Source organism: Bubalus bubalis, chromosome 6, assembly GCF_019923935.1.
Source record: "Bubalus bubalis isolate 160015118507 breed Murrah chromosome 6, NDDB_SH_1, whole genome shotgun sequence".
In the NCBI taxonomy this organism is placed as follows: domain Eukaryota; kingdom Metazoa; phylum Chordata; class Mammalia; order Artiodactyla; family Bovidae; genus Bubalus; species Bubalus bubalis.
In genome coordinates this window covers 11,369,444-11,441,532 of record NC_059162.1, presented here as the reverse complement: position 1 = coordinate 11,441,532, position 72,089 = coordinate 11,369,444, and the positions used below count along the sequence as shown (strand labels likewise).

The 72,089-nt window shown below is 37.6% G+C and overlaps 3 protein-coding genes across 3 annotated transcripts; 2 read left to right on the top strand and 1 right to left on the bottom strand.

The window, feature by feature from the left end:
* Positions 1-7,622: 7,622 nt before the first annotated feature.
* LOC102413448 (olfactory receptor 10R2) lies at positions 7,623-8,597 on the top strand. The gene has a single exon (XM_006052506.4). It carries the CDS (start codon positions 7,623-7,625, stop codon positions 8,595-8,597), a length of 975 nt encoding a protein of 324 aa, XP_006052568.3.
* Positions 8,598-30,421: 21,824 nt separating this feature from the next.
* LOC102413763 (olfactory receptor 10K2) lies at positions 30,422-31,360 on the bottom strand. The gene has a single exon (XM_006052507.4). It carries the CDS (start codon positions 31,358-31,360, stop codon positions 30,422-30,424), a length of 939 nt encoding a protein of 312 aa, XP_006052569.4.
* Positions 31,361-53,122: 21,762 nt separating this feature from the next.
* Positions 53,123-54,064, top strand: LOC102411806 (olfactory receptor 10K1). Its single transcript, XM_006052502.4, has one exon. The coding sequence runs from the start codon at positions 53,123-53,125 to the stop codon at positions 54,062-54,064; it is 942 nt and encodes a 313-aa protein (XP_006052564.2).
* Positions 54,065-72,089: the final 18,025 nt, after the last annotated feature.

Genomic DNA, 72,089 nt, shown 5'->3' with positions numbered 1-72,089 from the left:
GGACACAATAAAGGACAGAAATGGTATGGACCTAACAGAAGCAGAAGATATTAAGAAGAGGTGGCAAGAATACACAGAAGAACTGTACAAAAAAGATCTTCATGACCCAGATAATCACAATGGTGTGATCACTCTCCTAGAGCCAGCATCCTGGAATGTGATGTCAAGTGGGCCTTAGAAAGCATCACTACGAACAAAGCTAGTGGAGGTGATGGAATTCCAGTTGAACTATTTCAAATCCTGAAAGATGATGCTGTGAAAGTGTTGCACTCAATATGCCAGTAAATTTGGAAAACTCAGCAGTGACCACAGGATTGGAAAAGATCAGTTTTCACTACAAGCCCAAAGAAAAGCAATGCCAAAGAATGCTCAAACAACCCCACAATTGCACTCATCTCACATGCTAGCAAAATAATGCTCAAAATTCTCCAAGCCAGGCTTCAACAGCACATGAACCATGAATTTCCAGATGTTCAAGCTGAATTTATAAAAGATAGAAGAACCAAAGATCAAATTGCCAACATTCATTGGGTTATCAAAAAAGCAAGAGTTCCAGAAAAACGTCTACTTCTGCTTTATTGACTACAGCAAAGCCTTTTGCCTGTGGCTCACAACACACTGTGGAAAAGTCTTCAAGAGATGGGAATACCAGGCCTTATCTGCCTCCTGAGAAATCTGTATGCAGGTTAAGAAGCAAAAGTTAAAACTGGACATGGAACAACAGACTGGTTACAAATCAGAAAAGGGATACATCAAGGCTGCACATTGTCACTCTGTTTATTTAACTTCTATGCAGAGTACATTATGCAAAATGCCAGGTGGTATGAAGCACAAGCTGGAATCAAGATTGCTGGGAGAAATATCAATAACCTCAGATAAACAGATGACACCACCCTTATGGCAAAAACTGAAGAAGAACTAAAGAGCCTCTTGATGATAGTGAAAGAAGAGATTGAAAAAGTTGGCTTAAAACTCATTCAGAAAACTAATCTCATGGCATCTGGTCCCATCACTTCATGGCAAATAGATGGGGAAACAATGGAAACAGTGAGAGACTTTAATTTTTTTGGACTTCCAAATCACTGCAGATGGTGACTGCAGTCATGAAATTAAAAGACACTTGCTTCTTGAAATAAAAGCTATGACTAATCTAGATAGCATATTTAAAACCAGAAACATTACTTTGCCAACAAAGGTCTGTGTAGTCAAAGCTGTGGTTTTTCCAGTAGTCATGTATGGATGTGAGAGCTGGAACATAAAGAAAGCTGAGTGCCGAAGCACTGATGCTTTTGAACTGTGGTTTTGGAGAAGACTCTTGAGACTCCCTTGGACTGCAGGAGATCCACCCAGTCAATCCTAAAGGAAATATGTCCTGAATATTCATTGGAAGGTGTGATACTGAAGCTGAAATTCCAATACTTTGGCCACCTGATGTGAAGAACTGACTCATTTGGAAAGATAGAAATATTCTAATGAATATTCAGAATTGAATATATTTTGAATGAATGCAGAATTTAATATTAAATCCATAGTGTATTGCCCTTAAACCATTTATTAAATCATTTACTAACTTATTGAGATGCTAACTTCATCACACACACACACACACACACACATACAAATAGCCAAAGCAAATGCAATTTGGGATATGGAAACTTTGGTGAGCCATAGGCAAATCCAAAGAACAAGAAAAGGTAATTGTTTCTTTTTTTCAAGAAAAGGAGTTGGTTGAAAGGGACTATAATAACTGACAAGGGATTAATATCCAGAATATTATATATCTCATACATCTCAATAGAATACTCCTCATCTTTGAGGAAGAGGCAAGAAGGCAAGATCGGAAAGCTTAGGAAATTTTTCCTTCCAACCAAAGGATGGAAAACAAGTATGTGGGTGAAAGTTATCAGGTCTTTTCTGCCAACATGTCCAGCAGCCTCCAAATTTCTAATGAACCACCATACTAAGGAGCCTCAAATAGGAGACTGACACATTCTCCTGGACTATTACATGGTTCATGTTTTGGCAAGAGAGCCTCAAGGTCCATTTTCCCCTTGGATCACAGTTCCCCACTGAAGGAAGGCAGGACCTGTTTTAGGAGTGAAGTGGTAATTACTCCCTAGGGTGCTGAGTAGTGAAGTTATCAAATGAGGCATTTATGCTAGTGCTGATAGTCAGAAAAATACCTATTAATAATAGTAACACAGGTTGTAGCTGGTTTAGGGCTATTCAGCTGGAGCACAATGCATATTGTTTTTGGGAGTGTGGCAGTGAGTCTTGTTACTGGTTTAAACAATTCTGAGAGAATGGGAGGAAGATCTGTATGGGAATATGGGAATGGCTGTTTGCAGCAAATTATCTGGACATTTTCTTATGGCCATGATAAAAAACAGGACAAGTGCATTCCACTGCAGCCCAGGACTCATATTTTGGGGAATATGAAGCTCTTTCATATTTATGGCTTGGGCTTCCTTATTTCATAAATAGATTACAGAATATAATTCTCCTGGATCCTAGATAATAGCTACTTGTGCTTTTTATCTTATGTTCAATTTAGAAATGTGAAGTATTTTTTTTTTTTTTAAACTATGGTCTTTGTATACATGATAGATAAGGATTGCGGAGCGGTTATAGGGGAAGTTGCTGAATGGGTAGACAAGGTAATTCTGAGGTTGAGAGAAAAGAAAACATTAGTGATATGATATTGCAGAATGTTTATAGGAGGTATCCATAATATCAATCTTCAGAAAGAAGGAAATACTTAATTAGGGCTTCTTATGTGTAATTCTGGGCTATACTTTTACTTTTTCTGTTCATTAATTCTCATAATATTTCAAATTTTAGAGATTTAGGAAACTTTACTTATTTCTCAAAGAAAATGCTGAAATATGAACAACATTTGTGCCTTCTTACTTCATATCCAGCACTTTCTTCATGACATAAATTTTATTCCAGGTTATTTGCTTATTTAATATTTTTACCAACTGCTTGACAAATATATATGAATCCATTGTGATGATTCATTCATATCTTAATTTGCTTAATCATTGTTTCTCTCACATATATTTTGAATATTTGATCTTTTCTAAAAACTCTGATGCTGATGGGATTAGAGGGATGCATGTGAATACATGTTGCCTGGCACATAAACTTTGTCACCTGAACAGCGACATGGTGTCTGCTTTCTAAGAACTTGATTTTTCCTGAGCAAGTGAGGTCATTATCTTGAGAAGTTCTAGAATATGTTTAATAAGGGCTGGAATCTTTTTATTCACTGATATATTCCAAATATCTAATAGAGTGACTGTGACTTACTGTATACTCAATAAATATTTGTTAAATTGAAAGAAATGCTATGGGAATGAAAGTGAGAGAAGTGTTTTCCTTTTTCCTGAGAGTTCAGAGGATCTGCCCAAAACGAAAACAGGCATTGATGTGATACAGCATGGCTTACTGCATGCTCAGTGTCCACAGATAAAATCTGGGAGATGGAAGAGACAAATTTGGAATGTAGTGAGAACCGAATTTATCAGTAGTCCTTCCCCCCAATTTTACCAAGGATTGGAACACATCATTATAAAGTTTTGGGTAAGAGGTACTCGATAACATATTTAATTTCTCCATATTCACCACTTCTTCCCGGCTGAACTGTTTCAATACTCACTTTCCCTGTTTATTCTGTTTCTTGCCACCCTGCCCAAGATTTCTCTCTGTCTGTAATGCCTTGCTTCCCATACTCAGGACCCTATATTCTTTCTGCCCAAATAACTCCTGAAGATATTCAGTTCCAGTTGGTCTTCTCAGGTCAAAAGCAGTGGAAGCAAAAATCTATAGGTTCTTGTATTGAATGATTTTCTTTTTTTCCCCTAATTTCCCTTGTTGGGTCCTACTATGAGAGAGGAAAGCCAAATTATATTGAAAGTAAAGAGTATGATGGATATATGTGTATATATATATATATTTTTTCATTTTCAGAAACACTGATTCTCTTCAGATTTCTCTTCTGCCTCTAGAGAAAAATCAGGCCTGTAAAAAAACACCAGATATGGAAAGAAAGGGGCCTGAAAAGGTAAAAAAAAAAACAAAACAAAAACTTTGTTTTCCAACAAAGCTATCAGCCCTTTGTGTGGTATATTCTATGTTCATGGTTTTCCCTGTAAGGTAGAGTAAGAAATATGTTTTAACTCCTACCTATCATGCAGGTGCACATGTACACACACACAGCCTAAAACAGAAGATTCAATCTAAAGAAAGGTCACTCATATATTGTATACTTTCATTCATTTCTCTCATCTATACTGTTCGTATATTAAAACTGCTGGTGTTGACCATTAACTTGATTCTGTAACCTCAGAGATTGGATAAGCATAAAGTTTCAAAATCACTGTCTTTGAAGAGCTGATTCATTCAGTGAGGAAAGAAGCAAGCAAAATAAACAAAACACCCCAAACAGTAACAACAAAAAAGCAACAGTCAAAGAAAATCACACCACTAATAGCATGCTTCCTATGTAGTACATGATATTTTAAGCACTTTCTACATGCTTCCCACATACTTATTTACACATACATTTAATTCTCACATTTGCCATTTTTCAGATGAAGAAACGTCAAATTCTGATAGATTTCAAACAGAATTATTGAAGAAAAATAAATGAATATATTCAAGGGCCTTGATACATTTTGATGAACTTCTTTCCATAAAATTAAAGCTTATTTTTAGGCATATTAGCATTAACACTTTTACTAACCATATAATCCACATCACTATTGATAATTTGGTGAGTGCAAATGATCTTTCAGTTTAACTTGCACAGCAAATGATGTAAAACTAATTTTTATATATTTGACACATGTTCTTTCTTTTTCATAAATCATATACTAAATCCATTTTCTACACCAGAAGTTTATTTTCTCCATCAGTTTGTAATACATTTTTATTAATATTAATATTTTGAAATGATTTTGGTAATTTTTAATTTATTATTTGTTTTCTGATATTTCTGATTGTGCTTTTGTTGCCAATATATGTTTTATTTTATTCAGTCAAATTTTTGGTTATTTACTGCTCTCTGGTATACTGTTTTTAGTTTTGAGCTTAGTTTTTCCATTTTTTCCATCAAAAAATATACTTTTTTTCTAATCTTTTAATTTTTTTCCATTTTTTTCTTGACATAGCCACAAGAATTTTTTGAAAATTATATTAGTTGGAGACTTATACAATATTTTTTCTATTTATCAAGGAAGTAAAGGGTAAGGGAAAAGAAAATGAAAGGTGATAGGAGCAATTCTGGTTACTTAAGAATATAGTTATCATGTTTATATATACAGACAGTGAGTCTTTTGGTATCATTGGTTTGAATCAGCCGGAGAATGTTTTCTTGTTTTTCTTGAATGTCTGTATTGTGATTATTCAAAGGGGAGAGCATGTTAAATAGTCATAATTCACAGTCTAACTCAATCCCTCTGTATTGAATGCAGTAGAACCTCTCTCCCACTCATCTATTGCAAGTATACAGTCTTCTTTTCTGTACTTTTTTTAACTGTATATTTATTGTTATATTAACTGTGGTTTGGAGATAGAATTGAGCATAGTAATACACTGTCATGGCAAATTGTAAGTTGCTAGAAATGTAAAAAAAATATGTTTAAAATTACTTAACAAAAGTTTTTTTGAAGATCTGTAATGTGTTTTGGAAACACTGAAACATCCCAGAGAAGGACTCATGATGAAAATTAAATAGATCCTAATGTTCCAAAGTTTTCCATTTAGTAATTAAAATAAATATACATATAAAAAATTAAATCTTCAATATATCAATTTCCTGTAAAACAGTCTTTTAAAAATAGCTTAATATACCATGACATACACGTATTATATTTGTACAAATTAATATAGTTTTGTGGTCATCACCACAATAAAGTTTTAGGACATTTTCATCATCCCAAAAGATAACCTCCTATCTGTTTGCAGCCAAATTCCATCCTGTCCCCATCCCAAGGTTACAACTAATCTTCTTTCTGCTGATATATATTTTCCTTTCCTACACATTTCATCTAAATAGAATTTCCAATGTGTAGTCTTTTGTACTTGACTACTCTCATTTAGCATAATATTTTTGAAGATATTTATGCTGTGGCATGCACCATAGTTCTTCCTTTTACTACTGAATATAATAGTTTTATCGGTATATCAGATTTTGTTTGTCCATAAATTTATTTCTTCATATATTGGGGCACAATAAATTGAATAGTTTTCTCCTTTTGGCTATTATCAATAATGCTGCTATTAAGAACATTCACTAAAAATATTTATGTGGATAGTATTCACTTCCCTCTGTTATATTCCTGAGAATAAAATTGCTATGTCATTAGCTAAGTTTATATTTACCATTAGAAGAAACTGTGAAACTCTTTTCAAAAGTGACTGCATAATATTACACTTCCATCAGCAAAATGTGAAGGTTTCAGCCTCTCTGCCTCCTTACCAGCACCTCTTAGTATCTATTGCTTTCATTATAGTCATCTTAGTGCATATGAGCAGTAATCACATTATGGTTTTAATTTGCATTTCTCTAATGGCGAGTGATGCTGAATGTATCTTTATATACATCCTAGCCACCAATACACTTTGATGAAATGTCTACTGAAAGAGTTTGCCCATTTTTAAACTGCATCCTTCTCTTATTTTACTTGTAAGAGTTATATGTATTTTCTGGATGCAAATCCCTTATCAGATACATGCTTTGTGAATGCATTTTTTCTGTATGATGTTCTCTTCATTTTCACAATGGTACCCTTTGAAGTGTATATTTCTGGACTCTCAATTCTAAACATTATCTATATGTGTATATATATGCCAGTACCATGCTTTCTTGATTACTCTATCATTGAAGTAAACTTTGCAATCAGAAAGTATAAATCTTCTATCTTTGCCCTTAATTTTCATAATTATTTTGGTTATTCTAGTTCCTTTCCATATTTATTTTGTGATTACTTTGTCAATTTTTTAAGTCTGTAATGAATATATGGATCACTGTGCTCATAATTATCTCATAATAATGTTGAATCTTCCAATCCATGAACATGGTTGTCTTTTCATTTATTTGGATCTTTACTTTTTCTCAGCAATGTTTGATGGTTTTCTGTGTACAGATGTTGCTCCTCTTTTGTTAAATTTTATCCTAGTTGTTTTATCCCATTAAAAAGGACTTATTTTCTTTGTTTCATTTTTGTGTTTTGCATGGTGTATTCCTAATTGTAGGAGGCAGCATAATGTCCTTTCAAAGATGTCCATGTATCAATCCCAGAAACATGCAAATAAGTTAGGTTACATGAAAAAGGAGAATTTAGGCTGGAGATAAAATTAAGTTTGCTAATCCTGTGACCTTCAGTAAGGGAGATTAGTTTATATTATTTGGACTTAACCATGTAAACACAGTGTTCTTAAAAGTGAAAGACAGAATCAGAGTCGGAAAAAGAGATATAATTTTCCTGGGTTTGAAGAAGGGAGTGGGGGATAATGAACCAGAGGCTCCTAGGAACTAGAAAAGGCAAGATGTTTCCAACATCTCAAGAAAGGAATATAAGCCTGCATACCCTAGATATGTGTGTTTATGTACCTGAATGCACTTACTTCCCTTTTGTTTTCAGGTCTTGGCAGAAAACCTCACCATGGTCACCGAATTCCTTTTACTGGGTTTTTCAAGTCTTGGTGACATTCAGCCTGTTCTCTTTGTGGTTTTCCTTTTTCTGTACTTAGCCATTCTCAGTGGCAATGTCATTATTGTTACTGTCATCCGCCTGGACAAAAGCCTCCACACACCAATGTACTTCTTCCTCAGCCTTCTCTCAACATCAGAGACCTGCTATACCTTCGTCATCCTACCCAAGATGCTCATCAATCTCTTTTCTGTGGCCAGGACAATCTCCTTCAACTGTTGTGCCATCCAAATGTTCTTCTTCCTTGGTTTTGCTATGACCAATTGCTTGCTATTGGGAGTTATGGGCTATGATCGTTACGCTGCCATCTGTCACCCTCTACATTACCCTATCCTTATGAGTTGGCAGGTGTGTGGAAAATTGGGAGCCCTCTGTGGGATCGGTGGATTCTTGGCCTCACTAACAGTAGTATATTTAGTTTTCAGCCTCCCTTTCTGTAGTACCAACAAAGTCAACCATTACTTCTGTGACATCTCACCAGTTATTCGTCTGGCTTGCACAAATACAGACGCTCATGAATTTGTCATATTCATCTGTGGTGTTCTTGTACTTGTGGTCCCATTTTTATTCATTTGTGTTTCTTATATCTGCATTCTGAGGACTATCCTGAAGATTCCCTTTGCTGAAGGCAGACGGAAGGCCTTTTCCACCTGTGCATCTCATCTCACTGTTGTCATTATTCACTATGGTTGTGCTTCCTATATCTACTTGAGACCAACAGCAAACTATGTGTCTAACAAGGACAGATTAGTAACAGTGACATACACTATTGTCACTCCATTATTAAACCCCATGGTATACAGTCTAAGAAACAAGGATGTTCAAGTTGCTATTAGAAAAGTGTTGGGGAAGAAAGGATCCCTAAAATTATGCAATTGATATATTGTTATATTTCAGATTCTGTAATAAATATAGCTTTCTGACAAAGAATGTATTTCCATATCTTTTTAACTGAGAATTTGTTTTTTGAGAATAGTTGGCACATTTTCTTCTCTCAGCTTTTGTAACTCAATTGCAATATAGACAAGTTCAGATAAAGTTAATTATGTGACACTAATGTCTATTTTTCTTTCAGAATAAGATGCTACTTTGAGGTTTATTGAGTTTAGAATGTTACTGACAGTAAACATAATCATATATTTGACCTGATCAGTGTTATGGCCATGCTACTGCTGCTGCTAAGTGGCGTCAGTCGTGTCCAACTCTGTGCGACCCCTTAGACGGCAGCCCACCAGGCTCCCCTGTCCCTGGGATTCTCCAGGCAAGAAGACTGGAGTGGGCTGCCATTTCCTTCTCCAATGCATGGCAGTGAAAAGTGAAAGTGAAGTCGCTCGGTCATGTCCAACTCTTAGCGACCCCATGGACTGCAGCCTGCCAGGCTCCTCCGTCCATGGGATTTTCCAGGCAAGAGTACTGGAATGGGGTGCCTGTAATGGCCATAGTGAATCAATTAATCATTCTAGTCCACATATCGCAACAGACAGTATTTTTGAAAGCAATATCCAAAAATGAAATTAGCCTCATGGATACGAGTGGGGGAAGACTTATTTACAATTTAAAGAGTTAGCAGCATATCTAAATCCATTCACAGACCCAATTAGTTGAGAGTCTTTGCTCATGGCCAACCTTATCTAAATAATTTCACTCTATATTACCATTTAATCTTTCTACATTATACATTTGAATATTACAAAGTTCCTTTTTACATGTTTGAGAAATTATTTATATCCTTCTGGCACAGATTTTATGTTTTGTAATTTGAAAAATAATGACAGGATAGATTAATTGGTATTCTTGCATCTACTCATAGATATACTCATCTACTACAGAGTATGTAGACATTAGGAAATCAAATTCTATATGTCCAGAAGTTGCAGCAATTAAATAGAAAACTCCAGAAGTAGACTTTACACTTAATGCCTTGATCAACTTTCATAAAATGTGGGTGAGATTTGTGTGCAGCAGTCTGACACTAAAGTGATTTTTTAAAAGTTTTTATCTATCCTGCTTTATGGCTTTAATTTTCTGTTATCCTCTTCATGTGTGGACCTCCTGAATGATTTTAAATTTAACTTATCTTTTTCTTAGTGTTTCTAGAAGAGAGAGAAATTGTTTTCTTTGGCGTCAAGTGTGCCTTGCTAAGTCACTTCAGTCCTGCCTGACTCTTTGCAATCCTGTGGACTGTAGCCCTCCATGCTCCTCTGTCCATGGGATTCTCTAGGCAAGAATTCTGGAATAGGTAGCCATGCTCTACCCCAGGGGAATCTTCCCAACCCAGGGATTGAACCCATGTCTTGTCTTGCAGCTCTTGCATACCAGGCAGATTCTTTACCATTGAGTCACCAGGGAAGCCCTGGAGACAAGTTTGCTTTTTTCTTATTCCTTACGTCAAGTCAAAAATGTGCCAAAAATTATGTCAAGTCAAAAATTGTGTTAAACAGACAAGGAAAATTTTATTCAAGATTATTTTGGTAATGGAGAAATACTAAGTCTGAATTTGGCAACTCTGCCACAACCAACAGGGATAAGGTTTTCAGTGGCTGCGACGAGGTAATAGAAAGGTACTGGAGAACCTTATACCATCTGGGTTTACAACCTGATTTTATCAAAAGGAAAAATAAACATCTCATGGCTTTATTACAGGATGCAATTTTGTGCTTGTAGCAAGGTACTCACCAATGTTGGATTCCTTTCATCCCATGCAAATTGGGATATTAAGAACAATGTCTTCCTTAATGATCATATTTCAAATGGATGCTCCCAGGTCCTTGAGAAAGACATTTCTGGGTTGTAAAACTGACTAAAATTTAAAAATATGTATATATTGGAAGGACAGAAAAATAATGTACAATTGCACATTTTCTAAAGCATATACTCTAAGAAAAGGGAGATTGGGGGTCTAGGGTCAGGAAGAAGCCTCCCCGAAGTTTAATCAAGTTGAAGGCAAAATTAGGCCTGTCCTGGTCACCTATGCTCTGGGCCCCTCTCTTGTAACACATACTGCTCTATGTACATTTCCCTGTAGCAACAGAGGGTCAACAGAAATTCTGATACTTTGGCTATTGCCAGAAATTAGTTATTCTTTGTCTTTGACCTAGAGTCCTCATCATCTGTAGAGTTGTAGAAGACTATCTTCTTAGCTTGCAAAGAGTGCAAAATCTCATATTCTTACAGTTCTTCACACCACATCTAATGAATTTAAGTAAACAAAATGATAATATTTGGAAGGTTTGTGGACTGCTCATGTATATGAAGAAAGATTTGATGACCAGAGTTTTTGAAGGAACTAGAACAACTGCAAAACTTTTCTTCATAGGATCTTATAAATCATCTCTTTAGGGAACTGCCATTCAATGATTTTCTGTCCTCTCTGTTTACCCATGTTTTTAGTACTGGGTTAGAGAAAATAGTTTGCCTGAGTCAGGGAACAAGCTCAAACCTGTGGGCAAAAGGATAACTTCCTGTAATTCATTTCCCCAGCTGGTTTACATAGAGTCAAACAAAGTTTCCTAAAAGTGGGATGCTAAACAAATGAAATTAATAGATCTCCATTAAATGTGACTGCAAAAATAGTGTATATATGTATATATATGTAATACAACATTGTGAGTAAACTATATACTCCAATACAAATCAATTAAAAATAAAGTAGCAAAACAAAAAAAAATATGCTTGACTTTCAAGCATGTACACATTTATTTGCATATAAGGAGACATCTTTTTCTTTCTATAATTCCCAAACTATCCATTTCTAGTAAAATAAATTAATATATCCTGAACACTTACTAAGTGTTAGACACTATTTTAGTTACAGGGTACATTAGTAAGCAAAAATAAAGAACCTCGCCTTCATGGAATTTATAGTCTATTGCAGAGAAATGAAACATAAACAATAAGCAGGATATATTAGTAAATTATATGTTAGAAGATCATGTGTTCCATGGAGGTGGGGGGTGGGGGGAGTAAGGCAAGGGAGCAAAGGTATTGGTGGTGATGATTTTAACAGGGTGTACAAGAAGATCTCATTAAGAAGGGGCCATTCTAGCAAATACTTGAAAGAAGTGAAGAAGAACATTATGACTGCATAAATTGTCCCTCCTTTTTGTCACCTTTCATCAGCTAAAATTTAGTATCCATCTATGAACAAAAGTACCTCTCAGGGAGTTGGGGGATCCAGGGAGAGTTTTTCCCACCTGTGCACTGGATAACAGGTAGATAAACCTTATTATGGGTTATGGAACTGGCAGGTGTCTGAGGATTGGTTTTGGCCCCTCTTTGTTGCAGTTGGGGAGCACCTGCAAAGCACTGACGTGGGCATATAGCCAAGGATAAAAGAGCCTTTGTAGAAGTCCTGGTTTACAGGGGAAAGATGCCAGCACTCTGTTGAAGCAAAAAAGCAAAAAGCAAAAAACCCACAAAATACTTGCATTGAATATGGAAGAAGACATTTTTCAGGGCCACCCCTCCTCTAGGTGTCATGGCTTGGAACTGAACTAGCTGGCAACAACTCTCCTGAGCAAAATGGGAGTGAAATGACTGAGTGCCCGTGTTCCCCAGCTGTGTGGGATGCTGCTGGAGGAAAGTTTTTCTCTCCTAAAGCACCCAGGGTACAGGAAAGACTTTCATGACTACATGGGGAGAGGGGATCAGGAAAGGAAGATACAAATATGAGAGCACGTTTAAGGGATCTGGTATCTGTTGACTGTATTCAAGACAAAGTTGGGCTATAGCACCACCTTCAGGAAAATAAAAGAGATTTCCAATATCTGATTGGATGTGCTAAAAGATTAAAAGAAGACATGCAAAATTAAGAATTCTGTTACTTAAAAAACAATGGATGATACAAATTACAATATTGGATGAACCTTGAAAACACACTAAGTGAAAGAAGCCAGTCATGTATGACCACATCATATATGATTCCCTTAATAAAACATGTCCAGAATAGGCAAACTTATAGAAACAGAAAGTAGGTTAGTAATTGCCTAGGGATGAGAGTTGGGTGGGAAGACGGGGGCATGTAGGCTAAAGTTGTGGATTAATTTCTTAGGCTAATAAAATGTTCTAAAACTGATTGTAATGATGGGTGTATTGCCGGGAGCCGGCATATTGCCTATTGAGTGCAGCACCTTCACAGCATAATCTTTCAGGATCTGGAATAGCTCAACTGGAAGTCTATCACTGCCAGGAGCCAGCGTGAGGAACTCCTCCCGTGGCAAAGGTCATGAGGAAGGAGGCTCGGCATACGCAAACGCGGAATCGAGCCTCAGGAGTGCCCCTGGAAATTCTCGAGCATCTACCCCCAAAACCAGAGTCTGCCTACTTTCTGCTTTGTGCTTTCACCTACACCTCTGACTTTATGGGGGGCCGTCCCCCATTACCTCTCTCTGAAAAAAGAGTTAGCTTACAGCTCCAGTTAATAATTTCTGGGTGTGACAGTGTTTCAACCTACAAACTCCTTTGGAAATCCTCTAGCCTGCCTGAATAGGTTTTTCCTGCCACATGTGATTGCTCAGAGCCTCCCAACTGTGAGAGGCATGAGATGTTCTAAACTGTCTAAACACAGATTCCTTTGAGCAGTTAAAAGATTGATTAGAAATTGTATTGGTGAAGGGTTTTTCACTTGTTGGGCCAATGTTTGCTGCTAAGTCTCCATATCCCTTACTTGCTGTGTCCCTGGCAGTGTATTGATTAATGTAATTGGTGTAAATAGTAGCTTTAATGTTCGTAACCTGGGACCCTTGAGTTAATTCTTTTTCTTGTTATAGCCCACCACACCTTTGCTCTGTAGGAATGCAACTTTATCTAATGCTTTTGGAGGGCGGCGCCTGACTAATCACCTTTAGAGAAAAATAAGTTTTCTGAAGAAAGGGTCTTAAAATGTTAACAGGCCTCTGGGCCAGAAGATGATGCAAATCACCTAAACTTTTGCATATGATAAGTTTGCAGGAAGAAAGCCTGGCTTACTGCATGACTCTACCCCTTCCCCCATTATCCTCTATGCACAACTTAAGGCATAAAAACTACTTTGGAAAATAAAGTGCGGGCCTTGTTCACTGAAACTTGGTCTCCCCATGTCGTTCTTTCTCTCACCTTCTGGCTGAATTATTTCAGCCTCTTTTCTCCACTGAATTTCCTCAATGAGCTATCCTTATTTCAGCCGCTTTTCTCCACTGAATTTCCTCACTGAGCTATCCTTATTCTATTACTCTTTATATCCTTAATTAAAGTTTAATTAAGCCGTTGTTTCCTGATCCTCGCCGACGCCGTCCCTGCTTCGAATTCCCTGGATCCACCGGGGCTGGACCCCGGCAGTGTATGACTATGTGAACATACTAAAAGCCATTGAATTGGACTCTTAAATGATTGACTTCTATGGTACATGGATTATATCTCAACAAAGCTGTTAAAAGAAGAATTCTGCTACATGAGGGAGTATGGAGCAGATGTTCCCATGCAAGGTCAGAAAAGTCCAGTGTATAAGTAGGACCAACAAATGTATCTTCCACCTGAAGACAGTTAGTAAGGAATGCAGAGGTTATAACTCCTTCAAGTGCCAAAGCAGCTATGTACAATTTCAAGATATGCAAAAAGTCAAGGAAACATGACTTGATCAAATGATCACAATAATCCTCTAATAACTGAGCCCAAAGGTACAGAGATATGTGAATTGTCCAATAAATAATTCAAAATAACTTTTTTTGAAGAAACTTAATGACTTCATACTTTGGCCACCTCATGTGAAGGTTGACTCATTGGAAAAGACTCTGATGCTGGGAGGGATTGGGGGCAGGAGAAAAAGGGGAAGACAGAGGATGAGATGGCTGGATGGCATCACTGACTCGATGGACATGGGTTTGGGTGAACTCCGGGAGTTGGTGATGGGCAGGGAAGCCTGGCGTGCTGCAATTCATGGGGTCGCAAAGAGTCAGACACGACTGAGTGACTGAACTGAACTGAACTGAAATCACTTCATTGGAAATAGATGGGGAACAGTGGAAACAGTGTCACACTTTATTTTTGGGGGCTCCAAAATCACTGCAGATGGTGACTGCAGCCATGAAATTAAAAGACACTTACTCCTTGGAAGGAAAGTTATGACCAACCTAGATAGCATATTCAAAAGCAGAGACATTACTTTGCCAACAAAGGTCCGTCTAGTCAAGGCTATGGTTTTTCCATTAGTCATGTATGGATGTGAGAGTTGCACTGTGAAGAAAGCTGAGCACCGAAGATTGATGCTTTTGAACTGTGGTGTTGGAGAAAACTCTTGAGAGTCCCTTGGACTGCAAGGAGATCCAACCAGTCCATTCTAAAGGAGACCAGTCCTGGGTGTTCTTTGGAAGGAATGATGCTAAAGCTGAAACTCCAGTACTTTGGCCACCTCATGAGAAGAGTTGACTCATTGGAAAAGACTCTGATGCTGGGAGGGACTGGGGGCAAGAGGAGAAGGGGATGACAGAGATGGCTGGATGGCATCACTGACTTGATGGATGTGAGTGTGAGTGAACTCCAGGAGTTGGTGATGGGCAGGGAGGCCTGGCGTGCTGCAATTCATGGGGTCGCAAAGAGTTGGACATGACTGAGCAACTAAACTGAACTGAAATGAACTGAATGACCTATAAGAAAACACAGAAGAAAACACAGAAAGACAATTCAGCAAAATCAACAGAGCAATGCAGAAATGAAATAAGAAATTTAAAGGAGATACATGTTGTAATAAAACAGAATCATTCAGAAATTCTGGTGCTTAGGAATTTATTTTTTTTTTAATTTTATTTTATTTTTAAACTTTACATAATTGTATTAGTTTTGCCAAATGTCAAAATGAATCCGCCACAGGTATACATGTGTTCCCCATCCTGAACCCTCCTCCTTCCTCCCTCCCCATTCCAATGCAATAAAGGACATCAATAGCAGAGCTGATCAAACAGAAGATGGACTTACTGAGTAAGAGAATAGGAATTTTGAAATAAGTCAATCAGAGAACAAAAAAGTATGAAAACAGCAAAGAAAGCCTACATGATCTAATGGACATCAAGAGAACAAATATCAGAATCACTGGATTTCCAGAAAGAGAATATGAGGAAGAGGAAAAAAGGTTTATTTAAATAAATGATAGTTGAGATCTTCTCAAGTCTTATGAGAGATTTAGACACCCAAGTTCATGAAGCTACATCCCCTCATTATTTCAATTCAAAATGTTGTTCTCTAAGACACATTAAATACACTTCAAAAAATCAAAAGCACAGAGAGAATCCAAAAAGCAGCAAGAAGATAAAGATTTCAACCTACAACGTAACCCCCATTAGACTATCAGCAGATTTCTCAGAAGAAACTACTGACCAGAAGAGAGCAAGATGGTATGTTCAATGTGCTGAATTAAAAAAAGAAAGAAAGAAAGAAAGACAGCCAGCCAAGAGTACTCTGTCAGGGTTATTCTTCAGAAACAAAGGTGAAATAAAGATTTTACCAAATAAACAGAAGCTAGTGGCGTTCATAAATCATCATTAGATCTGCCTTATAAAAAATGTTGAAATACTTGAAAGGATTTCTTTAAGCTGAAGAAAGGCGATGCCAAAGAATGTTCAAATTACCATACAATTGTGCTCATTTCACGTGCTAGCAAGGTAATACTCAAAATCTTTCAAGCTAGGCTTCAGCAGTACATGAACTGAGGAGTTCCAGATATACAATCTGGATTTAGAAAAGGCAGAGAACCAGAGAACACATTGCCAGCATCCACTGGATCATAGAAAAACCAAGAGAATAAAAAAAAAAAAAAAAAATCTAGTTCTGCTTCATTGATTATGTTAAAGCCTTTGTGTGAATCACAACACACTGTTGAAAATTCTTTACAAGATGGGAATACCAGACCGCCTTACCCGTCTCTTGAGAAGGTTTCTCAAGAGAGAAACAGAACCAGACATGGAACAATGGACTAGTTCTAAATTGGGAAAGGAGTATGTCAAACCTATATATTGTCACCCAGCTTATTTAACTTATATTCAGAGTGTATCATACAAAATGCTGGGCTGGATTATTCACAAACTGGAATCAAGATTGCTGAGAGAAATATCAATAATCTCAGATATGAAGATGATACCACTTTAATGACAGAAAGCAAAAGCAAAAGTGAAAGTCACTCAGTCGTGTCCGACTCTTTGTGACCCCATGGACTATATAGTCCATGGAATTCTCTAGGCCAGAATACTGGAGTGAGTAGCCTTTCCTTTCTCCAAGGGATCTTCCCAACCTAGGGATCGAACCTGCATTGCAGGCAGATTCTTTACCAGCTGAGCCACAAGGGAAGTGAAGGGTAATTAAAGAGCCTCTTAATGAAGGTGAAAGAGGAGAGTGAAAAAGTTGATTCAAAATTCAACATTCAGAAAACAAAGATCATGACATCTGGTCTCATCACTTAATGGCAAATAAATATGGAAAAATTGGAAACAGTGACAGATTTTATTTTCTTGGGCTCCAAAGCCACTGCAAATGGTGACTGCAGCCATGAAATTAAAAGATACTTGCTCCTTGGAAGAAAAGCTATGACAAATCTAGACAGCATATTAAGCAGAGACATCAATCACACTGCTGACCAAAGTCTGTACAATAAAAGCTATGATTTTTCCAGTAGTCATGTACAGATGTAAGAGTTGGACCATAAAGAAGACTGAACACCAAAGAATTGATGCTTTTGAACTGTGGTGTTGGAGAAGACTCTTGAGAGTCCCTTGGACTGTAAGGTAATCAAATCAGTCAATCCTAAAGGAAATCAACCCTGAATATTCATTGGAAGGACTGATGCTGAAGCTGAAGCTCCAATACTTTGGCCACCTGATGTGAAGAGCTAACTCACTGGAAAAGACCCTGATACTGGGGAAGGTTGAGGGCAAGAGAAGAAGGGGCAACAGAGGATGAGATGATTGAATGCCATCACTGACTCAATGAACGTGAGTTTGAGTAAACTTGGTGAAGGACAGGGAAGCCTGGCGTGCTGCAGTTCATGGGGTCACAAAGATCAGACATGATTTACACTGAACAAAAGCTGAAATGAAAGGGTGATAATTAGTAAAATGAAAATACATGAAAATATACAGCACAGTGGAAAATGTAAATATCATCAGATTTAGAAATTTTGAATTTTGTAATATGATGTGTTAACTATTCAACTGTTGTATAAAGGCTAAAGGAGAGGAGAATTAGAATGAGTATGACTACTATAATTTCTTCATGAATACAAAATGCAAAAACATTAATTTTGAGATTAAAATTTAAAAAGCAGGGAGTAAAATGATAGAGGTTTTATGCAAGCTGAAGTATGTTGCTATCAGTGTGAGAAAGGAAACATCACAATTTTAAAATGGATAAAAGTTTTAAATAGGCAGTCTCCAAAGAATACATGCAAATCACTAGTTACATATAGAAAAAAATAAAAACTCAATAGCAGTAGTGATTGAGGAAATGCAAATCAAAACCACAACATATCACTTCACATTTACTAGGATGGCAATCATACTAATAATCCTAATAGTGCAGAAAATACCATGTGTTGGCTAGGAAATGGAGAAATTGGGATTCTCATACATTTCTAGAGAGGTTAATTAGTGCAGTTGCTGTGAAAAATATGACTGTTCCTCAAAAAGTTGCAGATAAAATTACCATATGATCCAGTAATTCTACTCCTATCACATACTCAAGAAAATTAAATACATATGCTTACACAATACATTGTACATGATTCTTCATAGAGGCATCATACATTTTGATAATAGTCAAAATTTGGGAACTACCTAAATTTTGCCACAAAAAGCCACAAGGCCCTGATACACGCTATAACATAGATGACCTGTATGCTAATTAAAAACACCCATACAGAAAAGACAACATATTGTATACTTTCATTTGTATAACATGCTTAGAATAGGCAAGTCTATACGGACAAAAAAGTAGAGTAGAGGTTGCTGGGGGAAGAGGAGGACACTGCTAATACTTATGGGGTTTCTTGCCAGGCTAGTGAAAATGTTCTGGAATTAATATTAGTGATGGTGGCCTAATTTTCTGAATATACTAAAATCCATTGAATCTACATTTTAAAAGAGTAAATATTATAGATCAAATTGCCAACATCTGCTGGATCATAGAAAAAGGATGAGAGTTCCAGAAAAGCATCTACTTCTGCTTTATTGACTATGATAAAGCCTTTAACTGTTTGGATCACAATAAACTGTGGAAAATTCTGAAAGAGATGGGAATACCAGACCACCTGACCTGCCTCTTGAGAAATCTGTATGCAGGTCAGGAAGCATCAGTTAGAACTGGACATGGAACAACAGACTGGTTCCAAATAGGAAAAAGAGTACGTCAAGATTGTATATTGTCACCCTGCTTATTTAACTTCTATGCAGAGTACATCATGAGAAATGCTGGTCTGGAAGAAGCACAAGCTGGAATCAAGATTGCTGGGAGAAATATCAAATACCTCAGATCTGCAGATGACACCACCCTTATGGCAGAAAGTGAAGAGGAACTAAAAAGCCTCTTGATGAAAGTGAAAGAGGAGAGTGAAAAAGTTGGCTTAAAACTCAACATTCAGAAAATGAAGATCATGGAATCCATTCCCATCACTTCATGGCAAATAGATGGGGAAACAGTGGAAACAGTGGCTGACTTTAGTTTTTGGGCTCCAAAATCACTGCAGATGGTGACTGCAGCCATGAAATTAAAAGACACTTACCTCTTGGAAAGAAAGTTATGACCAACCTAGATAGCATAGTCAAAAGCAGAGACATTACTTTGCCAACAAAGGTCCATCTAGTCAAGGCTATGGTTTTTCCAGTAGTCATGTATGGATGTGAGAGTTGGACTATAAAGAAAGCTGAGTGCCGAAGAATTGATGCTTTTGAACTGTGGTGTTGGAGAAGACACTTGAGGGTCCCTTGGACTGCAAGGAGATCCAACCAGTCCAGCCTAAAGGAAATCAGTCCTAAGTATTCATTGGAAGGACTGATGTTGAAGCTGAAACTCCAATACTTTGGCCACCTGATACGAAGAGCTTGACTCATTTGAAAAGACCCTGATACTGGGAAAGATTGAGGGCAGAAGGAGAAGGGAATGACAGAGAATGAGATGGTTGGATTGCATCACTGACTCAATGGACATGAGTTTGAGTAAACTCATGGTGATGAGAGATGGGAGATGGTGATGAGAGCAGGAGATGGTGATGGACAGGGATGCCTGGCGTGCTGCAGTCCATGGGGTCACAAAGAGTTGGACATGACTGAGTGACTGAACTGAACTGAAATAGTATAGTATGTGAATTATCTCTCAGTTAAAAAACAATCTGATTCAGTCATAAATACACACTTGAAAAAGATTCATAAATATTTGTAGAATAATTTAAAGATTGATAGTAGAGTATCTATCTACCTATGTATCATCTATCTATCATGTTTCTCTCTCTAAGTAATGTGTTTTTGTGTGTGCATATGTATATATTCATAATCAGTTTAATTATAAAGAGTGGAAATTCAAGGAAATAAAGTTGAGGAAGAAAGGACATTTCACAATCTTTGTTACATATTGATACTTTTTTTACTCTGAGGATCATATGTTATTTAGATAGTTCGACATTTATTTTTAAATAACCAAATATATTTTAAATAAAAAAGTACTAAGGAATCACTAAGAAATTAGCTGTTGGAACAGAGAGCAAAGTGTGTTGTTTTTCACTGCATCTAAAAAATAAAAATTAGTTTAATAGAAATGGGGGGGGCATTTTTTTAACAAGAAACTTTTTATTGAAATATATTTAATATACAAACCTTATAGTCTCTTTTTAATTTTTTTTAAATTTATTTGCTTTGAATTTGAAGACAATTGCTTTAGAGTATCGTGTTGGTTTCTGCCATACATCAACATGAGTCAGCCATAGGTATATGTATGTCCCTTCCATTCTGAACCTCCCTCCTACCCCAACCGATGCCTCTATATTGTTGCAGAGTACTGGATATGAGCTTCCTGAATCATACAGCAAATTTCCACTAGCTATCTAATTCTGCATATGGTAATGTGCATTTTTTATTACTACTCTCTCAATTCATCCCACCCACTCCTGGGACATTTCAAAATGAAGAATTGTGTTATGGGTTGGATTGTGTCCCTCTGAAATTCACATGGTGAAGTCATAACCACTGGTACCTCAGAATATGACTGTTTGGGGAAAACAAGGTTTTAAAGCAGGCAATGAAGCTAAAATTAGGTCATTAGAGTGGACCACAATCCAGTATGACTGGCACCTCTATAAGAAGAGGAAGTTTGAATACAGAATTACAGAGGAAAGATGAATGAAGCCACAGGGAGAAGATAGCTAAACACAAGTCAAGGAGAGAGGCCACAGAATAAATCAAACTGATGATATTTTGAATTGGATTTCTAGCTTTCAGACTGTGAAAAAATAAATTCTGTTATTTAACTAGCCAGGTCTATGACACTTTGTTACAGCAGCCTTAGCTAACTAATACAGAACATGTGGCATAAGTATATTTTGCATATTTAGAAACTTAGATGGAGGAGCAGGTATGAAGAGAGAGGAATTTGAGGACAATTCATGGAGGATCTTAAGGCCAGCACAAAATGTCTACTTTTGTTGGTTGTAAATTGTGAACTTTTGAAGCTTTGCGGAAGAGAGGAATTTGATCTGAAATTTTCTTAGGTTGAGATCCATGAGCATCATCAATTTAGAAGTGGAGAGACCAACAGGAACAGAGATTTTAGGACCAGTTTAGTGACCTAGGAAGATCAATTACTGCCAGATAATTATGACACAACTGTTTATCTTTCTACTTTACTCAACACTGTTCAAAATAATCTCATCTTTATCTACTTTAAATGAAGATGTAGATCAATAGAGAAGAAGACACCCATATCCTTATTTTACAATGAATAGTCCATGGCCCAAACTAAGAAAGTAATGTACTTAGTAATTTTCTAGATCAAAGAGGTCACACATTAAATACGTTCTCTTTCCTTGCAAATTTTCACTTTGTATGACCTCAAACAGTGTGGGACGTGAGGAGGAAGCAGTGGTGCTGGTTGATTTATGAGGTCATCCTCAGAACTGAGTTGCATGTCATTGCATGGGAAGAGGATCATGGTGTCCAGGAGTGTGTGTGACAAGATATGGGAAATAGTTTCCATGACTGTTGGGCAATGTTAGTGCCTTAATCACAGCATGAGGCAGTGGGGACAGTGGTACTGGACATACCGCTGGAGTGAAAATTCAACTGAGCTCTAGGAAAGGGGTAAGAGTGGTTTCTCTGCCGTGTATTTACCCGCAGTGTGATTAAAAAAAAAAAAATACATAATCTCCACTATATCCAGTGTTTACAAATGTGGTAGAGGGCTAAAAATCCTTACTTAGCTTATCTCAAAAATTTTAAAGTAACAATTCACACACACTTAGACATATATATTCCTCTATATATGTGTATTCCTGGAGAAGAGCATGGCAACCCACTCCAGTACTCTTGCCTGGACAATCCCATGGATAGAGGAGCCTGGTGGGCTACAGTCCATAGGGTCACAAAGAATCAGACATGACTGAAGCGACTTAGCATTCATGCACATATGTGTATAAAGGTGACTTGAGGGATTTATGATTAATATTATGCTTGAAACTTGGGAATATTTATCATATTATTAAACAATTAATATTTGAGTGGCATTGATTTGAGTTTAAAGATGAAATAAGGACAACTGGTATGTCTTCAAAGTTGAGGCATCCTGTCCTTGTATACAGTATGTCTACATTTATCCAAGTTTAATTCTGTATCCCTATAAAAAGTTTCTTTATAGCTTCATTTTAATAGGTCTCAGCTAGAAATTATGAAATGTTTCTAGATGATTTGCAAGGTAAATGATTAAAATTCTCCAATTTGCAAATATCTTCCTTTAATATTTTCACACAGATCTATGTTGAACTTCCAAAGGAACTCGTATCCCAGAACTAACCCTTTTCTTTCATTTGCAAGCTGTTCAGGGATTTACATCTAAATTTTCCTGTGGGCACACACAGAGTTTCTGTCACATCTTCCTAATCCCCCAGATCACTCTCTGTAGAGTTCACTTCTACAAATTCCTTCTGAGCTGTTGAACCACTGATTGTTACCAATGATGTCTCTTTTGTCTCTTGCCAAGCCCAGATAGATACATTTGCTCTGTAGATGTGTGATCAAATCCTCTGGAATGATTATGACATTATGTTTTGATGCAAATTTTTTCCCATAATACTAATAAAGATTCATCAGGGAAAATGAGCAACTCTCTTGATTGGGACATAAGTTTAAAAACTGATATCATGAAAAAACTGAAATCAGGTTTCAAAAGATTTTCCATAGGGGAAAGTGCAAGATGAAATGGTCAGAAAATTATCTGAGAAAGTATAGAAGATTTTGAGGGGGAAGGGTGGAAGAAGCATAGGATATTACTTCATGAGCATTGAAGGAGTTTCAATTAATGCATGAAAGTTGAGCTTGTTAGTACAGAAAGGATGAGGGATATTTTGCTGGAAAATGGGGATTTTTAGAACCCTGTTTTTACCATGAGCTGGTCCCCTTCTTCCTACAAGTTATATGTGTTTGCGTGCTATGTTGCTTCAGTTGTGTCCAACTCTGTGTGACCTTACGGACTGCAGCCTAACAGCCTCCTCTGTCCATGGGATTCCCCAGGCAAGAATCCTGGAGTGGGTTGCTGTGCCCTCCTCCAGGGGGTCTTCCTGACTCAGGGATCGAACTGGTGTCTCTCTTACATCTCCTGAATTGTCAGGCAGGTTCTTTACCACTAGCGCCACCTGGGAAGCCCTTTTACTGACTGTATTTCTGGTCACTTGTCTCAATGCCCTGTTGCGCCACTGTCACATCTTAATTACAAGGATAGTAGGAAGAGGATGGCTCTACACATATAAAAATGTACATGTGTGCTTTCCTAAGGAATTATCTTCTCAAATGAAGGATGTCTGGGAGAAATTAACTAAGCTAGTTCAAGTAGAATTAATCTTGTATTTGACAATGACTGGTTTTCTCAAAATGTGTGAAACTATTAATGGCTCATTAAATTCATCAGGAAAGGCAAAAAGGCAGTCAGGAATTTAGAAAAAAATAACACATTGAAATTTGCTCTCTGAATATTTCTACCCAATCAACCAGTCAATTCTCAATCCTTGTGAAAGCTGTTTATTTTATTTTTAAAAAACGTTTTATTTTGTATAGAAGTATAGCCAATTAACAATGTTGTGGTAGTTGCAGGTGGACAGTAAAGGGATTCAACCATACATATACATGTACCCATTCTCCCCCCAGATACCTTCCCATTTAAGTTTGTTTTATATCACTGATTAGGGAAACAAAAATCTGTGTGTCTTTCACTGACTTATATGGAGTATACATCCTCTAGGCAGGAGAATCATTGTGTTTGCTAGGCACAAACTTATTTATCGTTCTCAATGTAAATGTCTATGTGGTGTTATTTAACTGCTCTCAACTGTAATTCACTCCTCTATGTATAACTTAGGTTGATATCTTTAAAATTACATTTTATTGAATCATAATTGATTCATCTGTTCAATGGTAAAAGGTGTTTTATAAAATCAGTTCTAACATACAGGGCCAGCCTGATAAGCTACAAATCCAATTTACATGCAACTATATTATATCATGTGGCTTCCTAGGTGGTGTTAGTTGTAAAGAGCCCACTTGCCAATGCAGGAGGCCTAGGAGACGTAGATTTGATCCCTGGATCTGGAAGATCTTCTGGAGGAAGGCATGGCAATCCACTCCAATATTCTTGCCTGGAGAATTCATGGACAGAGGAGTCTGGTGGCCTGCAGTCCATGGGGTTGCAGATAGTTGGACACAACTGAAGTGACTTAGCACACATGCATGAATGTTATAATCTGGCCAAGATCACAGAAATTCCCTAATTCATCCTCGACTTAGGATTTTCCTGCAGTGTATTCAAAAGAGATATATACATAGGATATGTGGGGAAAGAGCAAATTAGCCACGATGGTGTGGTCAGGCCCTCTCGCCCCATGGCCTCTTGCCCAGTGTCTCGTAATGTAACCCTGAGATCACTTGTAGCACTACACGTGTATGCCACAAGGCACTCGCCTGGTCACGGGCTGCTTTGTGTGATTTGCATATATGCACTCCACCTAAACCACAGTGGAGTTACTGCTGTGTCATGGCTGTGTCCATTGGGCCAGTCACAAGAGGAGAGAATAGAGTGTCTACTGCTACAGTTTCTGTATCAGCCAGGAGAGAATTCTGTTATGGCTGCTGTGCCAGCCAGAAGAGAGGTTGTTGTGTTAGGTTATGCTATGGCTGTTGCCAGGAGAGAATAAACGTGTCTGCAGTTCCTACGGCTCCTCAAGCCTTCTTCCAGTCTCTCAGCTTGAGCCTTGCCTACCCTGGGTTCAGCAAACAGCATGCACAGTGGGATACAAAGAGACAATTGGTTTCACAAGCATGATCAGCAATACAACTGGTGTAGTTGGTAGGATACCCAGCAGGTAGAGAAGCCTGAAGCTCCGCTGGAAGGAGGAAGCCACTGGCCACATGCAGTATGTGGTACCTTGTGGCTGTGATCCTCTAGGTGTGGGCTTGGTTGGAAGATTGGGAGGCAGTTGACGGGTCACCAGATAATACTGAAAAGGCATTAGAAGTGGTGAGTTCCTGTTTCCCAAACAAGGCAGCATGGACTGCTCTGGCACTGCGGGGTGGATTTTTCTGACTTTCCTGAAGGAGAATATGGATGGTGGTCTACATAATGCCATGTCAGGGAGAAATGTCCAGAGATGCTTGGAAGAACTAGAGCAAAGTATCCTGGCATACAAAGCTTCCCTGGTGGCTCAGACGGTAAAGCATTTGCCTGTAATGCGGGAGACCTGGGTTTGATCCTGGATTGGGAAGATCCCCTGGAGAAGCAGATGGCAACTGACTCCAGTACTCTTGCCTGGAAAATCCCATGGATGGAGGAGCCTGGTAGGCTACAGTCTATGGGGTCACAAAGAGTCGGACATGACTGAGTGACTTCTCTCTCTCTTCTCTCTCTATCCTGTCATTAGAACAAGAACCCCGTGGGCCTGAAGAACCCAGCATCTCTAACAGTGAGGTGGTAAGTGACAGTGATGATGAACATTATTAGAATGCAAGTTCCTGCTTGGCAGCAAGGCCTATGATATAGTGGAAAATGAAGCATGAGCAGCCTATAGGCCTGAGGGGCATCCTCCAGGGGCCCCCGATGAAACTGAGTTCACAATGAATTGACCATACACGCAGGTGAAATTGGTTGACTTGGGTAAGCAGTTTCAGCAAATGCAAGGGAAAACCTTTGCAGCTTGGCTTTGCAACTCTGGGACATAGGGGTGGGGCTGGCACCTGTTGAGGGTTTTGTGGGTCTTTACTGACAGAAGTAGAAGGATGGCATGCAAGACCATTTTGAAAGTGTAAAGACCCCAAAGAGGGCTTGAGCAGGCAGGGGTACCATCTGGGTTATGGGGATGCAAATGCAAGCTGATCTGTGTGGAGATAAACAACAAAGGCTGTGTCCTATATAGAATATTGTACTGTAAATGCTGTGTCCTGTGATGTAGATTTAGGCTGTGTCCTCTGATGTAGGTTTAGAGCAACATACTCTAAAAGGCTGTGTCCCGTGATGTAGATTTAGTTGATGAAGATTTAGACTGTGTCCTCTGATGTAAGTTTAGAACAGTTCTGTAAAGGCTGTGTCCTGTGATGTAGATTTAGTAGAACAGTGTACTGTAAAGGCTGTGTCCTGTGATGTGCTACTAACCTCTGATTCTCTTGCAAATTTAGAACAATATGAAAGCATATGGTATTTTGTGGGTAGGCTGCGAATGCCACCAAAATCCCCTCCTTGAAGGGGTGGGCCCGTTGCCTATGGGGGTTTTGTGGGTCCTTAATAATAAAATAATAATAATAAAAAAACTCCTCAGGGTTGGAGTTGCCCCTGTTGTTGGAGTTGCAGGGATAGATGGTAGACTGGAGTTGTCTGTGGATGTAAGGGCACTCCACATGCAGTGGGTGTCTCTTCTGGCACTGTGAAGGCGCAGATTGCAACATGAGCTCCACGTGATCCCTGGCGTTGGGTTTCTCTTTGTGTTGGGGATGTGACTGTTTGTTTTAGTCTCTACTGTCGTGGCAGGATGTGGGTTCAGGTGGCGGCATTGTGCTCTGGGAGGATGCTGCATAGGGTGGAACCTGCATTGTGGGATGAGAGATCCTGAAGGGGTGGAGTGTAGCGAAAGAGCAAATTAGCCAAGATGGCCTGGCCAGGCTCTCTCACCCCAAGGCCTCTCACTCTTGCCCCACGTTTTGTAATGTAACAGTTAAGATCACTTAGCGCTGTGTATGCACAATGCAAGGTTTAAGTAGCAGCTGAGCTCACTTACAGCATTGCGAATGCATGGCATGAGGTACTCGCTTGGTCATGGGCTACTCTGTGCCTTATGAATATATGCTGCTGCTGTTGCTGCTAAGTCGCTTCAGTCGTGTCCGACTCTGTGCGACCCCATAGATGGCAGCCCACCAGGCTCCCCCGTCCCTGGGATTCTCCAGGCAAGAACACTGGAGTGGGTTAACCATTTCCTTCTCCAATGCATGAAAGTGAAAAGTGAAAGTGAAATCGCTCAGGCATGTCCGACTCTTAGCGACCCCATGGACTGCAGCCTACCAGGCTCCTCCGTCCATGGGATTTGCTAGGCAAGAGTACGGAAGTGGGGCGCCATCGCCTTCTCCGTATGCATATATACTGCTGCTGCTGCTGCTAAGTCGCTTCAGTCGTGTCCGACTCTGTGCGACCCCAGAAACGGCAGCCCATCAGGCTCCCCTATCTCTGGGATTCTCCAGGCAAGAACACTGGAGTGGGTTGCCATTTCCTTCTCCAATGCATGAAAGTGAAAAGTGAAAGTGAAGTCGCTTAGTCCTGTCCGACTCTTCTGACCCCATGGACTGCAGCCTACCAGGCTCCTCCGTCCATAGGATTTCCCAGGCACGAGTACTGGAGTGGGGTGCCATCGCCTTCTCTGTATGCATATATGAGCTTCCCTAAATAATAGCAGAATTACTGCTGTGTCACAGCTATGTCCGTTGGGTCAGCCACAGGTGGAGAGAATAAACAAACCAATTTATTATTATTGGCTGAATTTATACCTGAAACTTAAGTGCAGATTTCTCTGTAAGCCCAGCTGAAATACATGACCTAGTCTGGAGGCTAAAGGGGCTTTCCTTTCTCACTCAAGTCAATCCCAAATTTGAAGATCTTACCTCTTTCCAGCAAGTTACATATGAATAAAGAGGGGAGCTAAAATTAACCATGGGCCAAGGGTGTGTGAGAGAGCCCTTTTGTGTGTCCATGAAAAGAGGAAGGAGGGCAAAATGTTTAGTTCTAACCCATGAGCACAGGCTCAAGGCCAAACTAATTTCACGGTCATATAGGGAACAAAAAAAAAGAGGAAGAATAAACTGCTAGAAGGAGAATCATTCTAATATACATGACCTGTTCATACACAGTCATCCTTCCCACTTGTGAGTGTTATGCTATCTGACTCAAAATGATGGTATCTATAAGTCTTGGGAAAGAACAAAGCAAAAGGTGGGAGGCTTTCTTGTTCCTCCTCCTTCAACACTGTATTACAGCAGGATAGGGATTAACTACACCATATGATACAAAGGCCATTTACATCATACTTATCAGTATATTTTTTACATAGATGTTAATGAGCTTACAGTTATTATTTTTTTTTAATCTTATACTGAAGATGAATACTTGTGCATTCTAAACTCTATTAAGAAAGTCATAGTCTTCACAAAGGTCATGCAAGAGCATTGTAGGAGCATTAAAACAGGAAGTGAGTGATGTGGGATCAGTATTAATTCTACTCACTAACAGGAAAGGCATTTTAATTTTCTGAGAGTCAGTTTTTTGATCTATAAAAAGTAGATTATAATATATCCTTCCTAGGTCTGCTCTAATGTTCAAGTAAGGTGACATTTTTAAACAGAAGCACATAAGTACAAATTGGACAATTGACACATTAAACTGATTCACATGAGAGCTTATCAGTTTATTTCCTTTTCATGAGACGACTTGATAGGCTGGAAGTCTGGGCTGAGCAATGGGACTAAAGAAAAGATGACTTGATGGCCAAATTAAATTTGCTTTGGTCCCTGAGATTTCATACGTGGCACTAGTGGTAAAGAACCTGCTGGTCAATATAGGAGATTTTGATCCCTGGGTTGGGAAGATCCCCTGGAGGAGGAAATGACAACCCACTCCAGTATTCCTGGCTGGAGAATCCCATGGACAGAGGAGACTGATGTGCTACAGTCCATGCCGTCACAAAGATTCGGACAAGACTGAAGTGACTTGGCATGCACTATGATCTTCAGGCCCCTCCTTAAGGAAGTTTCAAGCTTCAGAGAAATGCATCAGGCTTGCATTCTTAGCAGACAAGCTCAGCATCCCACACTAAATCAGGGCTTGTGAATAAAACATTCCAGTTTGTACCCTCTTCCTGCAATCCCTGAGTGTATATAACATTGATGAGGAAACTTGTGGAAGAAGATAATAAGAAATGGAACAATTCTGTCAGGAGACCTTTATTAACAAGTCGATCTTGGAAAAAATATATAAAGCAAGGAGGCAGCTTTCTCCAAGGAGCTCCTTGTTTGCTCTACTTCTGTAGGAACATAAGCAAAATGTTCAATTCAAAATCTGGCTTGAAGTGCACATGAAGATCCCCAAGCTTCCTGAGATAGATGCTGTTTACTCTTTACACAGACTTTTCTACTTAATGGAGTGGTTAAACTTAGTCTGCTTTTCTTGCCCAGTCTGTGTGATTTTAGTTCTCTTTAACCAATGTCCTTGTGAATATCTTTAAGGAATTCTAACTAAATTTAGATTTGTACTGGTGCATAAAAAAATAAATAAAAAAAAACAGTTCTCAATACACTAGAAACATAGAAATGGATAACTTTTTGCATAATATTCTTTTTTGAACATTGGATATAACTTACGCACCAAAAATTGTTACTTTACAAATGCCATCTCATTTAAAAATTGTGTCCTAAGCTAAGCCAAAGACATTGAAGGGTGTTTGTTCTTTATAAAGCCTGAATATTATTTGATTATTTTGTCTACTCACTCTGCTTTATAAATACAAATAATGTTTTCCATCTATAGGTTAATATTTATTGGAGAATATAATGAAAAATTAAGATTTGGAAAAAATGATAAAATAATACAAATTATGGTCTGACTATCCTGACATCCAGAAAAGGGAGCAATAAAGAGAAGGAGCTTTCTGGGTTGCTAAACCAGAGAGTTAATATTGTACAGTATTTTGTACATTTACAATCTGGGTGAGATTGGGTAATAGTGTTTGCAAGAGTATAAAATTCTGAATCTGTGTATATTTTCCTACAGTAGCCATCCAATATTTTTCTGTCAATCAAGAGGACTTCAGTAGACAATAATTTATGTGACCATGACAAGATACTATTTTTTTTTTTTTTGGAAATAACTGAGAAATATCTCTGTTCTTGAACACTGCTCATTGCTTAATCATTTTTACTCAAGGAATTTTCCCCCATGTATTTAAAAATGCAGAATCTAGATTAATGTCATGATAAACAAATTGTTCTTCCCACAACTCTTTGAAGAGCTGATTTGAACTCTTTATTTCTCAAACTGTAAATCATAGGATTGAACAATGGCGTTAGGATTGTGTAGGATACTGATATGAGAGCATCCTGGCTTGAGGAATAGTTGGATTTAAGCCTTAAGTAGATAAAGGAGGCACAGCCATAATGAACAATGACAATAATGAGGTGAGAAGCACAGGTGGAAAAAGCTTTGTACCTGCCTAATGTGGAAGGAAATTGGAGTATGGCAGAGATGATGCGAATATAGGATACCAAAATCAACAGCAGGGGGATAATCAGGACCAATGCACAGAGCATGATAATGACAATCTGACTAAAGTGGGTATGGTAAGATGCTACCTTAAGAACAGGAGAGATATCACAGAAGAAGTGGTGTAGTTGGTTGGAGGAGTGAAAGGGCAGGTGAAATACCAAGGATGTGATGGTCTGTGCGACCATAAAGCCACAGGCACAGGAAGCAGCCACTAGTCCCACACACACCCCATGCCCCATGAGCACTGTGTAGCGCAGAGGGTCACAGATGGCCACGTAGCGATCATAACCCATGGCTGCCAGCAGGAAAGAGTGAGAGCAACCTAGAAAGAGGAAGGAAAACATCTGGATGGCACAGCCCAGAAAGGAGATGGTCTTCTTCTGGGCCAGCAGGTCAACCAGCATCTTGGGTACAATGACGAAGGTGTAAAAAGTCTCAGAGCAGGAGAGGACACCAAGGAAGAAGTACATGGGGGTGTGGAGGGCTCTGTCCAGCACAATGGTAGAGATGATGATGGCATTGGTGCCCAGGGTGAAGAGGTAGACCAGCAGGAAGGCAGCAAAGAGCAGCCACTGTAGCCCAGCCAGAGAGGAGAAGCCAAGGAAGACAAACTCTCTCACCAAGGAATCATTGACACACTCCATGGAAGACGCATCATCAGGAGACAGTCTGAGAGAGAAGACAATGCCAAGAAAAATCCCTGAAAAATAGAAGAATCCTGAGAAACTGGTGATCATAGAACATGTATTCTCAGGTTTTGAGTTTACCCGTTAGTCTCCTTCCTGGTTTTTGTAAGACCTGAAGAAGCATCTAAAATTATTCAAAGCTTGCATCCAACTTTGAGTTTCCCCAATATTTTTAACATCATAAGAAAACTTTCTTGACATTTCTTTTTTACAGATGTATAAAGATTTCAGGAAACCAGTTATATCTCCTGATTTCTGGAGAAAAGTGTTGTGTTGACCCTGATGTTTTCTGCTTCTATAGTTATACCATTCCATCTCCCCAACTCAAACCTTATGAAATGCACACATCTTTTCTTCCTCCATTTATCCCCCTGATTCTTTGTTCAGTGCCTAACACAGTGATTTTTATTGCTTAGAAGGTACATTTATTACTAAATAATTACTATTATAATTCTAATTCCAGGATCCTTGATTCTCAGGACTATGAATACATTTATACAAAAATAAACTTAAATTTTACCCTTGAAAACACATGTAAAATTGAGTACTGTAGGAATAAAATGAATTTTGAATTTAGATAGATATAAGCTTTAATCCTGACTCTGGCATGTTCTTGTGGTAAGATCATAAATTCTCTAAGTCCCGCTTTCTCATTTGTATCATGAGAAAAGTAATTCTTACCTTCTAGGGTTATACAGTAAATTAATTGGGACCACATATTACAAAAGAGACATTCAATACATAGTGCTTAATAAATAATTCCATCTAATCACTTTTTTGTTGTTCTTCAAGAATTAGAAACATTTTCATCAAGGATAAAATGAGCATTTATTTAACTCATGGCAAGTTGTTGAAGCTGCCTTTCTGTACTTTCTCAGGGATGCAGAGGGGATTTAAGAGAGATTATCATTCCTCTGAGTTCTCCAAGCTTGATTAAAAGTAACTTGGTCTTACTGGAGTCCTGTTCTGCACTGGAAGGGAGGTAAGGTGACTGATTTTGAAGTTCCAAGCAAGTTCTTTGGTATTTAGTTCTCTGTAGTCTGAGTCACCCAGGCAGGTTATTTACATCTTGCAGAGGGCAAGGGAGGTTTCACAAAATTCCTATTTCGGAGGGTGGGGGTATACAGGATAAGTTTAGAAGATAAACTTGTATTGCATAGTCAGACTTAGTCACATATGAATAACAATTTAGAAGTTTCTCATTGTGGATGCTCTATAAATCAATGATGCACACTTTATGTATGTTTTAGTCTACATATTTATAAATCAGCATCAGCTCTTTGAAAATGAAAACATGAAACTGTTAGTCACTCAGTTGTGTTTGACTTTTTGAGACTCTATGGGATGTAGCCCACCAGGAATCCCTGCCCATGGCATTCTCCAGGCAAGGATGCTGGAGTGGGTAACCATTCCCTTCTCCAGGGGATGTTGCCAACCTAGAGACTGAGTGCAGGTCTCCTGCATTGCAGGCAGATTCTTTACCATCTGAGACACCAGGGAAGTCCTTTATTGAGTTCTTAAAGATTAGAGATGAAGCACAAGCTGGACTCAAGATTGCTGGGAGAAATATCAATAAACTCAGATATGCAGATGACACCACCCTTATGGCAGAAAGTGAGGAGGAACTGAAGAGCCTCTCAATAAAAGTGAAAGAGGAGAGTGAAAAGGTTGGCTTAAAACTCAGCATTCAGAAAACGAAGACCAAGTCATCTGGTCCCATCACTTTATGGCAAATAGATGGGGAAACAGTGAAAACAGTGACACAATTTATTTTTGGCGGCTCCAAAATCACTGCAGATGGTGCCTGCGGTCATGAACTTAAAAGATGCTTGCTCCTTGGAAGGAAAGTTATGATCAACCTAGACAGCTTATTAAAAAGCAGAGACATTGCTTTGCCAGCAAAGGTCCATCTAGTCAAAGCTATGGATTTCCCAGTAGTCATGTATGGATATGAGAGTTGAAATACAGAGAAATCTGAGTGCTGAAAAATGGATGCTTTTGAACTGTGGTATTGGAGAAGACTCTTGAGAGTCTCTTGGTCTGAAAGGAGATCCAACCAGTCCATCCTAAAGGAAATTAGTCCTGAATATTCATTGGAAGGGCTCTTGTTGAAGCTGAAACTCCAATTCTTTGGCAACCTTATGCGAAGAGCTGACTCATATGAAAAGACCCTGAGGCTGGGAAAGATCGAAGATGGGAGGAGAAGGGGATGACAGAGGATGAGATGGCTGGATGGCATCACTGACTCAATGGATATGAGTTTGAGTAAACTCCGGGAATTGGTGATGGATAGGGAGTCCTGGTGTGCTGAAGTCCATGGGGTCACAAAGATTCAGACATGCCTGAGCAACTGAATTGAACTGAACTGAAAGATTAGAGTATTACTTAATAATATCCATATTTTATGGCTTTATCATTTTTATTATATTTTAAGTATTACAGTTATAAATATGAATAAAATAATTTTTCCTTTCTCATGGAAGCGATAATAAAATAGTTAGCCATATTGTAAGACATACTATCATAAATATCAGGGAACAAGCAAAATATCTTGAAAATCTTGAGAAAAAACAAGCAACTTCATGGAAATCTTTGAAGAGCAAATGCCATTTGAATGTCACCTATAAACATTTTGATAAAAATATGGACTGAGTGTCAATGTCACTCTTTATGTAAACCTTGTGATGTAGCTGACTAATTTCCCTTAATGTTGATTAGCCCTTCAGGATTGAACAAACACCTGTCGTTTTGTTGTCAGGCATAGAGATACATCATTTTTATAAAGGAAATACCTAAATTTACATAATTCTGTGAACTGAGAGACACTCCTTTCTTTCTTTTTCTTCCTTTTTTTTCTTTACCAAAACTGTCACACTGAGGTCACAAACTCAAAACCAAAAAAAAAAAAAAAAAAAACCCAATTCAGTTAACTTCTTTGGAGATCCTCATCCCAAATATTAGTCCATCTGTATTGCTTTCAATGTTTCCAGGAAGAAAAAATAGGATATAATTTTGGTATCAGCTTATCAACAAAAATTTAGATCCATTATATAGAAATATAACATGAACTATCATTTATCATGTTTTTCATAATGCAGATAGGGTGAACATACTGTTATATTTGGTCTCTCATTTGGTCCTCATCATGATCTCATGAGGTAGGTATTACTTTTGACTTCTTCACTGTAAGAGAGTATAATTTGAGAATCAAAGTGTTTGGAGATGCCTTTCAAATTCACACAGCTAGTGGAACAAGCACCAAACTATAAATATTCTGACTGGCATAAGAGTAAAATGTGTGTGTGTGTGTGTGTGTGTGTGTGTGTGTATTGGTGAGAAGGGAAAAATAGTATTCTGTCACCTCCTTACATAGGATGTTATTTTAACAAAAGGATTCCTCCCTAGAGAAGGAAATGGCAACCCACTTCTATATTCTTGCCTGGAAAATTCCACGGACAGAGGAGCCTGGTGAGCTAAAGTTCATGGGGTCCTAAAGAGTTGGCCACGACTGAGCACATTTGCACATACTACTATCTAAAATCATTGTTTACTTTTTGTATTCCTTCCAGAAGAGTTTGGGACTTCCAGTTCTTCCACATCCTTACTAATATGTTTAGTCTTTTTAAACTTTTAATGTTTTTAATAAATGTGTAGCATTAAAAAAAAAGAATAAAGGAAAAAAGGATTCTTGTTACATTTTGTTACACGCTTAAGTCCCAGCCCCACTGTGTATTAGCTATAGGACTTCAACATGTCTGAAGTACTTTCCTCTTCCTTATAATAGGGTTCATTCTGATACCAGCTAACCTAATTTTCAAAGTTTGTTCAAAATGAATAAGAGAATATCATTGCAAATCTTAAATATTACACAAATATTAGTTCTGTAATTGTAATTTAGAGTTGAAAAGGGGAGGCAGTTTTGAGAATATTTCTCTCATACTGCTTGGTATACTCCACTGATTTCAGGAAGGGTATATAAGATAAAGATGATTTCCATTCCCAGGACTGAGAAAGGCATATTGCATTTTTGTCCTTGTTTCTTACTCAAGAGGATCTACAGAAAACTGGGGTCATAAATGTTATGTATAGCTGTGACAAAGTAAAAATGCTAATTGCTCATTCATGCCTGACTCTTTGCGACCCAGTAGACTGTGGCCCATCAGGCTCCTCTGTCCATGGCAAGAATCCTGGAGTGGGTTGCCATTTCCTCCTCCAGGGGGTCTTCTTGACCCAGGGATCAAATCCAATCCACGTCTCTTATGTCTCCTGCATTGGTAGGCAGGTTCTTTACCACTAACTAAGGCCATGCTAAGTGAAATAAGCCAGACACAGAAGGACAATTCCTTTTGTAAATGTTATCTAAAATAGTCAAATTCACAGAAAGAGAAAGTCAAATAGTGACTGCCAGGGCCTGGGACAAGGAAGAGAAAGAGGAAGTGGCTGTTTATCGGTGTTAAGTTTCAGTTATGTGAGATGAATGTGTTTTAGAGATCTGTTGTATAATATTGTACCTGTAGCTAATATTTTGTTATTGTATACTTAAACATTTACTAAGAGGGTAGATCTCACGTTTGTTGTTCTTACTAAAATGAAACAAAAGTTTTGTGAATAAAGTGTTGTTGAGTGTACTTTTGAATTAAATCAAAACCAAGACTGTGTCTATGTAAATTTAGGAAGAGCAATGAGACAATTAATTTAAAATATGTATAAAATATACATGCATAGTTCTATAAAAGTTCATTTTAAAATTTCATTAATCCTGATTAACATTATTTAGAGTCCACATTCTTGGGTATGGCTATCTCTGTCTTCCACTGTCACTGCACCAGTGTGGGCCCCTCACCCTTCTCTGTCTCTTACCTGAGCTGAGAAAGCACAGGTCCTGCTGGGGATTAAATGTTTACTCTTATTTCCTGTCCATTGTCCAGTTGCTCATTCCTGTAGGTGCTCAGTCCACTGTGTTGTCTGTTATTCATAGAAGGGCCCCCGTTTGCCTCTCCCTTTCCCTAAGAAAAGCCAGAGACACAGTGACTACAGGAGCTAGAATCCAGTTGAAATGGGAAATGGGAAAAGATCAAAACAGGGCAGAGGCTACTGGTCTCTACTCAGGGGTAGAGATATGATGATGGTCTGGGGACTAAGATCCAGACCAAAATCAAATGTAACTAATTTCTTCTTGACATTTTGTGCCAACTGACCAAAGACCACAAGTCATATCTAATAGTGACCACTGAAGTGTTGGCACTTTCATTGCATTTATTGGTAGTAGGAGGTTTCTCTGTGGGTCTCCTGATGCCAGAGTCATTGCCATGGAGATGTTGCACTGGGTTTAATTAAACAGCTGAATTGATTGTGGAAAGTAGAGGCAAGTTATCAAATGCCAAATTGCTCCAAATTGTACTCAAGAATTAGGGCTTGGGGAGTGGAAGGCTCTAAGCCACTCTCAAATGTAGCAATTTTCAAAAATTGACTATTTTAAATTGGTTTCTCAATTTTATGTTACCAAAGGATTGAAAGGTGTAATTCATGATGATAGGTATATTATAAAGCATGTTTGTTCAGCATAAAATGTGCTTTTGCACTTATAATTGGGAATATATCTTTCTGTTAGGCCGAGAGGACCAAATGAGCAATGTTGCTTTTACAGTAAAGGCCCAGGTCAGGAAAAGTTGAAAGGAGATTGATTTCACCATTAACCATTGAGTTCATTTTTTCTGCTCTTTATTTCATTATCCAGAAACTAACATAGCATACTGTTACACATAGGAGACACTAAAGATGTACTGAATGTTGGATGAATAAATGGTCACAGGTAGCATTATCCCTGGAGAAGGCAATGGCACCCCACTCCAGTACTCTTGCCTGGGAAATCCCATGGATGGAGGAGCTTGGTAGGCTGCAGTCCATGGGGTCGCTAAGAGTCAGGAACGACTGAGCGACTTCACTTTCACTTTTCACTTTCATGCATTGGAGAAGGAAATGGCACCCCACTCCAGTATTCTTGCCTGGAGAATCAGGGACAGAGGAGCCTAGTGGGCTGCCATCTATGGGGTCACACAGAGTCAGACACGACTGAAGCAACTTAGCAGCAGCATTATCCTAATTATATAAATGACCTCTTAGTTTAAACAAAAATATCATCATTTATTTTCCAGTTTCCAAAATTTCTGGTTTCTACTTGCCTGTGGCTAAGCTACAAATGGTTGATTTCAAAAGCAATGTCAATAAATGTTAAAGTCCCCTAACAATGGCTTGATGCATAGTAAGAATTCATCAACTATCTGATAAATTGAGACATAATGATATTGAGAACAAACATGAAAACAAACGAATAACAAAAAATAAATGAGATAGAGAAAAAATGTCCCAAAAGAAGTTAGAAAAGTGAAATTTTAGATATCTGATTCTGAATGCCAAGCATTTTTGTTGTTGTTGTTGTTGTTATTGGTGTCCATAATTTACTCCAAATGCATGTAGTTTTTTTTTTTAAACTTTTTAAAGTTTTTTTTTAATTAACATATGATAGGGATAGGAAAAGCTGTACATATTTAATGTATACAACTTGATGAATTTGATATAAGTATATATCTATGACCAGACAACCTTACCTGCCTCCTGCTAAAACTGTATGCAGGACAAGAAGCAACCATTAGAACCAGACATGGAAAAAGGCACTGGTTCCAAATTGGGAAAAGAATACATCAAGGCTGTATATTGTCACCTTGCTTATTTAACTTATATGCAGAGTACATCATGTGAAATGCCAGGCTGGATGAAACACAAGCTAAAATAAGATTACTGGGAGAAATATCAATAACTTCTGATATGCAAATGACACCACTCTTATGGCAGAAAGCAAAGAACTAAGAGCCTCTTGCTGAAAGTGGAGAGTGAAAAAATTGGCTTAAAACTCAACACTCAAAAAAGGAAGATCATGGCATCCAGTCCCATCACTTCATGGCAAATAGAAGGGGAAACAACAGAAATAGTAGCAGACTTAATTTTTTTCAGCTCCAAAATCACTGCAGATGTTGACTGCAGCCATGAAATTAAAAGACGCTTGCTCCTTGGAAGAAAAGCTATGACCAACCTAGACAGCATATTAAAAAGCAGAGACATTACTTTGCCAACAAGTGTCTGTCTAGTCAAAGCTATGGTTTTTCCAGTAGTCATGTATGGATGTGAGAGTTGGAACATAAAGAATTGATATTTTTGAACTGTGGTGTTGGAGAAGACTCTTGAGAGTCCCTGGACTACAAGGAGAGCAAACCAATCAATCCTAAAGGAAATCAATCCTGAATATTCATTGGTGGGATTGATGGTTAACTTGAAGCTCCAATACTTTGGCCACCTGATGGGAAGCACTGACTCATTATAAAAGACCCTAATCCCAGGAAAGATTGGAGGCAGGAGGAGAAGGGGATGACAGAGGATGAGATGGTTGGATGGCATCACCGACTCAATGGACATGAGTTTGAGCAAGCTCTGGGAGATGGTGAAGGACAGGGAAGCCTGGCATGCTGCAGTTCATGGGGTCACAAAGAGTTGGACACAACTGAGCAACGAACAACAATATATATCCATGAAACAATCACCACCATCAAAACCATAGACATATACATGACCTCCCAAAATTTTCATTAGCTAACTTTATTATCATTTATTATTAACTGTGATAAGAAGACATAAGGCCTATCCTCTAAGCAAACTTTAAGTATACAATACACTACTGTTATCTCAAAGTAATATACTATATAGTACATCTCCAGTTATCTTGCGAACTGAAATTTTGTACCCTTTAAGCAGCATCTCCACCTTTCCTTTATTCCCATCATCTTATTGTCTGCTTCTATGAGTTTAACTATTTCACAGATTCCACACTTAGGGAGATCATGCAATATTTGTCTTTCTGTGTCTGGCTTATTTCTCTTAGCATAACACTCTTGAAATTCACCCACGCTGTGGCAAATGTTAGGCTTTCCTTTTTTTTTATATATTGTGCTCTTACCACATTTTTTATTTTATACATACCATTAGGTTGTTTTCATAACTTTGCTATTGTGAATGGTGCTGCAATTAACATGGGAATGCAAGTATTGCTTTGGATTCTAATTCAATTCCTTTCAATAACTGCCCCCACAGTGGGATATCTAGATCACATGGTAGTTTTATTTTGAATTTTAAAAGAACTTCCATGCTGTTTTTCCTAATGGCTGTATCAATTTTATTTCCACCAACAGTGTACCAGAGTCCTCCTTTCTCCACATCCTTGCCAACGTATTATCTTTTCATTGATAAAGGCCATTCTAACAAATGTGAGATGATATCTCACTATGGTTATAGTTTGCATATCCCTGATAATTAATGATTTTGAGTATTTTTTATACATCTTTGACTATTTGTTTTGTTTGCAAATTGGGGAAAACATAGCCTCTATTAATGGTTCTAGGAAACACTGGATAGCAACATGCAAAATAATAAAATAGGACCCTTTTGCTACACCATACATAAAAATGAACTCAAAATGGATTAAAAACTTAAACATAAGGCCTGGAACTATAAAATCCTTAGTAAAAAAAAAAAAAATAGAGAAAAAGCTTCTTAACATTTGCCATTGCAGGCTTTTTTAATATGCCTCCCAAAATACATATAACAAAAGCAAAAATAAGTAAGTAGGATTATGTCAAACAACTTCTGCACAGCAAAGAAACAATCAACAAATTAAAAAGACAATCTGTGAAATACAAACATAGTTTTGCAAACAATGTATCTGATAAAAGACTAATATCCATAATATATAAGGAACTCATACAATTTAATAGCAAAAAAAAATAAAAGCAAAAATTTTGATTAAAATTGGGTAAATAAGCTGAGTAGAGATTTTTCCAGAAAGAACTATAAATGGACACACCCACTACTTAGAGTAATATCCCAATTTTATTATATTTTAAATTTTGTTCTCATTGTTCATCGAATTGCTTCATCCTGAAATTTCCGGAGGAGCAGGTAATGTTTACTAAGTCAGTCAGAACATTGGATTTTTCCTGTAGTGTTTGATTCACGATGAGTATGTGATCCAAATCTGTTCAGTCAGGATCAACACGATTCAGTCTCCCAACTTTTGTTTTTACATCCAAGGAAGTGAATTATTTCTTCCTCTGGACTAGATTTTGTGAGTTAAAGTTGTCAGAGACTTCTGAGCTTAGGCTAAAAAAATGGAGCCAAGACTGAAGAAACAGATCTATGTGAAGCATCCAGATAACAAAGGATGACTGTTTGAACTCTGTATTGAATGTGGTGCCAAACCACAGTAGCACTGGACTTTTCAAGCTTACATAAACCACATTATATTTTTTGTTAATGCCAGTTTGAGTTGGATTATCTTTTATTTGCAGCCCAAAGAATCTTAAATTATAAGACCTGATTGCATTCCATGGCAGATTGAAGATGACTTAGAGTATGTCCTATTAAGGCAAGCATTACTATGTAAAAAATTAGAAATTAAAACAAAGGTAAATAATGATATCTTAATAAGGTAAATTTGGGAGGAGCCATTACATAGAAATGTATATAGTGAACAAACATATGTATTAAATTTAATCTTAAAATTAAATAACAAGGGTCATACTAGCAAATTCAAAACATACATAATTGAGTCTTATTGTTCTCAGATATAAAACATCTAAAGGATGTGATTTCCAATAGTACTTCAAATAGAAGTATTGATCATATTGATTAAATCATAAATGATCATTGGATATCCAGGCAGAATAAAAGATCTAAAAAACAATGTGACCACATCACACATTTAAATATCAGCCCAATAGCCTAAATGAAAAGTGTAAGTTTATCTACTCTCAGCCCGCTCAGATCTCTGGTTTCTATGAACCATCACTGCAGATTTAAGAGTGGAGTCTCTATTTTGTACAACCCTCTGACTTTGCCTGAAAGTAAGCTCTGCTGGCTTCAAAGCCAAACATTCTTGAGGTCATCATTCTGTCATAAGGCCCCTGATTTGGGGCTCAGCTCGGGCTTCTTACTTCTTACGGAGAGTCTCTGTGATTGTAATAATAATCTGTCTGTGAGTTGCCACTCAGGTCATCAGTTGTGATTCTTATTGTTGTTGTGGTTCCTTCTTTATATCTTTAGTTGTAGAAGATCTTTCCTGCTAGCTTTCCAGCCTTTCTCATCAATAGTTGTAACTGATGAGATTATAAATACTGTAATTTTGGTGTGTCCATGGAAGGAGTTAAGTTCAGAGTCTTCCTACCCCACCATCTTGTCCAATCCACTCATAATGACTTTCCAATAAAAACTATTCAGGTAGCTTTAAGTTTTTCTTTCTATCTTTCTTTTTTGACACAAAAGATTTATTTGCCTATCAAATTGAAGTTCCATCCAGGACACTTTCATGAATATAACTTTGCCAACTTAACAACTCACACATATCATTTTGGGAAATGAGTACCATAAGAACCTTTTCAGAGCAGTGTTCCCTTCCTTATTCCTCAATGTGTAGGCAAGTTGTTTGAGTAGAGAGGTGATCACTGTATAGGTCGCTGCCACAAGCCGGTGTATGAGGAGTACAGGGATGCAAACCTCAATAAATAAATGAAGCACAGCCAGAGTGGACAATGACTACAGTGAGGTGGGAGGACCAGGTGGTAAAGCCTTTACACCTCCTTATAGAGAGATCTTGAGGATGGTGGAAACAATGAAGACATAGGAGATGAAGATCAGCACAAGGGGAACCAGCAACACCAGAATGCTGAGAAAGAAGATAGCCATCTCCTTCAGGTTGGTGTCTGTGTGGCCCAGTTTTATGACTGGGGAAATGTCACAAAATTGGTTGATCTGACTGGAGGTACAGAAGAGTACACTAAACACCAAGGTGTTGACAACCACAGAGATCAGGAAACCACAGAAGCTTGAGGCTGAAACCAGCATGCAGGTGGCACAGCTTGCAATGAGTGTGTAGTTGAGAGGGTTGCAGATGGCAGTATAGTGATCATAGCCCATCACAGCATTTAGAAAACAGTTGGTACATGCCAAGCCCACAAAGAAATAGAACAGGGAAGTAACTATATTCTGAGAAAGAAATAGTATTGTGGAAACAAGTGGTCAGCATTTTGGTACAATGAGCAAGAAGTAACAGGTTTCAGAGCAGGAGAAGACAAAGAAAAAGAAGTACTGATCCAAAGGAATGATAGCCATGATGGCATTGGCCATTGGAGTGGTCAGGTAGACTGGGAGGAAAAGAAGAAGAGAAGGATCTGCAGATGTCCCAGCTTTAAAAAGCCTATAAGGATGGACTTGATGGTCATATTCTGGCTCTACCTCACCAATAGGCACTGGGAATCAAACTCAGACATTCTTATATCCAGAACAGAAAGAATATGACAAAAAAGTGAGGTGCTTCCATGGAAACCACAAATGCATTTCTGTACAAAGCTAATGATACTGATATGAAAACAATTAGTAACAAGTTAAGTACACTAATAAAGGAAGGAGGAGAAAGCAGGAGGCATGAGAAGCAGTGACATAAGTTTTAAAATATCTAAGTTAGTGATATCTGAATGTTTATTTCTATAATTGTTCTCATTCTTTGTATTATGATTTGCATGGAAGATTCATACAAAGCACATTAAATCAATAAGTGATTTTAAGCTCATCTCATCCAATCTTGCCATTTTATGGAAGAAGAAAATGATTTACTTAATTGACATGTTAATACAAAGCTAATGAAAGGAGTAAAATAATGAATTTAGGAAATCAATCAAATATAGACTAAGGAAAAAGACACAAGAATCAATAAAACTAAAGTTAAAAAAAAAAACACAAAAAAATTAAATCGACAAAGTCTTAGCTAAATTGACTCTATACATGGACATAACCAGATGGTCAACACCGAAATCAGACTGATTATATTCTTTGCAGCCAAAGATGGAGAAGCTCTATAAAGTTAGCAAAAACAAGACTGGGAGCTGACTGTGGCTCAGATCATGAACGCCTTATTGCCAAATTCAGACCTAAATTGAAAAAGTAAGGAAAACCACTAGACCATTCAATTGAAGTCACTCAGTCGTGTCCGATTCTTTGTGACCCCATGGACTGTAGCCTACCAGTCTCCTCAACCATGGAATTTTCAGGCAAAAATACTGGAGTGGGTTGCCATATCCTTCTCCAGGGGATCTCCCCGACCCAGGGATCGAACCCTGGTCGGCCACATTGTGGGCAGATGCTTTACCGTCTGAGCCACCAGGGAAGCCAACAGGTCAGACCATTCAGGTATGACCTAAATCAAATCCCTTATGATTATAGAGTGGAAGTGAGAAATAGATTTAAGGGACTAGATCTGATAGACAGAGTGCCTGATGAACTATGGACAGAGGTTCATGACATTGTACAGGAGACAGGGATCAAGACCATCCTCATGCAAAAGAAATGCAAGAAAGCAAAATGGTGTCTGAGGAGGCCTTACAAATAGCTGAGAAAAGAGGAGAAGTGAAAAGCAAAGGAGAAAAGGAAAGATAAGCATCTGAATGCAGAGTTCCAAAGAATAGCAAGGAGAGATAAGAAAGCCTTCCTCAGCCATCAGTGCAAAGAGATAGAGGAAAACAACAGAATGGGAAAGACAAGAGATCTCTTCAAGAAAATTAGAGATACCAAGGGAAGATTTCATGCAAAGATAGGCTTGATAAAGGACAGAAATGTTATGGACCTAACAGAAGCAGAAGATATTAAGAAGAGGTGGCAAAAATACACAAAAGAACTGTACAAAAAAGATCTTCATGACCTAGATAATCATGATAGTGTGATCACTCACCTAGAGCCAGACATCTCGGAATGCGAAGTCAAGTGGGCCTTAGAAAGCGTCATTATGAACAAAGCTAGTGGAGGTGATGGAATTCCAGCTGAGCTGTTTCAAATCGTGGAAGATGATGCTGTGAAAGTGCTGCACTCAATATGTCAGCAAATTTGGAAAACTCAGCAGTGGCCACAGGACTGAAAAAGGTCAGTTTTCGTCTCAATCCCAAAGAAAGACAATGCCAAAGAATGCTCAAACTACTGCACAATTGCACTCATCTCACACGCTAGTAAAGTAATGCTCAAAATTCTCCAAGCCAGGCTTCAGCAATACGTGAACCGTGAAATTCCAGGTGTTCAAGCTGGTTTTAGAAAAGGCAGAGGAACCAGAGATCAAATTACCAACATCTGCTGGATCATCAAAAAAGCAAGAGAGTTCCAGAAAAACATCTATTTCTGCTTTATTGACTATGCCAAAGCCTTTGACTGTGTGGATCACAATAAACTGTGGCAAATTCTGAAAGGGATGGGAATCCCAGACCACCTGACCTGCCTCTTGAGAAACCTATATGCAGGTCAGGAAGCAACAGTTAGAACAGGGCATAGAACAACAGACTGTTTCCAAATAGGAAAAGGAGTACGGCAAGGCTGTAAAACGCTGGGCTGGAAGAAGCACAAGCTGGAATCAAGATTGCTGGGAGAAATATTAAATACCTCAGATCTGCAGATGACACCACCCTTATGGCAGAAAGGAAAGAGGAACTAAAAAGCCTCTTGATGAAAGTGAAAGAGGAGAGTGAAAATGTTGGCTTAAAGCTCAACATTCAGAAAATGAAGATCATGGAATCCAGTCCCATTACTTCATGGCAACTAGATGGGGAAACAGTGGAAACAGTGGCTGACTTTAGTTTTTGGGCTCCAAAATCACTGCAGATGGTAATTGAAGCCATGAAATTAAAAGACACTTACTTCTTGGAAGGAAAGTTATGACCAACCTAGATAGTATATTCAAGAGCAGAGATATTTTTTGCTAACAAAGGTCCGTCTCGTCAAGGCTATGGTTTTTCCAGTAGTCATGTATGGATGTGAGAGTTGGACTGTGAAGAAAGCTGAGCACTGAAGAATTGATGCTTTTGAACTGTGGTGTTGGAGAAGACTCTTGAGAGTCCTTTGGACTGCAAGGAGATCCAAGCAGTCCATTCTAAAGGAGAGTGTTCTTTGGAAGGACTGATGCTAAAGCTGAAACTCCAGTACTTTGGCCACCTCACGCAAAGAGTTGACTCATTGCAAAAGACTCTGATGCTGGGAGTGAATGTGGGCAGGAGGAGAAGGGGATGACAGAGGATGAGATGGCTGGATAGCATCACTGACTCGATGGGCGTGAGTCTGAATGAACTCCAGGAATTGGTGATGGATGAGGAGGCCAGGCGTGGTGCAATTCATGGGGTCACAAAGAGTCGGACATGACTGAGCTACTGATCTTAACTGAACTAGCTAAATTAAATAGGAAAAAAGGGAAGACTCAAATAAAATCAAAGAAACAAAAGAGGAGATGTTGTAATGTATGCCTCAGAATGTTAAAAGAGTAATATAAGAATATTATCACCAATTGTGTACTTCTAAATTGGGTATTTTAGAAGAAATTAATAAATTTATAGAAACATCAATCTACCAAAACTGTAGAAGAAGAAACTGTCAAGAAGAAATAGAAAGTTTAAGTAGACAAAAACTAATAAAGATATTAATCAGTAGTCAAAAATCTCCCAATAAAGAAAAATCCAAGATCAGATGGTTTTCTGAGCTAATTTTACCAAGCATGCAAAGAAGAATTGATACAACCCTTTTTAAATGCTTCAAAAAAATAGAAGAAGGAACACTTTCAAATTTAAATAATGAGGCTAACATCATCCTGATACCAATACCAGATAAAGACACAGAAAAACCACAAGCCAACTTCCCTAAAGAGCATAGATGGAAAAATCTCAACCAAATACTAGGAAACTAAATACAAGAGAACATTACATTTATTATATTTTATTCTTATGATACAAGGGTGGTTGAAGATGTACAAATCAGTCAATGTGCTGTACCACACTAATGAAATAAAAAGCATCATCAAATAAATATATGTAGAAAAAGTATTTGACAAAGTTCAACATCCAATCATGATTAAAACTCTCTCCAAATAGTTATAGAACTTACTTTGACACAGTAAAGTTGGTATACAAAAAGCCCACAGCTTAATCATAATCAATGAGAGAAAATGTAAAGCTTGTTATCTAAGATTGGGTACAGTGGAAAGGATTCCCACTTTCATCACTCCTATTCAGCAAAGTACTAGAAGTCCTAGTCAGAACAAGGAAACTAGTCAGAACAAGGAAAAGAAATTTAAGGCAACCAAATCAGAATGAGAAAAGTATTTCTATTTGCAGATGATGCAAACATATACATAGAAAACTCTAACAATTCAATCTGAAAATGTGTATTAAAACTAATAAACAAATTTAGTAAAGTAGCAAGATACAGAATCAACATAAAACCAGGTATATTTCTATACACTGTCAATAAATTATCCAAAAAAGAAATTAAGAAAATAACCCCATTCATAATAGCAACAGACAGAATAAAACATTTAGGAATTAAATTAGCCAAAGAGGTGAAAAACTTGTACACTGGTAATTGTAAAATACTGAAGAAGGAAATGAATGAAGAAACATGAAAGAAAAGACATCTAACCAACAGATAAATGGAAAGACATGCAGCATTCACAGGCTGAAAAAATTTATATTGTTAAAATGTCTATATTACCCAATGTGATCTACCAACTAAGTTCAATTCCTATGAAAATCCTATTGACATTTTTTAAAGAAATAGGGGAAAAAAAAACAAAAACCTTGAAATTAAATATAGAACCACAAAAGACATGGAATAGCCAAAGCAATCTTGAAGAACAAAGGACGAGGCCTCTCTCTTTAAGATTTAAAAATATATTACAAAGCTACAGTATTCAAAATGGTATGCCATTGGCAAAATAAAAAACACAGAGACCAAAGGAATTGAATAGAAAGCACAGAACTAAATCCATCCACTTATGGTCTATGTATAACTTGCAGATCTATAATTTACATTTAAATTTTTGCATTAAGCAAAACATTTTCAGAAAAATAAAATCAATTATATAGTAATTATAAAACATAGGATCAATATCCTAACTAGTGTAAAAATCTCCTTTCCATCTGTGGATGATTTGTAAATAGAACATAGTAGACTCAAGTAACCAAGGGCAAGTTTCAACTTCTGTTTTTGTGTTTCCTGATAGAAGCAACACTCCTTGGAAAAATAACACCTCTAAACTATGAAGCCCAATATTATGTAAGTCATTAGAGGTAAAAATGAAAAGAATCATTTCCACCCCCCCCTCCCCCATTACACTGATTCACAAACGTAACATATTATTGTTGTTGGAGAACAGGCACAATACATTGTTTGCTAGCTCAGAGTATACACTGCTTTAAGTAGACCTATGGGGCTCCATCATGTCTTGTCACACAGGTGGTGCTTTGCCTGAGCCTTCAGTAAGCCATTTTATTTTATATTATGACACCTACTTCTAAGTGATGTGTACATAGAGAGAGCCTGGTTTCTCAGTTTTATTTACTAATTACAATGGTCTTACTGATTGGTGAGGTAATTCAGATCAGATCAGATCAGTCGCTCAGTTGTGTCCGACTCTTTATACCCCATGAATCGCAGCACTCCAGGCCTCCCTGTCCATCACCAACTCCCGGAGTTCACCAAGACTCAAGTCCATCGAGTCAGTGATGCCATCCAGCCATCTCATCCTCTGTCGTCCCCTTCTCCTCCTGCCCCCAATTCTTCCCAGCATCAGAGTCTTTTCCAATGAGTCAACTCTTCTCATGAGGTGGCCAAAGTACTGGAGTTTCAGCTTTAGCATCATTCCTTCCAAAGAAATCCCAGGGCTGGTCTCCTTTAGAATGGACTGCTTGGATCTCCTTGCAGTCCAAGGGACTCTCAAGAGTCTTCTCCAACACCACAGTTCAAAAGCATCAATTCTTCTGTGCTCAGCCTTCTTCACAGTCCAACTCTCACATCCATACATGACCACAGGAAAAACCATAGCCTTGACTAGATGAAACTTTGTTGGCAAAGTAATTAGTGAGGTAATTACTCAAAGACAAATTTTCCAAATATACATAGATCAATTTCAGAGATCTCCTTTTTGCTTCTTTGTAATATTTAACTCTTCCTATTCTAGAAGCAAGCTCTTTTTTTTCCTTTTTTTTAAAAATTTTATTTTATTTTTTAACTTTACAATATTGTATTGGTTTTGTCATATATCAAAATGAATCCGCCACATGTATACATGTGTTCCCCATCCTGAACCCTCGTCCCTCCTCCCTTTCCATACCATCCCTCTGGGTCGTCCCGGTGCACTAGCCCCAAGCATCCAGTATCGTGCATCAAACCTGGATTGGAGACTCTCTTTTTTATTACTAAGGCATCTGACTATTGGATCAAGTGAACCACTATATCACTTGTCATTTTTCAAAAGTGTCTTATTATTCCATGTAAACTATAAATTTGTATTGTTAGGTTGCTTTCACAATTTATGCTAGAGTTTGGATTAGAATTATATTGATTTTGGATTAGCTTGGATGAAATTGACAACTATATATATCTAGTTATTCTAGTAAAAATTTGTGAAATAACAAGAAATTTAATGATAATGCTCAACTAGATTTTAACAATACACTTTGTCAAAAATTTAGATTTTTGCAGAACACTCCTATGTTCCTACTTAGAATTTCTATGAACAAGGACCTGAGAAGATAAATTTGCAATTATGCCCTCCTTTGACTCATAAATAAAGCTGAAACTCACTGGACAAACATACTCGTTTCCTGACGTAAAATTCAATGAAAAATTTCCTCTTGGTCTTTGCATTACAGTCTTAATTGTGGTGATTTCTCCTTCAGAATCCTTAACAGATGGACTCAACTTCCAGTGAAGACAGGGGCCAATTATCCTTATGGCTCCTACTCCCCAGGTTCCTCAACTAAAGCTACCTTGTGACATTATTTTTCCATAATGACCTTAAACTTCCAATAAACCCCAGGACAATGTCTCCAAGGCAATAGATCAAGCAAGCCTCAGGAGTCCAACAATCACAGCATATGCTTCTAATAACCACATCCCATGTTGGTCATCAGAATTTCTAAAGATAATGATTTTGCCTGGAAATGCTGAGAGTCCTTATGAACAGGGGAGGCTACCTCTGTTAATAGAGAGGAGAGCTTCTGTCTCAAGGCAGATTCACACTCTTCTGCTGATATTTCTTCAAGTACTGATCTTTGGCTTTACATCTACTTGTCAAGGGATCCTAGATTCTGAATAGCTGCTTCTGTCTGAGTTGAAAGGAGAGCAATGTAGGTATTTGTTGAGCAGTGAGAAATATGGATCTAGTTAATCTGGGGCTTTGTGGGGTCTAAACCTTGGTGAGTGGTAGTATTGTCAACACCTCCTCCCATTGCAATTCTGGCAGGTGACAGAATTAAGAAGGAAAACCAAGGTCTGCTTTTAACTCCAGGTATTAAGAGTGACTGGAGTTGGTTCATATAGTTCTTCAATTTTTCCTTAATGATCAGACTGGGTCAGCTTGCTCCCACCTAGATCTTATTTTCTTTTTTAAACTGGTTGCCTCAAGAACTAAGTGAAACACATATTTACTGAACCTGCACTTCTCTATTTGCTGTGTACTTATGGATATGTTTTTAGCTATAATTGAAACCTGATACTTAAGCTCCATTTTAGTAAGGAAATTCAGGATTTTCATGTGTATCTAAGAAAACAAAAATTCCACTTCTTTAATATCTGAGACTGTGTACATGATTTCTCTCAGTTAATTGATTGATTAATGTTTTCCCTAAGTATTTGAAAACATCAAAAATTTTGCATCTGAAAAATGATAGATTTGCCCCTTTTTGAGGTACCTGGTAGCCTGGATTATTGGGTCAGTATTTAATTCTAAATTATATAAAATTCCTTGAAGCATCTAAAGAGTTACAAATATAAGTGCAGAAATGTCATCTCTAAGGATCATAACCTGAATTCCATCCCTAGGTTCTAAAATATCATAAAGGGAGTTTAGGGATCATCTAACTAGAGAGTTTTGGACTTCCTCAGTTGAAATGTCTCTTGAGGGTCAGTAATGAACTCTTAGCTTAAGTCAAAACTTCTTCTACAGGATATTATTTTAAGAGCCTCTGGTTAAGTACTTTCTGTTTATTACAGTTATTGCCTGGTTACATTTAATTTTAAAAATAAAGAAACTGAATACACATGTTAAGTAGTTTGACAAAGTCACATAAAGCTATACCTGAAATATAGATCTCCAATTGAGGCATCTTTAACCTTAATTTTACAGCCTGTGAGTTTTCGGCTGGAAGATCTTTTTAATCTTCTACTCTTAAATCTTTCTATCCCTAGTACTGATATAACACACTGTGGTGGTCTTTGATGTCTTCTTGGGCAGAGGGGTCTGCCTTCTCAGGATATACTTTGCCAGTGGGTCTCTGTAAATCATGGAAAGGGCATGTAACTCACGTTACTCATTTATAGTAACTAATCAACTAATGAGTAACTAATTGATGAGTTACTCATCAATCATGTAACTCATTTAGAACACAGGGTTATATTAATAGTATAAAAAATGTCATCTAATTGAAATCAGCTGCCCTTATGAGTCTGAGTGATAAATGATACAGTTTTTTGGGGGGCGGGGTATTGGATAAATACAGGTGCTCCTTCAGTACCACATAATTCTAACTTCTGTGGTCTACTCTACAATTTATACTCAGTGGCATGAGAATATAGTGAGAATTAGATATGGATTAGTTGACAGTAGATCCAGAAAAATCTTGGGAAAATGATAAGAAAACAATAAGCAATGATCATAAATTGAGATTTCCCTCAGTGTTTTGAAAGAGACAGAAATCCCTTTACCCAGATAGAGATATTATACAGATAACCTTCCTGATTGGTTTGCAATTTCTTCATGTAAAAAACATATATATATTATATATTTAAGTATACAAATACATATATATATATACTGCTGCTAAGTCGCTTCAGTCATGTCCGACTCTGTGTGACCCCATAGATGCAGCCCACCAGGCTCCCCCGTCCCTGGGATTCTCCAGGCAAGAACATTGGAGTGGGTTGCCATTTCCTTCTCCAATGCATGAAAGTGAAAAGTGAAAGTGAAGTCGCTCAGTCGTGTCTGACTCTTCGCGACTCCATGAACTGCAGCCTACCAGGCTCCTCCGCCTATAGGATTTTCCAGGCAAGAGTACTGGAGTGGGGTGCCATTGCATTCCCCTATATATGTATATATATATGTATATAATGGCGATATACATGATATTTACATTCTTTATATTAATAAAAATACCTCTACAGTTACAGAATGAAAAAAAAAAATTCCCTGTCATTTGTGTTAAAGGACTTTAAAATCAGCATGTATATCTTAATATTAACTTCAAATCATTACATCTACTAAGTTTATGATCAATTTATATTAATTGAGAAAGAAAAAAACATATCTTTTCAGAAATTTCCGATTGCCTGACTTAAGGTCTAGAAAGTCAAGATTTGCTATTGTCATAAAAATTGCAAAAACAAAAATTCCTGGTAGTGGATGCAAGTAATTCCTCAACACAAAATGATGTAAAAGTTTAAATATACTGAAAAGTGCATAAACGAAGGCTAGTTACAACCAATAAATGCTAAATGATTTTGTACCCAAGAAGCATTTTATTTGCTTCTTAGGCTTTGACAGTTGGGGAATACATCCATGATAAAAGTATCTGATATAAGCCCTAAAAACGAATTTAAAATAGCAGTTTGCAAACTGGATGTAGTAGCAGAATATTAAAAAGGAATCTTATTGTCATAACAATATGAACAATATATAAATCTTGTGATTTGATTAGGAGTTGTAATCCTGGAAAACTGTCCAATTGTCTCATTCTCTGTCACTCTGTATGACATTTTTGCAAAGCTCTATTTTCCTGAGGTATCTTAGAATGGGGGAAGGTGAAGTGTGTTTAAAATGCCACAAAGTACATGAGATTCTTTTTAACAGTCTGATGATTCTTTTCCTAGAAAAAGGAGAAACTTTTCTTTAAATTAATGTTATTTTCTGTTCCACTCTTGCTCAGTGCTCTAGGTTGTGGAACTTCTGGCAATGTTCCTAGTTGGTCTGAAAACTATTTTTTTTTTCTTTTTCATATTGTTTTGTCTATTGACATAACATTTGACATAAAATTATCATAATGAGTAACTAACATAAGGTATATGTCTTACCACATATCTTATAACAAGATGTCAATGACACAAATCCCCCCACACTTTTATTCAGAGATCATCTAATTCTTCCTGCCCCTTCCCATTTTGTGGTTGGTTATCTCAAGTTCACCTACTGTGTCTAAACATCTCATTCTTTATTCTACTTTCTAATCAAGCTCAGATAGCTGAAGTTTAACATGTTTTTCACCTTTGGAGAGCTACTTTCCTTTGGCTTGTAGTGAGCAAGAAAAACATAGTAATTCATAAGTACAGGGGAAAATAATTTCAGGTAACTCCTTAATCCTTAACTAGAGAGATAACATGTTCTTGGTCTTGGCAAAAAGTCTATTAATTGGTTGTCAGTTACTCTGTTCCATATTTAGCCTTAATTCTTATTTTGGCAGGTGTTTTTTTGGAGGGAATCAATGAGTTCCATCAAACATTTGGAGATGCCTGCCACCTGAAGACTTTGTGCTCAGTTCCCCATGCATATCTCCATCTCTGAATTCTGGCCTCGGGCTCTGGCTCTCCTGTATTGCAGTGACCATGGGGTGGGTCAATGAGACCTTGGTGAGAGAGTTTGTCTTCCTTGGCTTCTCATCTCTGGCTGGGCTGCAGCAGCTACTCTTTGCTGTCTTCCTGGTGGTCTACCTCTTCACCCTGGGCACCAATGCCATCATCATCTCTACCATTATGCTGGATAGAGCCCTCCACACCCCCATGTACTTCTTCCTTGCTGTACTCTCCTGTTTTGAGACTTGTTATACCTTCATCATTGTACCTAAGATGCTGGTTGATCTGCTGGCCCAGAAGAAGACCATTTCTTTTCTAGGTTGTGCTATCCAGATGTTTTCCTTCCTCTTTCTAGGTTGCTCTCACTCCTTCCTGCTGGCAGCCATGGGTTATGATCGCTACGTGGCCATCTGTGACCCTCTGCACTACACAGTGCTCATGGGTTATGGGATGTGTTTGGGACTAGTGACTGCTGCCTGTGCCTGTGGCTTCACTGTGTCACTGGTCACCACTTCACTAGTATTTCACCCGCCATTCCACTCCTCCAATCAGCTCCATCACTTCTTCTGTGATATCTCTCCTGTCCTCAAGCTGGCATCTCATCACTCTCGTCTCAGTCAGTTGGTCATATTCATGCTTGGTGTATTTACCTTGATTATTCCCCTGTTACTTATCCTGGTCTCCTACATCCGCATCATCTCTGCCATTCTAAAAATCTCATCCTCTGTTGGAAGATACAAGGCCTTCTCTACCTGTGCGTCCCATCTCATTGTGGTAACTGTTCATTATGGTTGTGCCTCTTTCATCTACTTAAGGCCCAAATCCAATTACTCTTCAAGTCAAGATGCCCTAATATCTGTGTCTTATACAATCCTCACTCCATTGTTCAATCCAATGATTTACAGTCTAAGAAATAAGGAATTCAAATCAGCTCTTCGAAGAGCAATGGTCCAGACTTCATATCCTGTTAATTAAAGAACTAGTTTTTTTAACTGTTCAGTTAATTGTAAGCCTTTTATGTGCCAAGTAAAATGTGCTTTCAAATATTTTTTTATTTAAATGACAGTTTTCATATGAAAAGAATGCGACTCAAAGAAGTTAAGATATTCTGGTTATCTGCCATGAGTAATACTCTAAGAAGGCCATGCAGACATGAAAATATAATTCATTTCTAGAATAAATTTCATTTTATTTCATTCCTGTAAAGATTAGTCATTCAAAAACAAATATATCAGTTAATGAGAGCAAAGATGCACCCAAGCTATTTAGTTCAAAGAATAGAAGAAAAGATAACTATCTATTCTTACCCCTCCTGTTATCTGTTCTCCCTTTCCTGAAGACAACAGGTAACCTTGGTCCCTTTCATTCTACAACAAACTTTAGTGTCCCTTTTTGTTTCCTGATTCTTTCACTCCCAGCTCTATCTACATGTTGAAATGGCTTTGCCTTTACTTGGGGTTGTTCTGTCCTTTCCTTGTTTGAGATTGGAAGCTTATTATGGAGTTTCCTTCCTATGTATGTTTATGTTATTTTAATATTATCCTATCATAGCCTCCAAATTTATACCCTGAATGCTATAACTATTTATTCTCTTCAAGGCAGCTAATAACACTGAATAATTGATGAAGCATTTCAAGTAGTCTAAACAAAGGAGTTGAGTTAATATTAATAGGGTGAAGAGCATGCATTTTTTTAATGATCAGAAAATCCATGGAAAATTCCTTCGGTGACTCTACTTTCCATAGAGGATGATGTCAAGAATTCCCTGTTAGCAAGGATTTATCACCTAATCCCTGCCTGCTTTTGTGGCATGATTATTTCTAACATTCAGATCAGATCAGATCAGTCGCTTTGTCGTGTCTGACTCTTTGCGACCCCATGAATCGCAGCACGCCAGGCCTCCCTGTCCATCACCAACTCCCGGAGTTCACTCAGACTCACGTCCATCGAGTCAGTGATGCCATCCAGCCATCTCATCCTCTGTCATCCCCTTCTGCTCCTGCTCCCAATCCCTCCCAGTATCAGAGTCTTTTCCAATGAGTCAACTCTTCGCATGAGGTGGCCAAAGTACTGGAGTTTCAGCTTTAGCATCATTCCTTCCAAAGAAATCCCAGGGCTGATCTCCTTCAGAATGGACTGGTTGGATCTCCTTGCAGTCCAAGGGACTCTCAAGAGTCTTCTCCAACACCACAGTTCAAAATCATCAATTCTTCAGAGCACAGCCTTCTTCACAGTCCAACTCTCACATCCATACATGACCACAGGTAAAACCATAGCCTTGACTAGACGATCCTTTGTTGGCAAAGTAATGTCTCTGCTTTTGAATATGCTATCTAGGTTGGTCATAACTTTTCTTCCAAGGAGTAAGCGTCTTTTAATTTCATGGCTGCAGTCACCATCTGTAGTGATTTTGGAGCCCAGAAAAATAAAGTCTGACACTGTTTCCCCATCTATTTCCCATGAAGAGGTGGGACCAGATGCCATGATCTTCGTTTTCTGAATATTGAGCTTTAAGCCAACTTTTTCACTCTCCACTTGCACTTTCATCAAGAGGCTTTTTAGTTCCTCTTCACTTTCTGCCATAAGGGTTGTGTCATCTGCATATCTGAGGTTATTAATATTTCTCCTGGCAATCTTGATTCCAGCTTGTGTTTCTCCCAGTCCAGCCTTTCTCATGATGTACTCTGCATATAAGTTAAATAAACAGGGTGACAATATACAGCCTTGACGAACTCCTTTTCCTATTTGGAACCAGTCTGTTGTTCCATGTCCAGTTCTAACTGTTGCTTCCTGACCTGCATACAAATTTCTCAAGAGTCAGATCAGGTGGTCTGGTATTCCCATCTCTTTCAGAGTTTTCCACAGTTTATTGTGATCCACACAGTCAAAGGCTTTGGCATAGTCAATAAAGCAGAAATAGATGTTTTTCCGGAACTCTCTTGATTTTTCTATGATCCAGTGGATGTTGGCAATTTGATCTCTGGTTCCTCTGCCTTTTCTAAAACCAGCTTGAACATCAGGAAGTTCACGGTTCACATATTGCTGAAGCCTGGCTTGGAGAATTTTGAGCATTACTTTACTAGCGTATGAGATGAGTGCAATTGTGTGGTAGTTTGAGCAGTCTTTGGCATTGCCTTTCTTTGGGATTGGAACGAAAACTGACCTTTTCTAGTCCTGTGGCCACTGCTGAGTTTTCCAAATTTGCTGGCATATTGAGTGCAGCACTTTCACAGCATCAGCTTTCAGGATTTGGAATAGCTCAACTGGAATTCCATCACATTCACTAGCTTTGTTCGTAGTGATGCTTTCTAAGGCCCACTTGACTTCACATTCCAGGATGTCTGGCTCTAGGTCAGTGATCACACCATCGTGATCACTATTAACTATCCATTTCTCAGATGTGCCTCATCATGAACTTTGAGGTTAGTGTATTATTTACTGGTCCTCAAAGTGACACTATTCTGTGTTCTGCCATGGTTTTTTGTGTGCTGCTTCTTTTTGGAATGATATTAAAAAGGAGTGATGGAAACACTTTTAGGTGCATGGCTGCCTGTGTGGATGAGCTAACATTCACCAAGATGGGACATGAAGGAAGCTGAGCAAGTTTGGCAGCAAAAGATGGTAGAATAGGGCAAGGCTATTCTACAAACATCCCTTTGCTTCCAGGCATTATATGAGGAACAGTGTATACAAGGTCATGTATACTGAATTTGAATTTCCTGAAGGCCACAGATTTTATATAAATACAACATTGTCAAAACTGTTTGGTTTTCTTCAATATTCTTTCATTGAAATGATTCTGAGATGAAATATAAAGGGTTTTTTCCTTCAGCAGAAGGGTGGAAAATCTAAGCCAGCAAGATCTCAGAATTCTATCTTACTTTCATGGGAGTAATTTTGCTTAGCTCTGTTCAATAGCTTGAATAGCCCTGACTTGTGATCCACACAGTCAAAGGCTTTGGCATAATCAATGATCATTTAGCAAACTAGACAGAAGTTTAGCTAAGATAACAACAGTTACTTATTTTACACACAAATCCACAGTTTTGGCAGGCCTTCATGTGACAACTTGTATCTACTCTTTGTGAGGTCATGTTGGTTAGACCAACGTTGGCTGAAGGGTCATTTACAAAATTGCTCACTTATGTGGCTGGTTAGTTCATATTAAATGTTGATTGTGTGGAAATTTGGGGCTGTTCAGTCTTGGTTTCTTACCACAAGGGTTTTATAAGGCTTCTTGGGCTTGCTCAAAACATGGTTCCCAGAGAAGGAGATCAAGATAGGAGAGAAGTAGAAAGCCCAGAGATAAACCCGTGCACCTATGAGAAAGTTATCTTTAACAAAGGAGGTAAGAGTTTACAATGAGGAGCCTCTTCAATAAGCGGTGCTGAGAAAAATGGACTGCTAAGTGTGAAATAATGAAACTAGAACAATTCCTAACACTATATACAAAAATAAACTCAAAATGGATTAAAGAGCTAAATGTAAGGCCAGAAACTATAAAGATCTTAGAGGAAAACATAGACAGTACACTTTTTGACATAAATCTCAGCAAGATCCTCTTTGACCCAATTCTAGGAGTAATGGAAATAAAAATGAACAAATGGGGCCTAATTAAAATTCAAAGCTTTTGTACAACAAAGGAAACAATAAACAAGATGAGAAGACAACCCTCAGAATGGGCAAAAATAATTACAATCAAAGAAACTTACAAAGGATTAATCTCCAAAATATATAAGCAGCTCATGCAGCTCAATATCAGAAAAACAAATAACCTAATCAGAAAATGGACAGAAGACCTAAACAGATATTTCTTCAAAGAGGAAATACAGATGGCCAAAAAACACATGAAAAGATGATCAGCATCACTAATTATGAGAAAACTGTAAATCAAAACTACAATGAGGTATCACATATACCAGTCAGAATGTGCCATGCTAAGTCAGTTCAGTTGTGTCTGACTCTTTGTAACCCTGTAGACTATAGCCCACTGGGTTCCTCTGTCCGTGGGATTCTCCAGGCAAGAATACTGGAGTGAGTTCCCATTCCTTCCTCCAGGGGGTCTTCCCTACCCAGGGATGGCCATCATCAAAAAATCTGCAAACAATAATTTTTGGAGAGGATTTGGAGAAAAGAGAACCCTCTTGCATTGTTCATGAGAATGTCTAGTGATAGAGCCACTATGGAGAAAAATATGGAGATTCCTTAAAAAACTAAGATTAAAGCTACTACTGTGTGACCCAGCAAGCCCACTGCTGGGCCTATACCCTGAGAAACCATAATTGAAAAAGATACAAGTACCCCAGTGTTCATCACAGCATTATTTACAATAGCCAGGACATGGAAGCAACCTAGATGTCTGTAGACAGATGAAGAGATGACAAAGCTGTGGTACTTTTATACAACAGAATATTAGCCATAAAAACGAGTGAATTTAAGTCACTGGTAGTGAGGTGGATGAACCTAAAGTCCATTACACAGAGTGAAGTAAAGAAAGAAAACAAAGAAAACAGGTATAGTATATTAATGTGCATATATATGAAACCTTAAAAATGGTATTGATAAACCTATTTGTAAGGAAGGAATGGATACACAAAGAGAATAGACTTGGATATAGAGGGGCAAGAAGAGGGTGGGATGAACTGAGAAAGTAGCATTGAAATATATACACCACCATGCATAAAATAGATAACTAATATGTTAGTCATTCAGTCATGTCCAACTCCTTGCAACCCAGTGAACCATAGCCAACCAGGGTCTTCTCTCCACAGAATTCTCCAGGCAAGAATACTGGACTGGGTATCCATTCTTTTCTCTTGGGACCTTCTTGACCCAGGGACTGAACCCAGGTCTCCTGCATTGCAAGCAGATTCTTAGCCATCTGAGCCACCATTGGGAAGCTGCTCTATAACACAAGGAGCCAAACCTGGCAGTCTGTGTTGACCTAGAGGGGTGGGATGGGGAAGTGAGAGGGAGGCTCAAGAGGGAGTGTGGATATATGTGCATAACTATATATATAGTTATGACTGATTCATGTTTTATGGCAGAAACCAATAGAACATTGTAAAGCAATCATCATCCAATTAAAAATTAAATGAATAAATAAAAATTCAAAAAGGAGATGACAGAGTAGGAGGACAGCAAGTTCACCTTGCTCCACCCATGCATTAAAAATGCAGGTTCATGTGGGACAATTCTCAGTGAAAACAAACTGTAGACCAGTGGAAAGACTCTTATATAACTAAGACTATAAGAAAGAGCCATCAGGTTGGGCCATGCACCTCTGAGAGGAGACAGAGGAAAGGAGGGAAATTACACAGACATAGATCAAGCAGTTGAAACCAAATATTGCTTGCCACTTTCCTGAGGTCTGACACCAGAAAGTCTAGGTCATTAGCTGGTTTGAAAAGCAGTGGGACTGACAGCAGGGCTGTAGAACCTAGGTCCTACTCATGAAGCACATGTACATGCTTGCTTACACACCAAGCAAGGTGGAAGAAACAGATTGAAACTGCCCAAAACTGTGGCCAGCTTTCCACAACCATCCCAGTGCTCACTCTAGCCCCTTTCTGGTCCCTCTTTCTCTGTGACACAGCTCCACACTAGGGTGAAGGTGCTGCAGCAGGAGAGAGTCCACAGTTTCAGGGGACAGAGTCTGCTCAGATAAGCCCAACATTACAACAGAGTGCTGGCAGCCATTATTGGCATCCTGGGAGCAGAGGGTCAGAAGTGGTGCAGAATTCTGACTGGGGCTTGGATAGCATCAGCCCATGCCCTTATTTATGCCAAATCAATTGAATATTATAGAAATATACAGGCTGTTTTATCCAAAAAAAATCAGTATATATATAGTTTCCCCCTCCCCACCAAGTGCACAGGGAACATTCTCCAGGATAGATAAAATACTACCACAAAACAAGTCTTAACAAATTTAAGGGAACAGAAATTATACCAAGCATTTTTTTCTTGTCATAACAGTATGATACTAGAAATAAATTATGGTAAGAAAAATGACAAAAAAAAAAAAAAAGAAAGAAAACAACCCAACAACATGCAGAGACAAAACAACATGTTACTGAAAAACCAATAGGTCAGTGAAAATTTTCTTTTTTTCTTCAAATAAGAACTCAGAAATATCTCAAGACAAATGAAAATAAAACATAACTTCCAAAATCTAAGAGATGCAACAAAAGCAATTTTAAGAGGAAAGTTTATAGTGACACAGGACTACCTCAAGAAAGAATATAAATATCAAGTAAACTATCTAACATACCATTTAAAGGAATTAGAAAAAGAAGAACAAGCAAAGCTATAGTTAGTCAGTAGAATGAGGGAAAATAAAGAGAAGAGAGAAAATAAATTAGAGACCAACAAACAATCAAAAATATAAATGAAACAAAAACCTGTTTTTTTTTAAAGATTACAAAAAATTTACACGTGAAGCTCAATAACTAAAAAGAGATAAGATCAAAATAAACAAAATCAAAGATGGAATAAGAGAAATAGCAACCAATAGCACAGAGATATGAAAAAAAAAATCATGAGACTACTAAAAACAATTATATGCCATCAAATGTGCTAACCTAGAAGAACTGGATGAATTTCTAGAAATATACATTTCTTAATACTGACTTAGAAAGAAATATACAGTCTAAACAAACTTACCATTAGAAATAAAATTAAATTTGTGATTTTAAAAAGAAACAAAATCTCCCAGCAAACAGAAGTCCAGGACAGGATAAATTCATGGGGCAAATTCAAACACATAAAGAAGAACTAATATTTATTATCAAATTATTCCCTCAAATTGCAGAGGTGGAAATACCCCCAATTTTATATATTATTCAAGACCCCCCATTACCCTGATAACAAAACCAGAAATAAAGAAAATTATAGGCCAATATCTCTGATGAACGTAGAGACAATAATCCCCAACAAAATTTAGTAAACCTAATTCAAAAATATATAATCTGACTCGTACACCATGATCAAATGGGATTTATTCCAGAGATACAAGGATGGTTCAATATCTGCAAATTCATCAATGTTATACACCATGTTAACAAAACTAAAGGACAAAAATTACATGATGATCTCAGTAGATGCAGAAAAAGAATTGGAAAAAAATAATATTTATTCAGATAAAAACTCTCATCAACATTGGTATAGAGAGAGTGTATCTTAACATAATAAAACCCATTTATAACAAACCCACAGCTAACATGATACTCAGTGGTGAAAAGCTGAAAACTTTTCCTCTAAAGTCAGGAACAAGACAAGGATATCCATTCTTAACACTTCTATTTAACATAATGTTGAAAGTCGTAGCCACAACAAACAATAACAAGAAATAAAAGTCATCCAAATTAGAAGAGGTAAACTGTCACTATTTGCAGTTGACATGATACTAAATATAGGAAATGCTAAAGTCTCCACAAAAATATTAGACCTAATAAATAAATTTAGTAAAGGTGCACGATACAAGATTAACTCACTGAAATCTGCTGTTTTTATATACACCGATAATGAACTGTCAGAAGGGAAAAACAAGAAAACAATTCCATTTATTTATTTATTTATTTATTTTAATTTAATTTTATTTTATTTTTTAACTTTACAATATTGTATTGGTTTTGCCATATATCAACATGCATCCGCCACAGGTATACACCTGTTACCCATCCTGAATTCTCCTCCCTCCTCCCTCCCCATACTATCCCTCTGGGTCGTCCCAGTGCACCAGCCCCAAGCATCCAGTATTGTGCATCAAACCTGGACATATCACATATGAAACAATTCCATTTAAAATCACATCAAAAAAAATAAAATACCTAGACATAAGTTTAACCAAGATGTGAAAGACCTGTACTCTGAATACTGTAAAACAATGAAAGGAATTGAAGATGATACAAAGAAATGAAAATATATCCTGTGTTTATAGATTAGAAGAATTAATATTGTTAAAATGTCCTTACTACTGAAAGCAATATACAGAGTCAGTACAACTCTTACCAACATATTTTCACAGAGGTAGAACAAATAATCCTAAAATTTATGTAGATCTATAAAAGACCCTCAATAGCCAAAGCAATTTTGAGATGAAAGAACAAAGCTGGAGGTATCACACTCCTGATTTTAGATCATATTACAAAGTTATAGTCATCAAAACAGTATGTGCTGTTTTGAAATATACCCATATACCTATGATCAGAAGATCAGTTAATCTATAACAAGCAAAGCAAGAATATGCACTGGAGAAAAGACAGTCTCTTCACTGAATAATTTTGAGAAAAGTGGAAAACTAGCTACATGTTAAAGGAAAAGATTAGAACATTTTCTTACACCATACAAAAATAAATTCAAAATTGATTAAAAACCTAAATGTAAGACTGGAAGCTATAAAACTTCTAGAAAAAAAAATCAGGACATGCTTTGACAGAAATCATAGTAATTTTTTTTTTTTTTTGGATCTGTCTCCTACCTCCTTCTGTTCCATAGGGAACAAAAGGAAAAATATATAACAATGAAACCAGAACACTTTCTGACACCATACACACACACACACACACACACACACACACACACACACACACAACTCAACATGGATTAAAGCTTTAAATGTAAGCTTTAAATGTATAGAGCTTGTAGGGGAAAACATAGGTAGTACATCACAGCAAGATCCTCTTTGACTCACCTTCTAGAGTAATGGAAATAAAAACAAAAGTAAACAAATGAGACTTAACATAAAAGCTTTTGCAAAGCAAAGGAAAAATTAAATAAGATTAAAAGACAACTCTCAGAATGGGAGAAAATAATTGCAAACTAAACAACTGACAAGATTAATCTCCAAATATTCAAGTAACTCATGACTCTCAATGAGCTACTTGAGCTCATTAATTGAGTTGAAAAACAAACAAACCAATTAAGAAATGGTTGGAAGACCTAAACAAGACATTTCTCCAAAGAAGACATAGAGATGGCCATCAAACACATGAGAAGATGCTCAACATGGCTCATTATTAGATACAAATCAAAGCTACAATGAAGAATCACTTCACACCGGTCAGAATTGCCATCATTTAAAAAAGCTACAAACAACAAATGCTAGAGAGGGTATGGAGAAAAGCAAACCCTCTTGCACTGTTGATGGGAATGTAAATTGATACAGCCACTATGGAGAACAGTATGGAGAGTCTTCAAAAAACTAGGAATAGAACTACCATTTGTTGTTGTTCAGTCACTAAGTCATGTCTGACTCTTTGTGACCCTATGAACTGCAGCATTCCAGGCTTCCCTGTCCTTTGCTATCTCCCTGAGTTTGCTCAAACTCATGCCCATTGAGTCAGTGATGCCATCCAACCATTCCATCCTCTTTGCCCTCTTCTCCTCTTGCTCTCAATCTTTCCCAGCATCAGGGTCTTTTCCAATGAGTCACTTCTTCCCATCAAATGGCCAAAGTATTGGAGCTTTAGCTTCAGCATCAGTCCTTCCAATGACTATTCAGGACTGATTTCTTTTAGGACTGACTGGTTTGATCTCCTTGCTGTCTAAAGGACTCTCAAGAGTATTCTCCAGCACCACAATTTGAAAGTATCAATTCTTTGGCACTCAGCCTTCTTTATGGTGCAGCTCTCATGTTCATACATGATTACTGGAAAAGCCATAGTTTTAACCATATGGACTTCTGTCAGCAAAGTGATGTCTCTCTTTTTTAATATTCTGTATAGGTTTGTATAGTTTTTCTTTCAAGGAGCAAGCATCTTTTAACTCCATGGCTGCAGTAACTGTCTGTCGTGACTTTGAAACTCAAGAAAATGAAATCTGTCACTGTTTCTTTTGCTTCCTCATCCATTTGTCATGAAGTGATGGGACCAGATGCTACTATCTTAGTTTTTTAAATGCTAAGTTTTAAGCCAGTTTTTTCACTCTCCTCTTTCACCTTCATCAGGAGGCTTTTTAGTTTCTCTTTGCTTTCTGCCATTAATATGGTATCATCTGCATATCTGAGGTTGTTGATATTTCTCCTAGCAATCTTGACTCCAGTTTGTGCTTCATCTAGCCCCACATTTTGCATGATGTACTCTGCAGATAAATTAAATAAACAGAACTACCATATGATTCAACAGTCCCACTACTGGGCATATAAGCTGAGAAAACCATAATTGAAAGAGACACATGTGCCCCAATGTTTTTGCACCACTTTTTACAATAACTAGGAAATGGAAGCAACCTAGATCTCCATCAACAAATGAATGGATACAGAAATTGCGGTACACATATATAATGATATATTACCCAGCAACAAAACAAATGCATTTGAATCAGTCCTAATGATGTGGATGAAGCTGAGCCTATTATACAGAATGAAGTAAGTCAGAAGGAGAAAGACAAATATTGCATATTAGCACATGTGTATAGAATCTAGAAAGATGGTATTGATGAACCTATTTGCAGGACAGTAATGGAGATGCAGAGATAGAGAACAGACTTGTGGTCACAGTGGGGGAAGGAAAAGGTGGGACAAATTGGGAGAATAACATGGAAACATATACATTACCATATGTAAAACAGATAGCAAATGGGAATTTGCCATGTAACATGGTGAGCTCAGCATAGTGCTCTGTGACAAGCTAGAGGGGTGGAATGTCATGGGAAAGAGGAAGGGTTTCAGGAGGGAGAGGACATACATACACCTGTGGCTGACTCATGTTGATGTGTGGCAGAGGCCAACACAATACCGAAAAACAATTATCCTCTAATTAATAAAAAATAAAAAAAATATATAAGCAGAATATGTTTTGACAGAAATCATAGCATTTTTTTTTAGGGGGGAGCAATGTCTCCTACCCCATATGGAACAAAAGCAAAAATAAGCAAATGGACCCAATTAAACATAAAAAATTTTGCACAGAAAGGGAAACCAGTGACAAAATGTTTTCCCTGCTGAATAGGAGAAAATATATGCAAATTATGTGACTGGTAAGGGGTTAATATTCAAAATATATAAACAGCCCATACAACTCAATATAAAAAAACATTAAAAAAATAAGTAGAAGTTCTGAATAGACAGTTTTCCAAAGACATACAGATGAAAGACACATGAAAGTATGCTCAATATCACTGATAGAGAAATGCAAATCAAAACCACAATGTAAGAATTACTATCATCAAAAGGTCTATGAATAACAAATGTTGGCAAGTATAAGGGAAAAAGAGAAACCTAGCACACTGTTTCAGAGAAGGCAATGGCACCCACTCCAGTACTCTTGCCTGGAAAATCCCATGGGCAGAGGAGCCTGGTAGGCTGCAGTCCATGGGGTCGCTAAGAGTCAGACACGACTGAGCGACTTCACTTTCACTTTTCACTTTCCTGCATGGGAGAAGGAAATGGCAACCCACTCCAGTGTTCTTGCCTGGAGAATCCCAGGGACGGCGGAGCCTGGTGGGCTGCCGTCTATGGGGTCACACAGAGTTGGACACGACTTAAGTGACTTAGCAGCAGCAGCAGCAGCACACTGTTTATGAGAATTTGAACTAGTACAGCCACTATGGAAAACACTATTGGGTTTCATAAAAAAACTTAAAATAGAACTACCACATGATCTAGCAATTCCACTTGACATATATCTAAAGTAAATGAAAGCAATAATTTAAAAAGATACATGCACCCTAATGTTCATAGTAGCTTTATTTAAATAGCCAAAGTACAGAATCTCTCTCTTTCTGTCTCTCTCTCTCTCTCTAGAGATTCACTGTTACTGAGTGAATATATACACGTATATACACACACATACACAATGCAATGTTACTTAGTCATGAAAAGAGTGAAATTTTGCCATTTGCAATAATTTGAATGAACTTGGAAGGCATTATACTTAATGAAATTAGACAAAGACAAATATTGTACACTATGTTTATATGCAGAGTCTAAAAAAAAAAAAAAAAAGAATTCACAGATATAGTGAACAATCCAGTAGATATCAATGGGGGAGGGAAGGTGGAATGGGAAAGATGGAAATAGAAGATTAAGAGATATAATTTACTATGTATAACACAAATAAACTGCCTAAACTGGCAGACTCTAGAGATCAAAGTTTGTAAACCACTATGCCATCATGTTTGCTATAATCTATTGATTTAAGTAGTCATTTGGCCTACCCAGATTCAGTGGAAAGTGTATATATATATATACACTTTCGATATATATATATATGTGTGTATATATATATATATATATATAGTGTGTGTGTGTGTGTGTGTGTGTGAGTTAGTTGCTCAGTTGTATCCAACTCTGTGACCCCATGGATTGGAATCTGCTAGGCTCCTCTGTTCATGAAATTATCCAGGCAAAAATACTGGAGTGAGTTGACATTCACTTCTCCAGGGGATCTTCCTGACCCAGGGATCAAACCCAGGTCTCCTGCATTGTGGGCAGATACTTTACCATATAAGCCACCAATTTATATTGTAAACAGAGGGAATATAACCAATATTTTACAATAAGAGTAAAGGGACTATAATCCATGAAAAAATTGAATCACTATGTTGTATACTTGAAACTAACCTAATATCAGCTATGTTTCAATTTAAAAAGTGCTGTCTATTTTTGAGATTAGTTATTTGTCAGTTGCTTCATTTGCTACTATTTTCTCCCATTCTGAAGGCTCTCTTTTCACCTTGCTTATAGTTTCCCTTGTTGTGCAGAAGCTTTTAATTTTACTTAGGTCCCATTTTTATATTTTTGCTTATATTTCCAATATTCTGGGAGGTGGGTCAGAGAGGATTCTGCTGTGATTTATGTAGGAGAGTGTTTTGCCTATGTTCTCCTCTAGGCGTTTTATAGTTTCTGGTCTTAAGTTTAGATCTTTCATCCATTTTGAGTTTATTTTTGTGTATGGTGTTAGAAAGTGGTCTAGTTTCACTCTTCTACAGTGGTTGACCAGTTTTCCCAGCACCATTTGTTAAAGAGGTTGTCTTTTCTCCATTGTATATTCTTGCCTCCTTTGTCAAAGATAAGGTGTCCATAGGTGAGTGGATTTGTCTCTGGGCTTTCTATTTTGTTCTGTTGATCTATATTTCTGTCTTTGTACCAGTACCATACTCTCTTGATGACCGTGGCTTTGTAGTAGAGCCTGAAGTCAGGCAGGTTGATTTCTCCAGTTCCATTCTTCTTTCTCAAGATTGCATAGGTTATTCAAGGTTTTTTGTATTTCCATACAAATTGTGAAGTTGTTTGTTCTAGCTCTGTGAAAAATACCATTGGTAGCTTGATAGGGATTGCATTGAATCTATAGATTGCTTTGGGTAGTATACTCATGTTCACTATATTGATTCTTCTGATCCATGAACAGGGTATATTTCTCCATCTATTAGTATCCTCTTTGATTTTTTTCACCAGTGTTTCATAGTTTTATATATATAGTTGTTTAGTTTCTTTAGGTAAATATATTCCTAAGTATTTTATTCTTTTCTTTGCAATGGTGAATGGAATTGTTTCCTTAATTTCTCTTTCTAGTTTCTCATTATTAGTGTATAAGAATGTAAGGGATTTCTGTGTGTTGATCTCAAAAATATACAAGCAATTCCTGCAGCTCAATTCCAGAAAAATAAATGACCCAATCAAAAAATGGGCCAAAGAGCTAAACAGACATTTATCCAAAGAAGATATACAGATGGCTAACAAACACATGAAAAGATGCTCAACATCACTTATTATCAGAGAAATGCAAATGAAAACCACAATGAGGTACCATTTCACACCAGTCAGAATGGCTGCTATCCAAAAGTCTACAAGCAATAAATGCTGGAGAGGGTGTGGAGAAAAAGGAACCCTCTTACACTGATGGTGGGAATGCAAACTAGTACAGCCACTATGGAGAACAGTGTGGAGATTCCTTAAAAAACTGGAAATAGAACTGCCTTATGACCCAGCAATCCCACTACTGGGCATACACACTGAGGAAACCAGAGTTGAAAGAGACACGTGTACCCCAATGTTCATTGCAGCACTGTTTATAATAGCCAGGACATGGAAGCAACCTAGATGTCCATCAGCAGATGAATGGATAAGAAAGCTGTGGTACATATACACAATGGAGTATTACTCAGCCATTGAAAAGAATACATTTGAATCAGTTCTAATGAGGTGGATGAAACTGGAGCCTATTATACAGAGTGAAGTAAGCCAGGAAGAAAAACACCAATACAGTATATTAACGCATGTATATGTAATTTAGAAAGATGGTAACGATAACCCTATATGTGAGACAGCAAAAGAGACACAGATGTATAGCACAGTCTTTTGGACTCTGTGGGAGAAGGAGAGGGTGGGATGATTTGGGAGAATGGCATTGAAACATGTATAATATCATATACGAAACAAATCGCCAGTCCAGGTACTATGCAGGATACAGGATGCTTGGGGCTGGTGCACTGGGATGACCCAGAGGGATGGTACGGGGACGGAGGTGGGACCGGGGTTCAGGATGGGGAATATGTGTATGCCCGTGGCGGATTTATGTTGATGTATGGCAAAACCAATACAATATTGTAGAGTAATTAGCCTCCAATTAAAATAAATAAATTTAAAGTAAACAAAAAATAAAAATAAAAACTCTGTCTAGGGAACCAAAGTTGATATTCTGAGTTAGGGAGTAGAAACTGGCAGACTCTAGAGATCAAAGTTTGTAAACCACTATACCATCACGTTTGTTATAATCTATTGATTTAAGTAGACATTTGGCCTACCCAGATTCAGTGGAAAGGTATAGACTGCTGATGAATTTTTTCACTAAAGGATTTCCAGAAAGTCTAGCCATGGTCCCAATCTATGACATAACTGAAGAACAGTAAAGTCACTAAATCCTAGTCATCAAATTCTTATTTAATACCTTGGAATTTCCTCCTCCGTTTCCATCCTTGTAGCACCTCTGATGTAGCTTATACAAGATTGGGTCACATGGGTCCCTAAGAGAGACATCTTTGAGTATCTAGTACAATATTTTCCCTTTTTTATCCCAAAGTATATGGACTCACTGGCAGAGGGAATAAATATGCAATATGAAATTAGAAAGTAATCCTACTAAGGGAGAAGTCTCAGCTAACACCTGTAACAAGGGCACTGTGACATTTTACTCTACAACCCAAATCTTCTTTCTTTGTTTGTTGAACAAATATCAATCATGGTCACATTATATTCCAGGAAAAAATTGTTTTCCCATGTGTCTGAAAGACTTATGTTGCTTCTGATATTCTAATATTATGCTCTCTATTCTTTGTGTCTTTCCTCCCCTGCTAACTTTCAGAAAGGAGAATATGAAGTGAATATTTTTTGCCAGTTTGAGTACAAAAATTTAGCCATTAGGTAGGGATACTCACAGGAAGTAGTTCTACTATGTCTGTTTTAACAAATAAGACCAAGATAATTTTAACGCTCTAATAAGTCCCCAGAGAATTTCTATGAGGTAACCAATTAATGCCACAATTTGTTAGAAAGGGCCTTGTCTTTGACCAACTAATTGTCATAGTGTATTACTATAGTTCTACTTGATAACTGGGGATATTATGGACAAGTATTGGACAGAATGTGGTAATTAGCTCCCTATGGAGATAGAGATCTCAATAACAAACAAAGCATTGAGGTCATTGCTGATGTAAAAAGGAAAGACCATTGTCATACTCATTGGGGACACACCTAAACTATCCAAGGCAAAGGTGGAATTTTTGTGTTGAGCAATGTATATAGCTCTCTTATACTGGTCTAGAGTTAGTAGAAAATGGAAGAAGAGCCCTGGGACATTATGCTAGGGAAGATAATTATGGCAAATTTCATCAGAAAGTTTAATAGAAGATTCCAAGATGTGTCTGAGAGTAAAGACATCAGCATGTCACTGGGCATTAAATTCTCATTTGAAACAATATGAACATTTTATTTTTATTTAGGGACTTTTATTTTCTTATTGAGAAGAGCAGTGATGATCTCGTCATTTATTTTTACATCAAACTTTTTTTTAATTTAATTTAATTTTATTTTTTTACTTTTTAAACTGTAGGGTTTTTCATGGAGCTACTGATCTGTTTCCCCGTAGTTGTTAGTATTGGAAAATAGAGAAACTGGTCAAATTATCAACAGGGCAATTGGATGCTGAAAAATGTAAGAATAAAAGTAAAGACCACAGTAAGAAGAAAGTAGGGCTACAGGATAAGTTTTGATTTTTTTCATGAAATTTTTCATATTTCATGCAATATAAGAAAGATGACAAATTTAAATGGAATATGGAACATATGGAAACACAAAGTAATTTTACCTGGGAGGCACATGATGGTACAAAGCTAACTGAGATCATTATTATCAATAATTTATTAATGAACTATTTATTCATCAAGCCTTTGTATTTCACACATTCCATATATTTAAATATAGATTATGTTTTGATGATACCCAAGGCATATGTTGTGGAATTTATCATTGAGGTTGTCTAGTCTATTGGAGAGACAATCAGGAGAAAATAAAGACACATGAAACAACCTCTAAATATACAAAGTTTTAGATACACTAGAAACAACAAATTCTCCCTAGACAGATTAGACAAAGTTCAATAACTGGTGCCTATAAACAACATGAAGAATTAGTAGGGCACAGATGAAAATTAAAAGATATTTAAGGCTGAGATTTCCCTCTCTCCCTTTCTATGAAGTCTTGAAATATAAAAGCATGTTGGAAAACTGTGCATTTTAATGCAAGTTCTGTGTTATTAAGATTTAGGTTGCAAATGTTGATAGAGGATAAAATTAGTTGCCTTTTTAATCAACTTAAGAAATGGGCTTTACTTTGTAGGTGATGAAACAAAATAATGAAAAATCAGCTTTCTTTTTCTACTTTTTGAGAAGGTAGTTTAATTATCCTATGTTCTTTTCCATCTTTTCATTTTTTTCTCAAGGTTTCTTTGAACACAAAATATCCCCCTTTCCAAATTAAAAAACCAAAACAAAACCCAGTAATACCACTTGTTTGCTTGCATACCCCAAGGACTGTGGCAGCAGCCTCCCTGTGGTTCTTTTGTAAAATATATAATGTAATGTAGTGATCTGAAGGGCCTTTATTTTCTTTCCTGTCCAAGTCTGTACTTCCAGATTCAAAATAAATTCCCTAACTCATTTCAGCTGTTATCTCTCTGCCATGGAGCTATCTCAGATCCCAGACTCTGTAAGTAGCAAAACTTTCCCCCCTACAAAATTCCCATATTTGTTTCATGGTGCTTCATGTTCTACTTTGTGTAAATATCTTATCTCCAATAGACTACTTGTAACCAAGGAACTTGTCATTTCTTCTTTTATTTACCCACAGTTCTTAGGATAGTACCTGACATGTTACAGAAACTCCATAAATATTTGTCAAATGAATAAATCCATAGCTGTATTTAAAGCATTTTTCCTATTTACCAATATCAGTATTTTATACAATATCCCAGACTGGGTTAAGTACAGCCAATATTTTCCAAAGTAAATTTCTTTTCCAACTTCAGTTGCCACACAAGTTCTGAGGATGAGTTTGAAAAATTATGTGATATGTTGAAGCAGTTGACAGGGAGGGCCATGGAATAGCCATTAAATAATGTGGGTTTTCTTTCCTTTCAGAAGCTCTGTGTTTCCTTGGATAGCTAGTCACTGTGCTTTCTGAGGATGATCTTATAAAAGAGAAAATACTTAAAGAAAGGAAATTGGAAAGATAGAGATTATATCCCAGGAGGAATAATATGGGAGTATTTGTTCTGGTCAAAAGCACAGTGTGTACTTCTTGTTTATAAAGTTTACAGATAAGGCTTCCATGGTGGTCAATGCAGGAGATGTGGGTTCGATACCTAGGTTGGGAAGTTCCCCTGGAGAAGGAAATGGCAACCCATGTCAGTATGTTTGCATGGGAAATCCCATGGATGGAGGAACCTGGTGAACTACAGTCCGTGTGGTTGCAAAAGAGACAAGACCTAACAAGTAAAACCAA

Bases quoted from the DNA above. Each gene is read 5' to 3' on its own strand.
- LOC102413448 (XM_006052506.4), top strand. From the start codon at position 7,623: ATGCACTTACTTCCCTTTTGTTTTCAGGTCTTGGCAGAAAACCTCACC.
- LOC102411806 (XM_006052502.4), top strand. From the start codon at position 53,123: ATGGGGTGGGTCAATGAGACCTTGGTGAGAGAGTTTGTCTTCCTTGGC.
- LOC102413763 (XM_006052507.4), bottom strand. From the start codon at position 31,360: ATGGAGTGTGTCAATGATTCCTTGGTGAGAGAGTTTGTCTTCCTTGGC.